At 35.6% G+C, this 72,089-nt stretch overlaps 1 pseudogene; it reads right to left on the reverse strand.

Moving 5' to 3' along the window:
* Positions 1 to 8,447: 8,447 nt before the first annotated feature.
* LOC114054496 lies at positions 8,448 to 30,961 on the reverse strand (annotated as a pseudogene).
* Between the last annotated feature and the right edge of the window lie 41,128 nt (positions 30,962 to 72,089).

Consider the following 72,089-nt stretch of genomic DNA (forward strand, 5'->3'; position numbering starts at 1 on the left):
AGACAGACTCTGAAATTTTACCTCACACCAGTAAAATTGTCTAGGGTGATAGGTTAAAAGCAATCTGTGAGACCATCCTTCGCCAACAGCAGATCACAATTGCTCTATTAACTTAGTAGCCAAGTCCTAGAAAATTGTTTGAGGTACATTGAGGTAAAATGACTTCTCCACAGTCACACACCTAATAGTAGGTGTCTGAGGCCAGATTTTAACTTACTCCTTCCTAACTACCAAATATTATAAGACACAAAAAAAGTGCTGGAGGAGTAGTGATAAGACAGGACTAACAAGCATTTGGTGAAACTTTGAATTGTTTTAACCATTCTGGAAAGTTTGGAATTATATGAAAAAAGTTATTCAGCTTTTTATAGGCTAATCCGATCATAGATATAGGGGTGGATGGAACCTTAAAAGGTGATCTGGTTCAGGGATGTCGAACTCAAATAGAAACAGGGGCCACTAAACTTAAGAATTCCTATGGTCTGCATATTGACTTAGAAAACCACATATTAATTTTATCTATGTTTTATTGTATTTGTATTTTAATTTTTTTGTTCATTATTTCGTGATTACTTTTTAATCTGGTGTAGGCTATACTAGGAGTGTTGGGGACCACATACGGGCACATGTTTGACACCTCTGACCAAATCCCACCCTCTATCATTTTACAAATGAACAGAGGCTCAGAGACATTAAATGACACTCCAAGGTCACATAGCTACTAAATGCCATAAGAATTTGAAGCTAAGTCCTCTGATTCCAAATTCAGAACATTTTCTACTATACTACATACTGTTTGACTCACTGATCCTACTACTGGGCATGTATCCAAGGGAGGTGGAAGAGATAAAGTAGTCTTATATATGTGAAAATATTCATAGCAGGATTTGTAGTGTGGCAACAAAACTGGAAAGAAAATTTAATTAAGCAAATTAATTCCCATTCATTGAGGAATGGCTCATAGCTATGGTATATAACCTGTCATTGTACTTTTTGTGGCTGTTCAGTTCAGTTGTGTTTGACTCTTTGTGACCCCTGTGGACCACAGCATGCCAGGCCCTTCTATTCTCCACTATCTCCCACAGTCTGTCCAAGCTCATGTTTATTGCTTCCGTAACACTATCCATCTCATCCTTTGCTAACCCCTTTCCCTTTTGTCTTCAGTCTTTCCCAACATCAGGGTCTTTCCAGTGAGTCCGGTCTTCTCATTATGTGGCCAAAGTATTTAAGCTTCGGTTTCAGTATTTGATCTTCTGGTGATGAATAGTCGGAGTTAATTTATTTAAGTATTGACTTATTTGATCTCCTTGCTGTCCAAGGGATTCTCAAAAGTCTTCTTCAGTACCACAATTCGAAAACGTCCATTCTGAGGTACTTAGGTCCAGATTTGCCGTAGCTGTCCTTTCAAGGAATGTCTTAATGTCATAGCTATAGTTGTCATCTTTGAGCCCAAGAATATAAATTGGGACACTTTCCCTTTCTTCTCCTTCTCTTTGCTAGGAAATGATGGGACAAGTTGCCAGGATGTTAGTTTTTTTTTGAGGTTAAGCTTCAAGTCAGCTTTTACACTCTCCCCTTCTACCCTCATCAAGAGACTTCTTAAGCCTTTGCTTTCTGCCATCAGAGTGGCATTATCTGTGTATCTGAGATTGTTGATATTTCTCCCAGAACCTTTAATTCTGGCTTCTGATTTGTGCAGCCTGGCATTTCGCATGATATACTTTGCGTATATGTTAAATAAATAAGGTAACTGTATACAGTCTTGCCATATTCCTTTTCCAATCTTAAACCCATCAGTTTGGTTATAACTGTTGATTCTTGGACTGCATACGAGTTCCGAGACAGGTAAGATGATCTTGTACTCTCATCTTTTTGAGAACTTGATACATTTTGTTGTGATCCACATAGTCAAAGGCTTTAGTGTAGTAGATTGAAGCAGAATGTAGATTTTTTTTTCTGGAACTCCCTGGCTTTCTCCATAAACCACCAAATGTTGGCAATTTAGTTTCCAGTTCCTCTGCCTCTTTGAAAACCAGCCTGCTCTTCTGGTAATTCTTGATTCACATATTGCTGAAGCCTAGCTTGCAGAATCTTAAGCATAATCATGCTGGTGTGTGAAATGAGTGTAATTGTTTGGTAAATTGAACATTCCTCTCCTTGCTCTTCTTTAGGATTGGGATGTAAACTGATCTTTACAGTGGTCCCTGTTGAGTTTTCCTTGCTAGCATATTGAGTGCAACAGTTTAATAGCATCATCTTTGAGGATTTTAAATAGCTCAGCTGGAATTCCATCACCTCTGCTAGCCATGTTGTTAGCAGGGCTTCCTAAAGCCCACTTGACTTCATTCTCCAGAATGTCTGGCTCTAGATCAGTAACTACATCATCTTGGTTATTGGTGATGTTAAGATCTTTCTTCTATAGTTCTTTTGTGTAGTCTTGCCACCTCTTCTTAATCTCTTCTACTTCTTTTAAGTTCCTAACATTTTTGTCTTTTATCATGCCCAATTTTGCATGAAATGTTCCCTTGATATCTCTAATTTTCTTAAAGAGATCTCTTGTCTTTCCCATTCTATTGTTTTCTTCAGTTTCTTTGCATTACCTTCTTATCTCTTCTTGTTATTCTTTGGATTTCTGCATTATGTTGGGCATATCTTTCCATTTGTCCTTTCCCTTTCCTTTTTTTTTTCTCAGCTATTTGTAAAGCCTCATCAGACAGCCATTTTGCTTTTTTGATCTTTTTCTTTTGAATGTTTTTTTTTGTTGCTGCTTCTTGTACAGTATTATAGATCTCTGTCTAGTTTTTCAGGCACTTTATCTACCAGATGTAATCTCTTTAATATATTCACTTCTATTTCATATTTATAAAGGATATTACTTAAGTCATACCTACATAGTCTGATGGTTTTTCCTGCTTTCTTCATATAAGTCTGAAATTTTCATTAAGACGTTCATGATCTGAGCCACAGTCAGCTTGAGGTCTTGTTTTAACTGACTGAATGGAGCTTCTCCCTCTTTAGCTGCAAAGTATATAATCAATCTGATTTCGATATATCTGGTGATGTTCGTATGTAGACATTGGGTTATTGAAAAAGAATGCTTGTTTTGACCAGTGAGTTGCTCCATTAGTCTCTGCCCTGCTTCATTTTGCAACTTAGTAAATTAGAAAAATAAAAAATTCAGAGAAGCATTTGAATAGTTACATGAATTAATGCAACATAAGAAAATCAGAACCATGAGAGCAGTATACCAAATGACTACAGTAATATAAATGAAAATGGCACTAAAATACAACTCAGATGAAATACAGTGATCATTATTGGTATCAGAAGACAGATAGTGAAGCATATCTTCCCCTCAGGGCAGAGAGCAGGGAAATCTGGAACCTGAATATTGTTATATGAACTCTCAGTGGGAATTGACAAAGGTTTTGGTCTTAGTTTTACTTAACTCTTTTTCTTTGTTATAATGCTATTGGGGTCACATTAGGGCCATAGTGAGAAATGTCTGTTTTATATGAATTAATCAAAATGGAAACTTAATATCAATATAGAAAATGAGAAGTAGAAGTACAAGCTGCTAAGGACTGGCTCTTAAAAAGCAACAAATATTAAAAGAAAACATTAATACATTTTTGAAAATTTTAGTATTTTAAGTAGCTAATTGACAACTGATATTACTACATTGTGAAAAATGCATGGGCAGTTTGAGGTGATAAAGCTCTTGTTTTGTTCATTTTCCAACTGTTTTTACCCTCCTTCTGAGTGAGTTGAGACTTCTGTTACTATTATTAGTACTATTAATATGATCCACTGTTGACCTTCTCCTTTTGTGTTTGGTTATCATAGTATTGATGCCTCATTATCATCATACACTGAATGTAGCAGAGTCAAATGATAAATTCTTATCTGCTCTGTGAAATCTTTCTCATATATGTGGGAAATTAATACAACCCTAAAACAACATTCTATAATATTACTTTTGATGAAAGGAATGAAGTATAGTACTACTTCTGAGTTCTCTTAGCCCTTTAAATGTAGATAGCCCATCTACTTCTGCCTTCCCTCCCACCTCTTTCAAGTTCTTGGCTGATTTCTTCCTTTATTGGCTTGTGTACCAAAGTAGAGGTCAGCACTTGAGCGTGAGAAAAGGGAGTTTATTGAATTGTGGAAGAGTGAGCATACTTGTCTTGATGAATTCCTTTTGAGAGCATGCATACAGGATGTGTAATGCTATTTTGAATTGGCACTTTGCATATGGTAAGTTTAAATGCAAATACAATATGTAAACTCTCTAGTAAGTTGGTACTTTTTCATATGATAGCGATTGTTCATATTGAACACTAATCTATAATTTTATTTTAAATAGTCTGGTCTCATGAGTAGTTTAAATTATCAAAAGAGTAATGCTTTAAATCACTTGGAGCAGACACTTTCTTCATTCATACAATAAACATTTTTCTTTTTGATGGCATTGTATACTAATGCACCACTTAGAAGTTAGTTTTGTGAATCTGGTAAATGATATAAAAACTACATTCTATTAAGTATAACAGTGACTCTCTTTAAGCAGAAAATATTTATATAGCTAGATTCTTAATCTTGTATTTTTCTGTATAATGTTGTATTGTCTATAGAAAATTGTAGACAATATTTTATTTTTTTATACCTATAAAGAAATACTTCCTATACCTTATTGCTGTAAGCTCTCACTTTTAAGATTCCTCTTCAATAAGAGAATTTCAGGTTTTGATCCCTTGTCATTTGCAATTGTAAGTCAATAGTGCATCTGTGTTTGGGGGTGAATCTGTTTATTTAATGTCTTTTTTCTCTTTGATAGTATTTACTTGGAGGCTATATAAATTTCTGTGTAGTATTAAGGCCTCTGTTTCTGTTATGTGCTAGTGTAAGAAGATATTAGTAATTCATTCATGATAATATCAATATATAATATATAGTTATAAAACATTGTAGCTTTGTTTTAAAATACTGTTATATTTTTTGTAATATCAAGTTCAATGAAAAGGGATTTGGTCATTTTGAAACAGTCCTTTGTATCCACAGTACATACATTTTGTACATGTTGGAAGCTTTTTAAAGACATTAATAAGGAGACCAACTGTATGCAAGTTTTAAGCTCTGTTTGGAAGGAGAGTTCACAAGTCTAACTATTGGGGAAACCATTGTATTTCCTTAATGCTGTTTGATGTTTGTTCTTAAGGAACAAAGGACTTGGTAGAGAGCAAGCTTGATAGTAGGGCAAATGGGATTTTCACTCAAATGTAATAACAGGTAATTAAAAAATCCCTTGCTAGACAGATCAAAGATTAGATAACTATGACACGAATCTCCCTCAGAGTCATGAAATTTATAGGAAATGGATGTAAGTTGCGGTATTTTCTTTCTCCCTTGACCCTTCCTTGCATAGTTATGCATGTGTGTATAACTATGTGTGTGTATATATATATATATATATATATATATACACACATATATATATGTATGTGTGTGTGTGTGTATATGTATGTATGTATGGCTTCTAAGCTCCTTGAGGGTAAGGAAGGTATCATTTATTCCTTGTCCCTTTCTAGCATGTAATGCTCCTTATATCATAAGTGTTTAGTAAATATTTTCTGAGTTGAATTTCTGACTGAGTTGGTTAAAGGTCAGTTAGCGGTATTTTGGAGTTTGTATTTCTCTAAGTCTTTAAGTAAGTCATGTTTCATGTTGTTATAAGTATAGTAATGAACAATTGAGCTTCACTTAAAGGATAAACCCCATTTGGGGTTTACTTGGCAGCGGTGCTAGAGTGGTTTGCCATTTCCTTCTCCAGCTCATTTTACAGATGAGGAAACTGAGGCAAACAGGGTTAAATGACTTGCCCAGGGTCACATAGCTAGTAAGTGTCTGCGGCCTAATTTGAACTCAGTTCTTCCTTACTGCAGGCCTGGCGCTTTATCCACTGTGCCACCTATACACCCAGAGAGGTGCTAGTCATGTTTTACTCTGTCTTGATCAGACTCTCTCTAGAGTATTGTTTTCAGTTTTAGGCACTACATTTTAGGTAGATATTGTTAAAACTAGAGATTGTAAAGGGCTTTAAGAAGATCATGCTATAAGAGATTGGATGGATGAATTGGCAATGTGTACCTTCATTGAGAAAGGACTTTTTGGGGAACACAAGGCTAGCTTCAAATATTTGAAAGGCAGTGAATCTTTCATTTTCTGTCCACCGGGGGCAGAATCAGCAGGGATAGGTAGAAGTTGGATAGAGGCAGATTTTGGCATGATATAAGGAAAAAGTGAATGAGCTGTTTAAGAAGGTAGTTGATTTTCCTCTCCCTGTAAGTTTTCATGCAAAGACTGAATGACTGCTTTTTAGGTATACTCTGGAGGGGATTCTTCAGGTATTATTAGTTTGTCAAGATGACCTCTGAGGTCCTTTTCGGGGAGTGGAAGGTCTAGAGGTTATAGAGAGGACAAAGCATAAGTTTCACAAATAGAATGCTCCTAATTTAATGAGACATATATATGTATATCATTATATATATGTATGTATATAAAATCCATGTGTTATGTGTATATATACATATGCATATACACATGTTTGTAAAAATAACTATTGCCTTTGGAAAAGACAAAATTATAAAGTTGAAAATATTCTTTTTTCCCTTGAAATATGGAAATTTTATGCTACTGTAAATGAAAGATAATTACTATGTACCTGGTACTTAAAAGTCTTTTAATAATTTAAGCATAATTTAATTGAAATATTCCTTTTCTGGGCTTGCATGTCTTTCATGATGTGACATACCACTTTTTGCATACAAATCATCTTTGATAATGTTCTGCAGTGTACTTACTGTCACCTTTTATTTTTTGTTTTGATTCTTCTAAGATCTTGATTTTTTATTTTTAACAGAACTAGCATAGAATCAATGGGAGAATATTGATGTTAAAAAAAGAGGAGCTATTATATAATAGAGTGGCTTAAGATCACTGAATAGTACTGTGCTTTTTCCAACATGTAATCAAGTCTCATCTCTTTCTCTACTTTAGTTCTGGGTCCTCAGTGTCTATCTGCAGTGACTTTTTACATGCATATTATATATATGTACATACTTATGTATGTGTATACATTTGCACATATACATAGACATATGTATATGTATAGATTATAAATTGCAGAGACTTTGCCCATTTGCATAGGGAGAGGAAGCTTCTTGGAAATTCCCTACATGGTTGAAATCACAGTTCTAATTTTAAAAAGTGTGTGTGTGTGTGTGTGTGTGTGTGTGTGTGTGTGTGTAGAGTATCGTTTATATCTGGTCTTGAGTAGTGAGTAGGGCTAGGTTCAAGTTTCACTTCTGATATGTAAGAACTATGTGCCTATCACCAGTACACCCAGGCAACTCCACAGAATAAGCTGCAGAATGGTTGCCAGCCTGTTGGTAGAGGAAGTTTCCGGATTAGGAATCCTCTACAACCAAAAAAAAAAAATCATAGTTCTGGAAAAAAGAAAAAATGTAGTCAGAGACTAATTCAATGTTGCCTAGTCACATGCTGTGTTCTGGTAAATATGTTTTTCTTCTGCTTTGTTTATTCAGTGTGAATGAGTACTTTCTAGTGACTGGTTCTCATTGAGGAGGCTTTTTGGTGTTTTTGATCTCAATGCAAGTAGTATACAGTTACCTTTGAATAAGTGTATGTGGAGAAATTTGCAGTATTTCTCTTATTTCATGACTATGGTTTTATTAATAAATAGTATGATAGCATAAATGATAACTGTTAAGCATTCTATTACAACTATCAGTGAGCTTCTGGATTCAGTGTGTCTTTACCTAACTATCATGGCACTGAAAAATTATACCTGAAAATATTTTCCATTTTTATGTACATATGTTCAACTGAAACACAGTTTACCAAATATCATGAGCAAAGCAATCCCTGTGCAGTACTTAATATTCATTGAGATAGTCAAAATCATATGAATATTTATTCAAGCAGGAAATATCCTAAATTCAGTATTTTATAGGTATGTAACTTCACAGGCTGCTCTGTTTGTCTGACTTACGAAATGGTATGTAAAATCTTAATTTTCTTTAGTAGACAACTTTTATATATAAGATTATTCAACTGAAAGCAGATTATTGTTTGACTACTATAAAACCTTCGTGAACCCCTTTGTCTCCTAATTAATCAGAAGCAGTATGATTGGCCAGTATGTCTTCTCTGTGTTTCTTAACCTATGTATTAGTGGAATTTACAACTATTATCCATCAAATTCAAGCTTTAGGAAGTAGTTTTGAAGTCAGAGTTATTCATTATAAGAGTTGAAATCCATCAGCACGAATAATAAACAGACAGCAGCTAAGTTAGTCTGAGCATCCACACAGGGCTATGTATTTTAGTGGGTTTTTATTCTCTTTTATTCTGTACCTTAATTGTTCTTAAGTGGTAAAATAAAGTTTCAACATTACAGTCTGTAGTATAGTAACATTACCAGCTACAAGTTTCTGTCCATCATTAAATCCTAAATTTTTCAGTGTCTTAGAAAAATATGGCCATGGCCTACTTATTGTTGGTAAGTCAAGTGTTCTGTTCTTTCCCTATATGTGGCTGTGATGGCTGGATATTTCATTTGTAAAGAAGTTCTTTTTTTTTTAACCAGTTTTTTTCAATCAGCAAATATCTGCCTTCTCTTTCCTTTCCTCTCTTTGAGAAAGAAAGAAAAACAAAACCCTTGTTGACAGACATGTACAGTTAAGCAAAACGAATTTCCCCATTGACCATGTCCAAAAAAATTATATCCTAATCTGTATCAGAAACTGAGCAGTGTGTTTTGTCATGAGTCCTCTGTAATCATAAAGCTGATCAGAGTTCCTGAGTCTGTCTAAGTTGTTGTCTTTACAATATTGTTGTCATTGTATAAATTGTTCTCCAGGTTCTCTTCAGTTTACTCTGTATCAGTTCATATAAGTTTTCCCAGGTTTCTCTGAAACTATCCCCTTCATCATTTCTTATAGCACAATACTATTCAATTACATTTATATATTATAGCTTGTTTTTCCATTCCCCGATTGAGGTATACATCCTCAGCTTTCAATTTTATGCCACTACAAAAAGAGCTGCTATAAATATTTTTGTACACGTTTAGAGTATGTTTGTCTTAGGACTGATACTTCCCTTAATTTCTTCTAGCTATAATTCCTCCTACTACCCTTTGCCTTTTGTTTCCTTGTTTAGTGAAGTATGTTTCTGTATTCAACTCTGTTTGTGTATTCTTCCCTCCTTTGACCAGTTCAGATGAGAATGAGGTTTGTGTCACGATTGCCTCCAATCCCTTCTTTCTTGTTCTATAGACCTCTCCTTGTCTACCCTGATTATGTGATATAATTCTCCCTGATGTTACTCTTTCCCCACTTCCTATCACTCACCTGAGTACTCTTTTTACTTACCTTTCCATTATTCTTTTAGGATCATTACAGTGTAACCACACAGGTGTCTAGAATTAGACTACCTGTATGAATCTTTTTGATGATAGGGTGCAGAAGGGACATACATATCTCTCATTTCCCCATATTAGAATAGTAACAATTTTATCTTTGTTTTGTCCCCTATTATGATTGTTTGTTCACGTTTACTTTTTTATGTTTCTTCTGACTCCTATGTTTAAACTTCAGTTTTGGTCTTTTCATTTGGAATACTTGGATGTTTTCTGTTTTATTAAAGGTTCATTTCCCTTCCTCCTCCCTCATCCAGCAGATTTGTGCTTAGTTTTGCTAATTGTTATTCTTGGTTATTAGCCTATATTTCTTTACCTTTTGGAATATTGTATCCTGCGTCCTCCATTCTTTTTAAAGTGGTGGCTGTTAAATTTTTTGTGATCTTGACTGTGGTTTCTTGGTTCTTGATTTCTTTCTTTCTAGCTACTTAACAGTGTTTTTTCTTTGGCCTGGAAGGTCAAGATTTTGGTTTTACTATTCCTAGGAGTTTTTTCATTTTGGGGTTTCTTTCAAGAGGTAACCAGTGAATTCTTTCTGTTTCCACTTTGCCATCTGGTTTTAGGAGATCTGTGCAGTTTTCTTTCAAAATACCTTGAAATATGATGCTTTACCTCCGTTTTTGGTTATGGCTCTCAGCTGGCTCAGTGATTTTTAAATTATTTCTCTGTGATCTGTTACCTAGGTCAGTGGTTTTTCATATGAAGGTCTCTTACCTTTTTTTGCTATTTTTTCATCCTTGTAATTTTCTTTTTACTATTTCTTGATGTCTCATGGAGTCATGGGCTTCTCTTTGCTTCATTCTAATTTTCCAAGAGTTTGTTGTTTGGGCGATATTTTGTACCTTTTGTACCAAGCTATTAATTCTCTAATTCTTTCCTTTAGTAGCTCTCATTCCTTTTCTGATTTTTTCTTCAGGTGCTCCTATTTCACTTATAAAAACATTTAAACTCTTGCTTCATCTCTTATTTATTTGTTTTTAGGCAGTTGGGGTTTAGTGACTTGCCCAGGGTCACATAGCTAATAAGTGTCAAGTGTTTGGTCTGAGGTCACATTTGAACTCAGGTCCTCCTGTCTTCAGGGCTGGTGCTCTATCCACTGTGCCACCTAGCTGCCCTGCTTGCTTCATCTCTTGCGGGACATTTAACTGAACTTGTACTCAAACTGTATTTTTTTTTTGCAGCTTTGCGAGTAGATATTTTAGGGTTATTCTCTTCTGGGTTTATGTTTTGAGAGTCCTTGTCATCCTAGTAGCTTTTTTATGGTGTAATTACTATTTTATTTTCTTATTTTTTTTGGACTACTTCATGGCTTTGGACTTTTTGTTAGGCCTGGATTCTTTGCACTTCTGGAAGGAGTGCCTGTGCTGTTCTTGTTGCTTTTTTAGAATATTGAGCTTTGTATTATTCTAGTATTATGTGAATGGTAATAATAGCAATATTACCTATCATTTATATAATGCTTTAAGATTTGTAAAGTGCTTTACAAGTAATCTCATTTGTTTCTGCTATTATTATCTCCTTTTACAGATGAGGAAACTGAGGCAAACAGGTTAAGTGACTTGTCCACAATCACATAGCTAGGAAATGTCTGAGGCTGGATTTGAACTCAGTTTTATTGACTCTAGGTCCAGTGTTCTGTCTACTATACCACCTAGCTACCAGGAACAACTCAGGTTGGGGAGCTACAAGTTTTCAGTGCTCTCAAAAGTTTTCTGACCCAGGGCAAATTCTAATCTCTGCCCCTCCCCCCCCAGTTGGTATAATGAAAGTTCCCAACATGGGTTGGGGTCTAAGTAACTTGTCTCTTTTGGTGTTTCTGTAGACTGCTGCTGGGCACAGCCATCACTAGCCAACTGGAAACCTCTGCAGGTTCTGCATAATAGAACTGTAGACTCCTCTTTGCTCAGGTCTTCCTGCCCTGGTTAGTCCCCTGAAAGTTTCAGACTGAGCTGCAAGCTGAAACTGAGAACCTGCTCACTTCTTAGGGTCAGAGCCACACAGCTACTGTTTGCTTCTGAATGTGTTTATTACACAGTATACAACTAATGCCCAGGATTGCTTACTCTAGAACCTTGTCAAAGAGTCCCCTCTCAATCTGTTCTGGATCTCTGACCTGGAACTGGTTAGTGATCATCAAAGCTGCCAGTTGGAACCTGTTCCTGCACTTTGCATAAGTGTAAGTATCTCTTTTCTGGATCCTAGAACCTTTTCTTGTCCTAGTGCACAACCTCTGCTGTTGAATTATTTTTGTGCAGTGCTTTCCTGGTCAGACCCTCTACCATTGTCTGTATACCTCTCTGTCTTTTACACCTGAGCTGGAACAGTGATTCACTGTGCTTTTTAAATTTTTTTTTTCTTTCTTGGATTTCTTGGTCAGGATTTGATCTGGTGCATTTTCTAGATCTGGAGGAACTGGGAGCATAAGGGAAGCAAAGATCTAGAGAAGGTTGCGGTTCATTTTTCTTGGTATTCCCCCATCTTGGGCTTCACCTCTTAATGATGTGTTATTAATTAGATAATCCAAAAGCTCTTGCAGTTTAGCAGATGAAGGAAGCTATATTTTGAGAAAGTTAGCTGCAAGGTTGATCTTTCTAATTCAGGTTTATATGTGTACAACTCATCTACATTATTGGATACCAAGTAATTATTAAGTGGAATGTATGCGTTTGTGGCTCTTTTTAAAAATTGAGTGCATACACAGCTGTAATGACAAACATTTGTGGAAGCTACAGCTAGAGTATTTCTTTTTATAGCCCTTTTAGTTAGTTTACATGTAATGTCCCTAATCTTAAATTGTGGTTCTCACTCTACTGATTTTTGGAAAATCCACTGCAGGGGAATCAGTATCATCTCCATTCAATGTAATCCATTCTCCAAAAGATTGCTCCTTGTGCCACTGTCATATTCTTGTATGTTTATTACAGTGTTCTGGTATGCTGGGTGTAGGAAGGAAAATTAACCTCAAGTGGATAAGGTTCTAGAATGCAATCATTATAAGCTTTCATTCTGGGCAGAATTACCATGGCATTGCCTTTAAAACCTTCTGTTCCCCCATCTATCAAAGGAACGGTGGAATTTGGCTCTAATATATCATCTTCATAACTTAAACGTAATATCAGTATGTAATTTATACATCTCTTAGCAGGGTTACAGCCAACACCACATATAATGATACGAAATTATCTATAAAAAGTGTATCAGAATTCTGAATTTTGTGGAAATGTGAAACTTCAGAGCAATTAGGACTTCTTTCTAGAAATTCTACAATACTTTAACTTTAGGTCTTCTACAATCTTTAGGCCCAAACAAAAATGGCTTATTTAGTTTGGAAATATCTCTAGTGGCCTTGCTTATCTCACAAATTTGTCTAAAACTAGACAGTTTCTGATTTTTCATGCTAGTCCTCCTGCTGCAGTGATTAGAACTTTGCTTTATATGACAAAAATGGAAGAGAGTCAGTGCTCAGTTCAAAATCAGGGTGTGTGAATGGTCCAGATAAAAGGCTGGCAAACTATAGCTCTTGGCTAGCCCAGTTTTTGTATGACCCACAAGCTAAAAATGGTTTTAACATTTTGAAATATAGTAAAATAATAATAAATTATTTAAAAATGTAAAGACCATTCTTTGAGGTAAAACAAAAATAAAAGAAAGGTAAAACAAATCATGCAAAATTAAAAAAATAAAATAAATGTAAAATAAAGGGAAATTAAGTAGATGATCTTTAAGGTTCCTTCTAATTCTAAATCTAGGATCCTGTGATGCGGTGAATCAGAAAAGATGTGGAGAAAAACAAAGCTCCTTCTCACTTCACTTGAAAAAAAAAAGTCTTTGATTCAACAAATTCCAGTCTTAAAGATTGCCCTCTAACAATCTGAGCTCATTCAAGACTATAAAATCATACAAGATCCTATAGTAGATACAAACACAAAATTGATTCAGTCATCTGCTGAATAACAGTATCAAATATATCATGAAAAAGCAGAGTCTGGTCACATGAAGTCACAAACCAGTGATACACAAGATGATATCTAGTACAGGCAAACTAGAAGGAAGATGAAAAAGGATAGGGGAGGACAATATGATGGATAGAAAAGAGCTGTTGGGTGGAAGATTGGCTGTTTATGGCAGATGAACAATAGACTCTAGAGACTGAGAATGTCACTAGAACCATGTAGAGAAGTTACTTGATTTATGTGTCTGGCCTTTTGTTTTTGCACAATCCTCAAACTAAGCACCATTTTTACATTTTAAAATATTGCTGTTACATTGTTAAATATTGTCTTAAATGTTGTTGGAAAACATCTTTTAAAATAGGAATTTTTATTGAGTCAAACCCTTTTTTTTTCAGATCAAATAATAATGGGATGTTTTTTTCTTTTTTCTTTTAAAAATCTATTTAGTATTTTATTTTTCCCCAGTTCCATGTAAAAACAATTTTTAACATTGCATTTTTAAAACTTTGAATTCTAAATTCTCTCCCTGCCTCCCTCCCTGTCTCCTCTCATTGAGAAGGTAAGCAGTTGGATATTTTATACGTGTGTAGTATACAAAACATTTCTATATTAGTCATGTGAAAGAAAACAGAGACTCCCCAAAAAACCCTCAAGAAAAATAAAGAAAGTAGAGAAAGTATGCTTCAGTCTGTATTCAGACACCATCAGCTCTTTCTTTGGGGATGCATAGCATTTTTCATCTTAAGTCCTTCAGAGTTGTCTTGCATCATTGTGTCGTTGAGAATAGCTAAGTCTTTCACCGCTGATCATCTTACAATATTGCTGTTACTTTGTACACAGTACATTTCTCTTTGCATCAATTTGTGTCTTTCCAAGTTTTTCTGAGAGCATCCTGCTCATCATTTTTATAGCAGCAATAGTATTCCATTGTAATCACATACCACAATTTCTTCAGCCATTCTCCAATGGATGGGCATCCTCTCAGTTTCCAATTCTTTGCCACCAGAAAAGGGCTGCTGTAAATATTTTTGTGCATGTAGGCTCTTTTTGTTTTTTATCTCTTTTGGGATACAGACCAAGTAGTGGTATTGTTAGGTCAAAGAGTATGCATGGTTTTATAGCCCTTTGGGTATAGTTCCAAATTGCTCTCCAGAATGGTTGAATCATTTCACTCCACCAACAGTGCATTAATGTCTCATTTTTCCCACATCCCCTCCAATATTTGTCATGTACCTTTTCTGTCCTATTAGTCTAATAGGCATAAGGTAGTATCTCAGAATTTTTTAAATTTGCATTTCTCCAATCAGTAGTAAGAGCATTTTTTATATGACTATAGATAGCCTTTATTGCATCATCTGAAAACTGTTTATATCTTTTCATCATTTATCAATTGAGAAATGGCTCTTACTTTTGTAAGTTTTATTCAGTTCTCTATATGTTTGAGAAATGAGGCCTTTATCAGAGAAACTTACTTTAAAATTTTTTTCACAGTTACTATTGCTAATAATATTTTCCTCCATCCTCTTCCCCCCTTCCCGCCCTGTTTATTCTATTGTCTCCCTCCTTTCACCCTGTCCCTCCTCAAAAATATTTTGCTTCTGACTACCCCTTCCCCAATCTGCCCTCCATTCTATCATGGCCCCTCCCGCCCCACCCTTCCCCATCCCCTTCTTCTCTTTCTTTCCTGTAGGGTAACATAGATTTCTATACTCAACTGAGTGTGTATGTTATTCCCTCTTTGAGCCAATTCTGATGAGACTAAGGTTCATTCACTCCCCCTCCCTTTCCTCCTCTTCCCCTCCATTGTAAAAACTTTCTCTTGCCTCTTTTATGTGAGATAATTTACCTCATTCTACCTCTCCTTTTCCTTTTCTCCCAGTTCATTCCTCACTCATCCCTTAAGTTTGGTTTTTTAGATATCCCTTAATATTCAACTCACACCAGTGCCCTCTGTCTATCCTAAGGCTGAGAAAGTTCTTATGAGTTACAAGTATCATCTTCCCATGTAGGAATGTAAACAGTGGAACCTTATTAAATCCCTTATGATTTCCCTTTCCTGTTTACCTTTTTATGTTTCTATTGAGTCTTGTATTTGACAGTCAAATTTTCTATTCACCTCTGGTCTTTTTATCAAGAATGCTTGAAAGTCCTGTGTTTCATTGAAAGTCTATTTTTCCTCTGAAGAAATATACTCAGTTTTGCTGGGTAAGTGATTCTTGGTTGTAATCCTAACTCCTTTGCTCTCCAGAATATCCTGTTCCAAGCCCATGGATCCTTTAACATAGAAGCTGCTAAAACTTGTGTCATCCTGACTGTGGCTCCACCATACTTGAATTGTTTCTTTCTGGCTGCTTACAATATTTTCTCCTTGGCTTGGGAGTTCTGGAATTTGGTTATAATATTTCTGGGAGTTTTCATTTTGGGATCTTTCTTAGGAGGTGATTGATAGATTCTTTGAATTTCTATTTTAATCTCTGGTTCTAGAATATCAGGGCAGTTTTCTTTTGATAATTTCTTGAAAGATGATGACTAGGCTCTTTTTTTGATTGTGGCTTTCAGGAAGTTCAATCATTTTCAAATGACCTCTCCTGGATATATTTTCCAAGTCAGTTGTTTTTCCATTGAGATATTTGACATTGTCTTCTACCTTTTTATTCTTTTGGTTTTGTTTTATTGTTTCTTGATTTATCATGAAGTCATTAGCTTCCATTTGCTTCATTCTAATTTTTAAGGATTTATTTTCTTCCGTGAACTTTTGGACCTCCTTTCCCATTTGACCAATTCTGCTTTTTAAGGCATTCTCCTCCTCATTGGCTTTTTGGACCTCTTTTACCATTTGGCCTAGTCGGTTTTTTAAGGTATTATTTTCTTCAGTATTTTTTTGTGTCTCCTTTACTAAGCTGTTGACTCTTTTCTTATGATTTTCTTGGATCATTCTCATTTCTCTTCCCAGTTTTTCCTCTGCCTCTCTTACTTGATTTTCATAATCCTTTTTGAGCTCTTCTGTAACCTAAGACCAATTCATATTTTTCTTGGATGTTTTGGGTGTAGGAGCTTTAACTTTGTTTTCTTCTTCTGAGTGTATGTTTTGATCTTGCTTGTAACCATAGTATACTATAGTCAGAATTTTTTTCTTGTTGTTTGCTTATTTTCCCAGCTTATTTTTTGAATTTTAACTCTTTGTTAAAGTAGGGGTCTGCTTCCAGGGTGGAGGGCACACTGTCCCAAGCTTTAGGGTTTTGTGCAGCTGTTTTCAGAGATACTTCTAGGGAACTGTAAGTTTTCAGTTCTTCCAAGGTGGTATGCTCTAAGGCAGACCTGTACAAGTTAACAGTAGGTAGGAGCCAAAGTAAAATAGACTAAACTTTTTCAGGCTGCAGATAGGTTTTTAGCGGTTCACTTTTCAAATAAAGGGATAATTAATGATTAAATTATTTTGCAAATAAACCATTTTAAAAAAGTGAAATTTCAATTAGTAGCAATTAATTACATCTATTACTTAAGATTTTTATTTATCATGAAATTGCTCCTTTCAGACTAGAGACAGACTGATGATGGTTGATTGCCGTGGGTCACATGACACACAGGAGACAGTGTGCAGTGGCAATTCATCCACCATGTTACATGATGGGCACAGTAGTGACTAGTAGAAGGTGGATTAAGTAGAAGAGCTGTTAGAGCCTGAGCTAGACCGTGCTCCACTCTCACCCAGGTGCAACAGACCTTTTCTTCCAATCTTCCAGGTTGTCTTTGGCTGGAAAATTATCTCACCCCCTCCTTTTGTGGGTTCTTTTGCTCCTGGAATTCTTTTAAGGTATTATTTAAAGGTGTTCAGAGAGGTCTGGGGAAACCTCATGCTAGTTGCTGCCTTTTCTCCATCTTGGCTTCACTCCTAGGATCTTCACATTTTTGTTGGTTTAGTGGATTATGGAATCCTAGATTTAGAACTAGAAGGTATCTTAGAGTTCATCAACTCCATTTTTCTTGATTTTTACAAATGAGGAAACTGAGGCTCAGAGAGATTAAATAACTTGCCCAAGGTCAGAGGTAGTAAGTAGCAGAGCTAGGATTTGAATCCATTTTATCTGATTTTAGATCTACTATCATTCTTAGAATAATATGGCCTTTCATAGATCTTTAGAAGCTTGTTTATTCTTCCTGCTTCATTCACGTTTGTGTCAAAGCTGTCTTCATTGCATGGGTGGACTGATGTCATACGTATTTTATAGAGAGGAGAATCTAGGCATATGAGTTCTCAGTTGCTTTTTTATAAAAATAAAATGACGTTACAAGAGTATAGAAGTATGTGAACTTTGGAGCGTCATCTTCTGTAAGGTACCCTGTAATATAGTAACATTTCTCTGAGTACTTTTCAAATGGTGCTGTATTATTAGAAGCTCTTCCTAACTTCATTTTTAAGGGTCCTTGTTAACTTTCCATAGTACATTAGATAATTACTGAGTCCAAACATTGTAGTTCTACTATTATTGTTCATCTGAATGGATTCTTACATGTGATAATATGAGATTTAAAGGACTGTTTTAGTCTGAGAGATTGGACCATATTCATAGTTGGTTTGCTTGTACAGTATTTGCTTTATTGAAGGATACAAGAAAAGAAAAAGTTGTATCTCACTAAGTTAGTAGTCTCTATAAGCGGTCATGTTTGCAACAGGGGTGTGATGGCCACTTCCGGGAGATTCCTCTACGCAGAAATGGATCTATGTTAGAACTGAGGGCTTTGTGTCCATGTTGGGAGTAGTAGTGGTGGTGGTGCTTTGTGGCTTCAATAGAGTCTCTATGCAGAGGATTACGTACAAAGGCAACTTGTCTTGATCTCAGCATGGACTAAGTAGTGTAGGGTGGTAGAGAGTATTTTCTCTACTCTAGGGTCATGTAACAAACATATCCCATGGCTTGGGTGATGTGTACAGCCCCTTGGAAGTTATAATGGCTCATTGTGAGCCTACTACCACAACAGCTAGAAATTCTGGCAGATCTGGTCCATTTTGTGTTTATTCATCTTTCACTTTTACTTTAAAATGTTCTTAGAATGATTTGGCTTAGCTGGGTCTCCTATCAAACCCTTTTGGGGTTTGTTTTCTCTTTTTCTTTTTACATTTTTGCAAAGAGGTCCTCTTTGTTTTTTTCCTTTTTCTTTTCTTCTCCCTTCCTTCCTCTCCTTCTCTTCTCCTTCTCCTCCTTCCTCATTTGTAAATTACTACTACTACTACTACTACTGCTGCTGCTGCTGCTGCTGCTGCTGCTGCGGCTGTATCACTTTCTAGCTAACATTTATCCCTGCAGAGGTAGGTGCTGTTGTTACTGTTTTACTAATGAGGAAGCTCAGGCAGACAGAGTTACACTGCTTTTTCAGTGTCACACAAGTAAGCTAGTAAATATCTGAGGCTTGATTTGAACTCAGGTCTTTCCAAGTCCAGGTTGGGTGCTCTGTCTACTGTGCTACAGTAGCTACCTCAACTGTTCTTCTAAACTCATTTTGCTTTTGGTTTTCATTTCTTTTTCCCATGGAAAGAGATGGAATGTTGATGACTGAAGCATTTTATGGGCTCTTTTAGCATCCTCCTTATAGTGATTATTTCACATCACTTAATAACAAATGTTTTCTTTCATTTTCCACTTTTCAGAGCCAACAACTTGTTTAAACAGGTTGGGTTGGAGCTGTTGTAATTGCATATTATGCCTTTTCATTTTTATCCTTTCTTTTAGTTTGAAGTTGGCTTTAAGTTTTGCTTTAAAGAGTTAATGATCTGATTGTATACATAATTCTGAAAAGAATGCTGTATTGTTAACCAGCCATTTATTTTCTGTTTAAAATTTAGTCAGTTCCATTTCTTTGGTGGTAGTATTGGATGGGCTAGACGCCTTATACCTTCTTATTCTTTATGAAGAAATCTTTCAAACTTTGATGTTGTACAGTTGGTACAAAACCTCATTTTCAATATCATATTTGCCTATACTAATGTTGACATTGAAGTAACTGTAAAGAGATATAATAACTTAATTTGGAGAATCTTGTTAAGTTCTTCATAGAATTTCTCTGCTACTTTATCCTTTGCAAGAAAAAAAAAGATGAAGGTGTGTAAGTTGCAGATATCCTTGTGGTGGAATGTTTGCTTATGTGTTCATCATGAATATGGTAAGACAAGATGTCTAATGTCAGGTGATATTTCTTGTTGCCTTTGTGCATGCAACGAAACCAAGTTTGCCAACTCTTTTATTCAACTCTTGAGGAACTAGTGATCCATCATTTATTTAGCTGCAACTTTGAGTTATATTTGTAGTGATAAACCCAAAAGGAATATGGTTCTGTTCTTCCAATATCTACTTGTTGCCTGTTTAACAAAGATTATACATTAAGAGAAGAAAAAGTTACATTGATATTTGTTACCAATTCTAAGAATTGTTTTGTTTTCTTGGTTTGTTTGTTTTTTAAGCAATTGGGGTTAAGTGACTTGCCCAGGGTCACACAGCTAGTAAGTGTCAAGTGTTTGGTCTGAGGCCAGATTTGAACTCAGGTCCTCCTGACTTCAGGGCTGGTGCTCTATCCACTGTGCCACCTAGCTGCCCCAAGAATTGTTTTGTTTTAATATCATCTTCCTATTCCAACAATCTACCAACACTGTCACCAGTACTGAAACAGAGGTGGGGTGTTTTTTAAATGCTGGAGAGCTCTTCATTGGGTTGCCATTCCTTCTCCATCCCTTTCTACCCAAGTTATCATCTGGCAACTAGACTTCTGATTAGGTTTTTTAGTTAGCTAAGCCAATCCCAATACAACTTGTTTATAGACCCTCATGCTATGTAACACACTTAGTACACTTGGCCATTGTTTAATTTATTATTGCTATTGAAAATCCCTGGGGATGTGCCATGACTCCAGTTCTTTGCTACAACAAATACTACCTTTATTTCCTCTTGATTACCAGCTTCAGCATCTGTTTAGATATGGCTAAAACTATGACAGTCCCTGATATTCCTGTCTCTGAAAATTCCTGTCCGTGTAAATAGTGATTTATTTCCATGTATTTAACTGAAATCTTTTGGATCATTGTATTTAAAAGATACTGATGAATCATAGACATGTACTTTAGTATCTATTTAGTTAGCTGTTGCATGAAATACTTTATGTAGTAGTGAGATGATATTACTGAACAAAGGGTTTTTTTCAGGGTTGGGAGGGTAAATTTCCTTTTTATGAAATCAGTTGTAATGAATTTGAGGACTGGTCCTTAAAATAGATTTAGGAAATGATTTTTTATTGAGTATATGGGATGTTTAAATGCATATCCAAGTTGATTAAAAATAGCACATGTATTTTTATTGTAAAATAGCGCCTTGTCACATTCATAGGATCATCTGACTAGTATTAGAGCTAGAAGCAACCTTAGAGGTCATCTGGTACAATTCACTCATTTTATAGGTGAAGAAATAGAGATCAGAGAAATTAAATGACTTGCAGAGCCAGGACTTGAAACCAGTTTCTCTGACTCCACATCCAGTGCTTTTTTTCTGATAGCACCAAGTTGCTCTTTTAGAAAGCATTAATCCCAGGAAATGTAGCAAAACTTGTTCTAATTTTCTTGTCTTGGATTTTGGTTTATAGAGGCTACATTATTGATGTGATATAGCCATGTAGAGTAGAAGTTACATTATATAGAAGCTTTAGACAGTGCAAACATGAAATAAATTGTTCTTTGATTTAGGTACTATGGGTAGTATCCTCTTCTTATAATGATTTTATTGTTTGATAATCAGTAACTTCAGTGGGTCTGTGGTTTCATTGATGTAGGTATTCTTTCTAGTAATGCATATTGTAATGCATCCATGTCTAGTCACTCTGCTATGCTTATCTGTTCCCTTCTATATGTTTTCTATGGGAGGTCCACCAGATGTGGTGAGGGCCTTCCCTGTTTTCCCTTGAAATCAAGAAGATACCAATGGATTAAAAAGAAAGAGTTATCTGTTGCTCTTAGCACTTGATCACCTACCTTTTTTCTTCATTCTTTTTTTTGAATAACACCATTTAATCTTCTGATTCATAATTTCTTGTTTGTTACATGTTGCATTTTGCTTACACCCACCATACACCTCTCTATTGCCCTTTGTGTGTTTGTCAATTTCAGTTCTTTTCATCTCAAGCCACTTAATATTTTGTGACTCACAATCATATAGCACCAGGATGATATTAATATAAACATGGGTTTTGTTTCAGGATGAAACTTGGGATCATTAAAAGAACTTCACAGTTTCCCAGAGGCAGTCTAGTGTTTTCTTCTATTTCCAGTCAGTTTTGAGCCTCGTTGTCCATTTGTGTTTTCTGTAATACATACTAAGATGGATGAGCACTATATGTTGTTCATCTAATTGCCTGTCATAGTCTAGGCAATAGGAATTCTTAATCTACTTGGTTTTTACCATGTGGATAGTTAGGCCAAACTCTTTTGGACAATAATCGTTACATTTAGGAGTCTGAGTAGTGTTTGGTTATTATGTTATCTGTAATTAGTATTTGGAGAGTCTTAATAATTCCTCTTCAGTCTCAACTTGGTGCTATATCTGGAGCAGCTAGGTGGCACAATGGATAGAATATTGGGCTTGGAGTTAGGAACACCTGAATTCAAATTTGGCCTCAGATACTTACTAGCTATATGATCCTGGGCAAGTCACTTAGTCTCTGCCTCCATTTCCTCAACTGTAAAATGGGAATAATATTAGCATTTACTTTCCAGGGTTATCGTGAGGATCAAATGAGATAATATTTGTTAAGTTATTAGCACAGTATATGACACTTAGTAGTCACTTAGTAAATGCATGTTCCCTTGTTTTTCTGTATCTCTTTTCTCCATGATACTGATGAATGCTTTTGGTGAACATATGTGTCAGTATTTTATTCCCTGCTTGATTTTAATGATCCAGTGAGGTTGTGTGTTTTTGTTTTATCTTTCTAGCAAACTTTTTTAATTTTGACTGATAAATGGGAGACAGCTTGTAGGAGACAAGGCAAGTGTTTAAGGTGACCTACTCTACTGAATCAAATATTTTGTAGGGGTAGTCAGTGGGATATTGTATTCTCATCTTTCAGTCAGTTGTAGGCTTTTAAAGATGTGTCCTTTTGGAATATTGCTTGTGAAAGTCTGCCCATTTCCTTTAAATTCCCTAATTAAAGGTTCGCTCAATGTGTGTGTGTGTATGTTATTCTTATAAAAACTTTTAAACTTTTTTTTGTTATGAACTTAACAAATATCCACAAACATGAACGTTTCCGTATATAAAGAACAGAAAAAGATTTTCTATGAAATTGTAAGTCTCTATTATGTATAACTTTTTTTTTAATGTTTATATGTATTAAATTCAACATCATAGTGCCAACGTTGTTCTGCTTGTGTGTTTCCTTTTCTTAAATTATTTTTGCTTTCTTTTGTTATTATTATTATTGTCTTTTACTGTTTCATTGACACCACGTTTATGGGAGTGTCTGGGTAGTTACAGTGCTAGTGAATAGGTAGATGGGGCTATCATGTTATATTTCTTAGCAACAATGGTACCAGCAGCAATGGTAGTATTGTTTTGATTATTTAGCTCTGAATAGGAGATGAAGAGCAAGGAATGGAATACCTCCATAGAGACTGGGTAGATGGCAAATGGGAGCTGCTGTTACTACAACTAGTACTACTAGTACTGGTACTACTACTACTATATCCTCTCTAATGCCATCTTTCTTAAGAATGGTGGTAAAATTAAACATTTTAGATAAATTTTCTAGTTAACTGTTTAAGTGCCAAAACTTTTAAATTAGTGTTGATAAGAACTTTTCCATTATGCATCTAACACTTTATTTCCCTAGTGAATAGAATGCATGTAATATAATTTAACCCTATTCTTCATTAGAAACACTTGCTCTTTACAGCTTTATAACATACTGATTTTTCAGGGTTTTGCTTGCTATATATCAGATTTTTATGTCACATACCACACAGTAAACTCCAAATCAATACCCAGTCAGAATATGAAAGAAGTTACCTTTTGCAGTAAGACAAACTATGGCAAAACGTAGATAAAAGTGATCATAATGATCATCTTGATAGATAGAAATGTTCATGTTTGCTGATGTCTGTTAAATTCATAACAAATAGATCTTCATGTGCCCTTGAATAGTCAGCTGGTAGAGTTGAGGAATTTTGAGTACAAGCCTTTTAATCATCCTTAAATTGCTAATTTGGTTCTGGCTTGTAGGAGGATATGTTCGTTTTTTGAGGCAGTGTGGCATGGTAGAAATAGCTCTGAATTTGGAGTGCACACAGTTTTGAGTCTTGGGATCTGAGTTCATCCCAGCTTTGCTGTTTTATTACTTATGTGATCTTGTGTAAGTCATTTAATATCTTTGGTCCTTAGTTTACTCATCTGTAAAACAGGAAGGTTCAATGCTCTGATTTTATTTTAGTTATATGAGGTTATATGAGGTTAATATTTTTTAAAATTTTTTATTTTTTGCATGAACACAGTCAGTTCAAATAGAACAAAAAGGTAAATTGTGAAGTAGGGGGAAATCTTTCCATCACTGACTTTTTTTTTTGGCGAGGTAATTGGAGTTAAGTGACTTGCCCAGGGTCACACAGCTAGCAAGTGTTATGTGTCTGAGGTTGGATTTGAACTCAGTTCCTCCAGATTCCAGGGCCAGTGCTTTATCCACTGTGCCACCTACCTGCCCCCATCACTGGCTTTTTAAAACTATTTTATTGCTGCTAGGGCCAGGAGACATTTATTTCTTTATTTATTCATTTGCTTGCTTGGTTGTTTATTTATAAATTAAATTTTATTTTATTTTAAGTTCTTAATGTTTTCCTTCCCCTCTCCAGATCCCCTACCCTCATTGAGAGTGGTGCTGAGAAATATGTATATTATTTTGTTGTCCCATTTAGAAAACATTATATATCTTTTAACTCTAATTTCTCAAGAAATTTGTTCAGTTCCAAATTTCCCTTTTGTTTCTGTTTCTGTTAGACTTATCCAATACTGAGAGAAGGATATTGAAATCTCCTGTCACTGTTGTATTACTGTCTATAAATTCTTGTAGCTTAGATATTATTTCCCTTCTTAATCTGGATGCTAAGGCATTTGGAGCATATTAGTTGAATATTTAAAATGGTTTGGGTCTTAGCTTCCTTTCAGCATAATGTAGTTTCCTTGTTTATCCTGTTTTATTTTTTGAATGTTGGTTTTTGCTTTGTCAGTTACTATGATTGAAGCTCAAAATTTTTTTTCTTTCTGTAATCTTTATTTTTAGTATTTTATTCCCCCCAATTTTTGACATTTATTTAAAAAAAATTTTTGAGTTCCAAATTTCTCCCTCCCTCCTCATCCCTGAGATGGTAAGCAATTTGATATAGGTTATACATGTTCAAGCATACAAAAAAATTTCATTAGTAATGCAAAACTCAAATTCTTTTTGATTTTCTTGATGCATAGTAGTTTTTTTTCCATTCCCTAAGTTTTGTGTATTTCTTTATTATATATGTATTTCATGGAAATAACAGATTGTAGGATTTTTTACTTATCAATCTGTTACTTTTTTGTTTTATTGTACTCTTTAATCTATTCATATTTAAAGTTATGAGAGTTAGGTGCATATTTTCCTCCATCTGCCTCTAGTATTGGTTGCTTTTTCAAGTTACTATTTTCCCCCCGCTTCTACCATAAATGCAATGATATTCTCCTTCAGTTACTTCATCTTAATCTTTTTTTTTTAATCTTTTTAAGGTAGCCCTGTTCCCACAGACTCTCTTCCCCTCACCCTTGATTCTTTCCTCTCATTTGAGAGTAGTTATCCTTTTCTCTTTGAGATTTTGCTTATTAGTTCCTTTTTTTCTCCTGCTTTTATCTTATTATATATTTCTCTCACCCCTTTTTGGTATTAATAATATAGATTCCCCTTTTCTTTCCTTCCCTTTGACTAGTTCTGTTCATTTAAAAAAATAATTTTTTGCATCCCTTTCAGAAAGGATTTCTTTTACTCCCTTCATTATCCATCCTGTCTGTTTATAGACCCTCATTCTCTGGTTCATGATCCCTATTATTATCTAGTGTCTTTCTATTCTCTGTTTCTCATGGAATCAAAATTTACAAGGTATCCATTCTAGCCTTTTCCCTCTTGTAGAGCACAGTTGAAGGAGAATCCGCAGGGCAAGTGGATTGACCAATGTCAATTCTTGTAGGTGTCAGAGGGTACACTGCCCCATGGTAGGGGCAAGACCCCTCCCCTACCATATTCCTGGTTATGCAGCTTACCACTTACCTATGTCCTTTCCTAGTTACCTTTTCCCCTCCATTTGTCCCAAAATCTCCTTGTGTCCCTGCCCTCCCACTTCCCCAAGTGTCAGTTTTCCCCACAAGTTCCAAACCCTCTCTCCCCCCACCAAGGTAGGAATATTGAACTTTTCATATACCAACTTCCCCAAGCTTCACCCAGTGCATGGTCCCAATCTCCCTTCATAGAACCTCTCTCATAACCCATAAGAGTATTGATCAGTGGAACCCCCTTCTTTCTTCCCCTTTTCAGTCCTTCTCCCTTCCTCCTCATCCACTCCCCTACAGGTTATTTTATTACTAGAAGGGTCATCTTCCCCTCATTGCTGGCTCTTGTTCTTACCCAAGCACATCACATATTCTGCTCAATTTCACTGTTCCTCTTCCTCTCTTTCATGTACTTTCCCATGTTGTATTATAGTCCCACAAAAACCTTGATTCACCTGTAGACAGGGTCTGTCTATAATGCCCCATGTCCTCCTCTTCATTGTGACTTCCACTAGACTTCACCCCTGTCTTGTAATGTACATTGAGAAAGAAGTCTCTCACTTTTCTCTGTGCTGTCCCACTGTTGATGTTGCTGTTCTTGGCTGCTCCATTTATTCATTCCTCCTGCTTTTCTGTTGTCTGGGGGTGTTCAAGAAGCAAATAATCTCTTCAGTTCTGACTTTCTTTCTAAAAATATTTCACATGCCGCTTTGTTGTTGAATATCCATCTTTTTTCATTTATGGTAAAGCTCAGATTTGTAGGATAGGTTACCCTGGGTTGCATCCTGGACATCATTGCTTTTTTTGTTTTTGTTTTTTTTTTGTTTTTGGCTAGGCAGTGGGGTTAAGTGACTTGCCCAGGGTCACACAGCTAGTAAGTGTCAAGTGTTTAGTCTGAGGCTGGATTTGAACTCAGGTCCTCCTGAATCCAGGGGTGGTGCTCTATCCACTGTGCCACCTAGCTGCCCCACAACATTGCTTTTCAACACACATTATTCCATTCTCTCCTGTGCTTAGCATGGTGCCTGGCACATGTTGGCACTGAATAAATGTTTATTGATTGACTGATTCTGGTGGGTGTAGAATTGTCTTGTCTTACTTGAATTTTGAAGAACTTGTTTCTGAATTGAATTGTTAAATTTAACCTCTTTGTCTTTTGGGATTTGCAGCCTTGGAACTTTTTCTGGAGGCAACTATTGAATTCTTTCACTTAGCATTTTATTTTCTGTTTTCAGAAATTCTGAGCAGTTCTCTTGTATTTCTTGCAATTTGGTGTACAGATTTTTCATGTTGTCATGTTCTTCTGGGAGACCTAATATCCTTTGGTTGTCTCTATACATTCTGTCTTGAAGATCAGCATGTTTTGCTTGCATAGTGAGAATATTGTTTTTTAAAGTTATTTTTTGCTTCTCGTCTTCTGGATCATCCTTCACTTCTATGAAGTTTGCATTTCCAATTTGAGATTCTCTCTTTTATTTCTTTGGTGAGATTTCCCCTCATGACACTTTTTCTATTCTGCCTGTTACTTAACGCTGTATAGGCCATACATTTTGCTCATAATTTTCGTTTCCTTTTTGAACCTCTCAGGTACAACAGCATGTTTTTTCTTAAATTCCACAGGGTAGCAATATTATTAAGTGTTAGATTGTTTTCCTTTGTTTTATAGCATTTATTCATAGATGCCTGAACTCGTTTACTAGACCTGAAGGCCATATTTCCTTCTTTGTTTAAATCAAAATCCTTTTTTGATTTATCTTCTTATATTCAAGGTCTTTGAGTTTTCTTCTTCTTGATATCTTTGATAATTTAGTCGTTTCCCTTGTATTCTACTATTATTCACTTTCTGACTCAATTTCCTCTGATCCGAGTTTCAAGTGTATCAGCCTCCTCCCACATGGGGCAATTCAAATGCCAGCCTAGATCTGTGTCTGAAGCAACTTTTGGTTGGACCCAGCTGGCCCAGCTAGATGCTGAGTACCTTCCTTCATGTTTAGTGAAGTTGTACATAGCCTCTTCCCCGTACCCCTCTTCCCCAAGCATTAAAACTGTATCCTGTCCTGCTCCCTCTGATCCTTATTTATCTAGATTTGAGGTCCTCAACATGCCTTTGGCTTTCTCTCATGGTGATTACTATTATGGAACAAACTTCTATAGCCTGTTGTTGGGGTTTCCATGGCATTGGAAAGAGGAAGGAGGGCCCAGTGTGAGTTTGGGTTTTGTTAAAAGCCCATGTGTTGAGTGTTTTAGTATGCTAGAGCAGCCTTGCTGCTGGTAGCATGGAAGATGGGGGAGGCTTGCTGAATGAGCTCAGGGTTAGTGAGTATCGTTTTTTTTAACTTTCTTTTTGATTCTGGGTATTTTAGATCATGGAGATAGCTGAACTCCTTTATCTTTGGTGCATAATTTCTGTTTTTGGAGAGGTTTGGGAGGTTGTGAGAATCAGAGAAAATGTCTAGTCCTCCATCTTGTTCACATGTTATGGAAGTCTCCACTTGCACTTAGTTTTAGATAGGTACTACTCATCTATGTCTTAAAAAAACTTCATTTATTCCCATACTTTTTTGTGTTTTTAACAAGAATGGGTGTTTTATTTGCAACATTTTTCTTTGAAGGCTTTGCTTATAGGGTGTGTGTTTGTTTTTTGGTTATTCTCAAAAGCAAAAAACACAAAGAGTTGTTTGAGTCTTGGGTTGCCTGTCACTATAATAGCTCTTTAACTTGGGATTCTTTTTGTTTGTTTGTTTCTTCATTCTCCCAGCCTACTTCTTGACCTTGTCTTTCAGTTAATACTGAGCTCTGTGTACTTCTTGGGAGAGTGGGGGCTGAAGTCTAGCCTCAATTTCTATCTTGCATCCATATGCTGTTTTCACAGCTATGGATGTGTAAGCTTTCATTGCTCCCAAAGTGGTATGATCTGGGTGTATATTCCTTCACTGCCCTCCTGGTTTGAGTTTTTCAAGATCTTTGCCTATCTTTGGGTCTGTCATCATGTCCTTGTTTGGGAGTTTCAATAGATTGCTATTAGACCCAGTCAGTATTAGCCTGTTAATAGGTTTGGAATGACTAAATTGCTCGCTCCCTTTTCATCTGTGTCTCTTTTCCTCGTTCTGCTCCAGGGTTACATGCTGGGCTAAAGGCTATAGCTGAGCTGCTGATCTAGTCCTTTGATCAGAGCCACACAGCTGCATTTTCAGAACATGATTTCTTTCTCACTTCACAAGTTAGGCTTGCTATTACTCCTCTCCACGTGGTTTTTGTTACCTGAAATTGAATGGTTGACAACAGAGCCACCTGATGGCACTCATTCCTGCAAATGTTCAGCAATCCCCTGGGTTCTCCTTCGGCCCCATTACTTCCTGTCACTGTGTCCTGTCTAGGCCCTTCTTCAGTCCTTACATGAGGGAATGCTCCCAACTATGCAAGCTCTAGGCCAGAACTTGTTCCTAGCGTCTACAGATCTCTCTGTATGTTTCTAAGCCACCCTGGGCAGGAAAATGACTCATTTTGACTTTTTTCTTGGCTTTCCCAATCAGGATTCAATCCATTGCATTTTCTAGATCTTTGTGTTGGAAATATGTGAGTAATCTAGGCTAAACTGCTTCTTACTTTGCCATCTTGATTCTGCCTCTTACTAGGAGACTTTTTACCAACTTGTGGGTTTGTAGCTATTTTCTATTTAGTTATAAGTTCTGGACAACTGATGGTCAGATATTGTAATTTTTTGAGATTGAATATCCCTTCTCTTATGATATTTAAGAATCCCATGAAATTTAACCACTAAGTAGACTAAAATGAGAGAAGGCAAATAGAACAATTATTTTGTTACTTTCACAATTTTTTATGTGCTCAAGTAAGCATGCAGGTTTTACTTTCTTAATGACCTTGCCAATAAAATATTTTTCTAATTGCAATTTTTCTAACAAATTTAATATATTATTTAACTTAATTAGCTTGAAAAGTTATTTGGTAAGATTAAGTTAAATAATATTTTAAATTTATTCATTTGGCATTTGATGTGAATGGGTAGCCCAATAATTTTAAGAAGCATTTAATTCTTGTAGAAGGAAAACTTGATTTTTAAAATTTTTTTTATCATCTGATTTTATCCACTTCTTTAATTACATACATAATACATATATAATAATACATACATAATACATAATAATCATTTTTGTATGCAAATAAATTGCTTCTCTGAGAGAGATTATATTAAAATAGTGATATAGTCATCTGTGCAGTTTCCAATATAGGAGAATTCACCAGAGGGTGATAATTAAGGGAAGAATAATTGTTGTGTAGCAGTGAGTGACTTGTTGAGAATAGAACTCAATCTGGGTTTCTGTTCTATATTGTCTTTATATTATAAAGACAAGATTAGGCATCTTCAATTTGTGTTTATTGCTAATTCTGATGCCAGTGTGAGTTAAAGAAACAAAATGGCCCCATTAAACTTATTACTAATTTCCATTGTTCAATTAAATATATCAGTTTTGGTGTTTTGAAGTTTATGTGGTATTTATAGGTTAAGATTTTGTGCCACTTTTGTATTCCTTGGTTGCCACTTACTATTAGTATCATATTTCTCAGGTGACATACTTAGCTGCATTCTTTAAAATGTGGGTTTTAATGAGCAATGAAGCAACTTGAAGTGAATAATTCTTTCTCCTGAGTAAACTGTATATGATTTAGGTGGAAAATAAGACTCATATATGGAACCAATAAAATAAGACTGCAGTAATAGTTAATGGAAAAGCATCCATTTTCTGAATGTTTGTTTTATTTGAGATAAACTTATTAGCTATTATGACATACTTCTATAGCTCCTTCTAACTCTTTTCTTCTCTCAAATCACTTCTCCCTCCTCAGCGATACAATTTTGTAATAAGTTATCTATGTCAGTGAGAGTGGGTAGGTAGGAGAGAAAGGAAGAGGATTTCAAGAGATAATGCTAAAGGAAGCAGTGGTCATATTTTAATTTGAAAAAGTATTAGACTAAGACTGACCAGATTGTGAACAAACTTTAAAATTAACATCAAAATTTGTGAAAAATTAAATGATGCCATGCCTTCTTCCCTTTGGCCATTATTCTCATCCCTTTCCTGTTAGAATCTTACAGTCTACTCCTGAGTCTCTTGGCTCTGATAGGTAAGCTTTAGCCTTACCTTGCCAGAGCCCAGGCCTCCATGCCACATCTTTTCTTCTCCTCACCAGGGAGTCTTGTGCATTCCCTTTGCCCCTTCTGACACCCGTTTATGTGTTATTTTTCATCATTAGTTACCTTTCTCTCATTCTTTTCCCCTCTCCCCTTCTTTTCTTCTCCTGGTCTGTGTCTCTGTCTCTCTGTCTCTCTGTCTCTCTGTCTCTCTGTCTCTTCCTCTCTCCCTCTCTCCCTCCCTCCCTCTCCCTCTCCCTCCCCCTCTCCCTCCCCCTCTCCCTCCCTCCTTCCCTCCCTTCTCATCTATCTTCTATCATTTATCCATTTATTCATCTGTCTATCTATCATTGTAAAACAATGTCTCTATTCTGTGTTGGCAGCCTTTAAGAAATCTGTCAACTCATAGTATTAAAGACAGTTGTAAGTTTACCCAAATGATCTTTGAGAAATACATCCTAACATTCCAATTCTTAGTGATGTTGGTTGTATTGTTGATACTTCTAACAATACATATATTTCTACCTATCCATGTTTGCCCACGCTGTGAGAAAGTTTTTCCTGTCCTTTTATAAAACTGCTATTAGATCTCAGTCAGCATGTTAGGAGCTTTCCTTTCATTCTTTTGATGTTATAAGAATATAGTGGAGCATGCAGACTGTCTTCCCACTATCCTTTGCTCTTATTACATGATTAGTCCCCCATCCCCCTTTTTTCCTGGTTATATATTTCTCTGATTATATACTTCTTCATTACTTCTTCCCCTCTGATTCTTTGCTTTCAATGAATTGTAGATTGCTGATGCCCACTGTGAACCTTTCCATAGCGTATGTTTTAGGGATGACATTATGCTGACTATATCAAATCTTAAAACATTGTACAGCTTGTTAAATGAGATTCATAATCATTCAAGATAGTTCAACCTAACCTAACCACATAGGAAAACAAAATGGATAAGAAGTTACTATTGTCAAGAATATACCATATGGATGGACAAATGTATCAGATTCTTCCATCAGTGTATTTATGTATTTGTGTATACACATGTATATGCACATTTATACATATGCCTGTTTACATGTACATATATAAGTGAATGTGTGTGTATATGTATATGCACGTATGTATATTTTGGACAGATACTGCAGGTACACTTAGAGCTAGGTCTAGAATTGAACAAGGGGAGGATAATGGACTGCATCGCTCTTGGGGTGTTTCACTATTTACTTAATAGTCCCAAGGTTCTTTTAAAAACAAAGACCTATCTTCCTGTGATGAATGACAACAAATAATCTAATTCTAGTCTCTGAAGAACTGAAGTTGAGGAACATGCAAGGGTAATAAGGATGGATATACGGAGGTGGCAGCACATTTATAAAATATGTTGTAGAAAAATGTGACAAACAGCTTAAAAAATGCTATACTAAATACTAAAGAAAGCTTAACCTACATTGTTATTTTATTCTTTTTTTTTCTTTTTAGGCAATTGGGGTTAAGTGACTTGCCCAGGGTCACACAGGTAGTGTCAAGTGTTTGGTCTGAGGCCAGATTTGAACTCAGGTCCTCCTGACTTCAAGGCCTGTGCTCTATCCACTGTGCCACCTAGCTGCCCCCACATTGTAGATAATTTTGAAGCATGTAGTTTGGTTAACAAACATAAAATATAATCATACTATCCTCTAATAAAGTTAATTTGAAGATGAGTGTTATCTAAAGAAAAAATTTTTAAGGAATTGTAGTTTTTGTTGAGGTTAATAAGATAAACTGGTTTGTGAGTGAATTAAAAGGTTGGAGTAGGGTAAGACCAATTACATATTTTTTAGTTTTAGCAATAACAGCTTACCAAATTTCGTCTAATGTATAACAAAGCAAATGTGGAAGAGAAACAACTCAATATAAAAACATTTTTATTGCAAGTAGAAATTATCATTTTATAGCAACACATAAAAGAAATGTTAAATCTCTTGAAATCGAATTTCTAGTTTTTTAAAACCTTCAGGTGGAAGGGGAATTAAAATCACTGAACAGTGACTAATTTTACAAAAGAATTCTTTCTCTCCTAACAGTTTCCCAGTCATCTAGATTAAATGGAGTGCACAAAGCAAAGCTGGCAGGAATAGCTAATTTAACAATCGTTTCTTTTTTTGGGAAAAAAAAACCACCTTAGTCTGCTTAGGAATTTACTGGGGAAAAAACCTTTGTCCTTCTGTAGTCTTGAACCAAGAAATCATGGTGATGTTGAAATCTTTTTTTTTTTTTAATATGTTTCTGGAAAGGTACAACCTTGCAACCTTCAAATATTATACTAAATCAACAAAAGAATGAACCTGGTTATGGAATTTGGGAGGGTTACTTAATTTCTGATGTCTGAAGATAAAGGAATTGCACATAAAGGCTATTTTAAATAATTATTTTCTTGACTTCCAATGACTTATACATTTCTCATACTTCTCTTTTAACTTTACGTAGAAAGGACAGTTCCCTCTAATTTATTATATTCTTAGTTGGAATTCAAGGATTAATTCATGTGTAAGAATTAAAATTGTACAGCTAAGTGGCACATTGGATAGAGCACTGGTCTTGGAATCAGGAGGACTCATCTTCATCAATTCAAATCTTGCTTCAGACACTTACTAGCTGTGTGATCCTGGGTAAGTCACTTAATCATATTTGCCATAGCTCCTCATCTGTAAAAATTAGTTGAAGAAGGAACTGGCAAACCACTCTAGTATCTTTGCCAAGAAAACTCCAAAAGCAGCTCACGGAGAGTTGGACATGACTGAAAATGACTGAACAACAACAGAAAGGAATTAGAATAAACAAGTTATATAAAGATTATATTAGAAAGGTTTTTTATTTTTAAAAACAGACTGACTCAAGAAAATAAATGTTTTGGTTACTTTACAATTTTTTGGCTGATTTTGAGAAATCAGATAAATTATTTGAGTGATTGATTTTAGAATCTTATCTTTTAAGATAGAAAACTGATTCAAAGCTTAACTCATTTTTGTGAAATGGTCTGCCTAGAGAGCTGATAGAGTTCCCCTTTTTAAGGTCTTCAAGCAAAGCTACTTGTTAGGCATGTTGCAGTGGGAATTCCTACTGAGGCCCTTTCCAACTCTTAAATTCTGTGATTCTGTGGAAAAAAATGTTTCTTGCTTCAAGGATAAATTTTCCTTTACAGAACCTCCACTTATTGCCTCATTTTACCAAGCAGAGCAAGTCTAATTCCTCTTCCATGAATTTATTTATTTTATTATTATTATTATTATTATTATTTTGTACAGGGTGGGGGGTGTAGCAGGACCTATGATTTCATTAGTGTAGGGAACTCTCAGAGAGGAAATCAACTTTATCCATATCAGCAGTTCTTCTGCCACTCATCTTAGAGAGTTTCCTAAGGGCATTGAGAGCTTAAGTGACTTCTAGGGTCACCCATGCAGCATATATCAGAGGGAAGACTTTGAACTCATATTTTCCTAACTAGAGTCTAGTTTATTTTCTAACCTCTATACTGTAGTTGTCTCTTTGTCTGTGCTATATTTTTAAATATTTGAAAATAGATACCGGAGAGGACTTGAATGTAAGAAGTTATGTAAAGGATAACATTAAAAACATACATACTCAGGTAGGTAGGCAAGTCATGTGTGGAAAGCAAAGGTAACAGGTGGATGGGGACCATAGTTTGTAGCACTAAATTAGTGCTATGTACACAGGGGACACTAAATAAATGTTTGCTGATTAATCTCCTCTCCTGGCACAACAGTGAAGGATTAGATGATACAGAGAAATTTTGACAGGTTGAGAAGGGAAAGGAAGTTTAGAGAACTCCTATCAGATGGTGTTTATGGATAAGAAAAATGGAATAGCCAGATCTGAAAAATGAAATGTTTGGATTAGTAGATCTTAAAGATTGAAATCAGCCACTTAAAAAATTGAGACCGGTTTCTGAGAACTCCTTCTCCCTGCCTTTTTATCTCACATAACTCTCCTGCTTTTAGCCACTCTTTCCTCTTTAGCCCTGTCTCATAAGATGACTCTTTTCCTTATCAAGGCATATATACTCTTCTATATAAGTGATCCCATCCCATCTCATCTCATCTTTTGCAAATTGCCTTCTCTTTTCATCTTCACTCTGATTTACCTTTGGTAGCTCCCTGTGTACTAACTGCTTCCTTGCTGTGGACAAACATGTCTGTGTGTCTCCTTCATCTTTTTTTTTTTTCTTTTTGTGAGGCAGTTGGGGTTAAGTGACTTGCCTGAAGTCACACAGCTAGTGAATGTTATGTCTCTGAGGCTGGATTTGAGCTCAGGTCCTCTTGACTCCAGGGCCGGTGCTCTATCCACTGCACCACCTAGCTACCCTTCCTTCAATTTTTAGAAAGCCCTCATTTGATCCCACTATCCCCATCACCTATTTTTCTCTATCTCTCCTTCCTTTTATGGCTAAATTCTGTGAAAAGACTATCTACAATAGATGCCTCAGTTTCCTTTCCTCTATTCTCTTAAGTATTTGCAGTCTGGTGTTTGACCTCATCCTTCAACTGAAACTACTCTCACTGAAGTTACCAATGGTCTTTTAATTTCCAAGTGTAATGGCCTTCTCACAATCCTAATCTTTCCTGACAATTCTGTAGCCTTTGAAACTGTCAATCACCCTCATCTTCTTGATATTCTTTTCTCTTCATTTTCATAACACTGCTGTCTCCTACCTGACCTACATATCTGACCATTTTTACCTGTCTGACAATCTCCTTTGCTGGATCTTTGTCCAGGTTACACCAGCTATTCTTGGGTGTCCCCCAATGCCCTATCCTCTTCCCCTTCTTTTTTCCCCCTCCCATTTTGCTTGGAGATCTCATCAACTCCCATAGATTCAACTATTATCTCTATGCAGATGATTCTCAGATCTATTTCTCTACTTCCCTGCTTACCTCCAGTCTTGCATCTTCAACTGCCTATTGGACATCTTGAATTGGATGTCCAATACACACATCTTAAACTCAGCATGTCCAGAACTGAAAGCATTGTCTCTCTCCCCCACCCTCAAACTTTCCTTCCTTTCCAACTTCCCTATTACTGATAGTAGTGGAAGGTACCACAGTCTACTGTCACGAAGGCTCACAACCTTGATGTCATCTTTAACTCTTCACTCTCATCCTCTCCCTTTCAGTTTTTTGCCAGGTCCTGTCATTTTTTTTTTTACCTCTGAAATATTTCTCTATATACTTTCTTCTTTCTTTAAACACTGCAATGACTCTAGTGTAGGTCCTCCTCACCTCATGCCTGGAATATTTCTACAGAATGCTGGTTGATCTCCCTGCCACCAGTCTCTCCACATTACAGGGTATCCTCTACTCAGCTGCCATGTGGGCTTTCTAAAGCACAAGTCTGTCCTTGCTACCTCTTACTCAGCAAATTCCACTGGGTCCTGGTCACTTCTCAGATCAAATATAAAATCATTTGTTTGGCTTTTAAAGCTCTTTTTGCCCCTTCCCACTTTTCAAGTCTTCCAACAACTTCTTCCTCCCTGTTGCTCTTTGTGATCCAAGAACACTATCTTTCTTGTGCTCTCATTCCTTTTCCCTCACTTCTCACAGGCTGCAGCAGTGGATAGAGCATTGAGCTTAGAGCAGGAAGACCTGAGATCAGTTCCTGCCTCAGACTCTTACAGTTGTGTGGCCCTGGACAAGACATGTAACATCTCTCAGCCACAGTTCTCTCATCTGTAAAATGAGGGGTTGTTATTAATGGCTCTTGGAAGTTCTGCCTCCACGGTATAATCCATATTTGACCCTGTCTTTCCAGTCACAGCCATCATCTTAGTTCAGGTCCTTATGTTGTTTGTCCTTCATTCTCGAAGAGGATCATGACATCAGGAAGTTGATGCCACGACTTGCAAGTGAATTGAATTTAAGTGAGGGAGGGCTGTGTAAAGTCATCAGCCTCACTTTCTTCTCTGGAGCCATCTGGGTCCAGTGGCAAGACATAGATCAGGGTGCCTGGAGATGGCCCTACAGGTCCTTATGACCTCTCTGTGGACTACTGAAGTAGCCTTTTTTTCCCCCTTGCTAGTTTGCTTAGAAAGTAATATGAAGTAAATTTGGAAAGGTAGGTTGGATACAAATTTTGGAGGGCATTCTGCATGTATTGGGCGATTTCTATTTGATAGGATAATTTGATGAATTGTTTGGTAAATTAATACTTTTGGAGAGATCTTAAGGTGTAAATCTAGATCAAGGGTTCTCAAACGGGTCTGTGAACTTAGTTTTTAAAAATATTCTAATGACTATTTCAGTATAATTAGTTTCCTTCGTAATCCTATATATTTTATTTATTCATGTAAAATTATTCTGAGAAAAGATCTGTAGGCTTCACCAGGCTGCCAGAGGAGTCCATGACACATGCAAAAAATGGTTAAAAAACTTCTGATTTAGACATTCATATTATTGGATTTGTTCAAAATAAAAGATACCTCTATTTGGCAGTGTTAAGGTACACCCATGTGTCTGGCAGCTATGAAAAGGTAGATAGAAAATTACAGACATGTTGAGGACATTTAGAATTCATTTAATCCATCCCCCTTATTTTAAGTAGGAGGAAAATGAGGTACAGAGAGTTTGTGATTTGCCTGAGGTCATGTGGGTAATCCCTAGAAGACTGTACTAGATTTCTGGATGTCCTGTGCCTCAAATCACTTCTCCTTAAAGAAATGCTGCTAGTCTTATGTTAACCTGTTTTGTTCAGTACAAGTCACCAGTAAGGGGACATTTTCTTTCTTTTTTTTTTCTTTTTCCAGCCAAAGACAAGGTTTATTAGAACATCCATCATATTAGGCAGACTTTTAAGGAGTTTGAATGTTAGTGAGCTATTGGCTAGATTATAAGAATCTGAGCATTTTGATGGAGACAAGGTGGGGACCTTATATACAGAAGGACTATGGGAGGGATCTAGGAGTAGTCAAGTAGTCTATGAGGTAATAGAATTCCAGGGACTTGACCTCTTGGCCAAGGGAGAATGGAGCCTAGATAGGATTAATGGTGGGAAGTGGCCTGGGGCCATATGAAGGTAAAACAAAGGAGGGTTAGGCTAGGTTTAGGGTAACAGAATTGAGAGGTTGGGTGTAGCCACAATGAAAGTCCAATTGATAGGATTATAGCCTCATGCAAACACCAGAGATTTGGGAAAGTCCAAGGTTTTTCCTTTTTGGGATCTAGATCCCATCCTCATCATTCCCCTCTCAGACAAATGGGACCCAAATTCTTTTGGGGTAAGGGGAGAAGGTCTTGCTGCCTGCTGGCAAGGGACATAGAGCTGTCCCTGCCTCAAGGGAGTCCCAAAGAGGAATTGACTGGAGCTGAGCACAAATTGCATCCAGGGAACAATGGGGGGGGACATTAACTGATACCTGGTGTTTGCTGTCAATTGTAGGTGAATGACCTGTAGTCTGGAAGACACAAATCTGACAGAAAAGACTGCAGGGTCCAGATATAAAGCAGGGACTAGATTTAGGGCCCAAATATGGGAGGATAAAACATCCTTAGCTCTTTTTGGATTCACATAATTCAGTTTTCCAATCATGCAGTATCAGATGCACCTCATAGCCAGATTCAGGAATAGCCAGGTGGGTAACATTACCTTTCAAAAGGAACATAATGGGGAAACTGAGCCAGGAGGCTCCCATCTTAGACTGAGGCTACAATTGTCCTCTCAGCTTTTCCCAGTGCTGACTTCCCACCAGTATCACATTCTCTCTGAGTAGTTTGTGGCATGTCTCAGATGGTGGATTATTGATTTATCAGTGGATTGTTATGAACCATTAGACAACTCAAAATCCTGAGCTTTTTTTACCTCAAACAGCAAGTTTCACTAATCACAGTTTAGGAAAAACTTTCCCAGGATTTACATCTCAAATTTAAATTTGTCCTGGTGTAAAAAGCCAATCGTTAGAGATAATTTCTATATACTTGCAAATTCTCAGCAAGACAAAACCCAGACGAGCTTTTTGGCAAGTTTACACATTAAAACAATAACTAACAATAGGCAAATTATTTTAGCAGTAACCAAATTATGAAAAGTTGCTTGACATAACCGATGCAAAAAGTTTGCCAATTTGAAACTTGTAACAAACCCATTACCAGTCAGGTGACTTCAATTTTGTTAAATTCATTTCCAAATTACTTTACATAGAGAATCAGCATCTATCTCATCATTACCAGTTAAAACTACAACTTTAAAAAGAGCATGCTTACCCAAGTTCAGAGGCTAGCTTCTTTACCTTGAGCAGAATGTGCTGAACCTGGGTGATACTTCCAGGCAAAGGTTACCCTAGGGCCCAAGGCCATTCCCAGGGGAGCTTCTACCCCTCCCCCCTCCTTTTCCCCAGGTAGGGGAGGGTGAAATTAAAGATGAGGAAGAAAGGATTAAACTCTCTTCTCCTGTTAACGGACACCCTCTTGACTCAAAGGATGGGAGTGGGAGAAAAGAGTGACCAGGTTTGTAAGGAGGAGTTTCAAAACTACTTAATGATCAATCATAAAACCTCCAGAATCTGCCAAGATATTTTTAGCTGTTCTAACTTTCCCCTGTAACCTCCATGAAGGAGAATTCAGGGGTGTTGAGGGAAGGGAGTAAGTAAGCCTCAGGGAACCAAAAAGCAGCTGCAGTTTTCCCCAATTCTCTAGTGCCGAGAGAATTAACAGAATCAGGCATCCACTTCCTGGTAGGGCATCCACTTCCTGGTAGGGTATCCATCCTTGTCTTCTATACTGCGGAAGGTGTACCAAGGTCCATGGCCTCCAAATGACCCAGTGGACCAAGAGCGTCAGGCTGAGTGCCAGTCTCGTAACTGTCTGCCCAAAAAGCACCTCCTAGCATTGGTGCTTGGAGAGCAACCCCAACTGTAGAGCAAGAAAGGGAGGGAGAGGAGGCTTACATACCTTCCAGTCTTGGCTGGAGAGGAACTTGGGTTTAGGCAGTTTCCCCATATGGGCCACCAAAATGATGAGGTTTAGGGGTGCTGGGACCCCAAAAACAATATGCGAATCCTGACTGAAAGAATTTGCCCCAAGCCTTCTTTCAGCCAAATACAAGGTTTATTAAAACATCCATCATATTGGGCAAACTTTTTTTTAAAATTAATTTATCTTAATTTATCAGCAATCACTTCTATATGCTTTTGAGTTTAAAATTTTTCTCCCCCTTCCTCCCCACCACCCTCCCCAAGATGGCACACAATCTGATATAGGCTATACATATATATATTTCTATTAAACATATTTTCACATTAATGATGTAAGTGAAAATTAGAACCAATAAGAGGAACCACCAGAAAGAGGAAACAAACTCAGCAGAAGAGAAAAAAAATAGCAAAATAGTATGCTTTGATCTGCATTCAAATTCCATAGTTCTTTCTTTGGAGGCGGATAGCATTTTCCATCTCGAGGCCTTTGGAGATGTCTTAGATCCTTGTATTGCTGGGAAGGGTTAAGTTTATCAATATTAGTCATCACACGATGTGGCTGTTACTGTGTACAACATTCTCTTGGTTCTGCTCACTTTACTCAGCATAAAACCATAACTCTTTCCAGGTTTTTCTGAAGTCGGCCTGTTCATCATTTCTTATAGCACAATAGTATTCCATTACATTCATATACCACAACTTGCTCAGCCATTCCCCAATTGATGAGTATCCTCTCAATTTCCAATTCTTTGGCACCACAAAAAAGAGCTGCTATGAATATTTTTGTACATGTGGGTCCTTTTCCCATTTGTATGATCTCTTTGGGATATAGCCCTAGAAGTGCTATTACTGGGTCAAAGGGTATGCACATTTTTATAGCCCTTTGGGCATAGTTCCAAATTGCTCTCCAAAATGGTTGGAGCATTTCACAACTCCACCAACAATGCATTAGTGTTCCAATTTTTCCACATCTTTTCCAACATTTATCATTTTCCTGTTTTGTCATGTTGGCCATTCTGATAGTGTGATGTGGTACCTCTGGGCAGACTCTTAAGGAGTCTGAATTTTAGTGAGCTATTGGCTAGATTGTAAGAATCTGAGCCAGGGACATTCTCTGCATTAAAAAGAAATCCTTGCATATCACTAACTAAATCCTTAGGTCTAAACAACTCTCTCATCTATGTGTCAAAAATTTTAGATTTAGCTTTGGACAGTACTTTAGGCAGCACATCCCTACTTTACTACTTGTTGGATCATTTGTTGCTGTGATGCTAATGAAAGTGGTATCATTTAAAAAACTGAATAAAACTCTGAGTCATTCCATTACCAGTTCACATTTGCTGAGGTATCCTTGCTTGTTACTCATTTATGTTTTGTACATTTGAAATGCAAATTACTGCAGAGATCATTGAACACAAGAACATCTTAAACTTGTTTTTAGTATTACACTGAATGCCACATGTGTGGTACTATATTACTTTTGAGAAACGATATTTTAAGACCATTTTCCAGCTCTGCATAAGTGGAGTGTTTATATTGAAAGTTAGTTGGGTAAGATAAAAGTTCCTAAACAAAATAGCTCTTTTATATGTGACAGGCAACAAATATATTTTATTTGAATGATTTCTTGAGCCAAACTTTGGTGTTATTTTAGAAAAGAAAACAAAAGGACAAATCTATTCCAGAATCCAATTCTTTTCATTGTATTTCATTACTGGCATAGTTATAGCATGCTTACGTGAGAGAGAGATTTAGGTATGAGAGAAAGTATGTAAATGCCCTGACTTTTATCTAGTTCCAAAACCACCTTTATTAATATTTCAGAGAATCATCTAAAGCAGAGGTGTCAAGACATGCATGCCTGTGATGAGCCACATGCAGTCCACAATATTCCAAAGTGATCTGAACCAGATTAAAATGAAATTGGGAAATATTTAACAAAATAAAAATTTAATAAAAATAGATAATATTAATATTATTTTCTAAGTCTGCATGTGGTTTGCAGGGATCCTTTTGTAAGGCTTAGTGGGCCCCATTTCTCTTTGAGTTTGACACCACTGATCTAAAATATTTCCTCATAATTACTACTTTTCTGTTGTTTTTAATCAAGTAATTTCTTTGTTACATTGTTTTATAAAATGATGTGTCTGCTGAGCAGTACAATGTTAAACTCAAAAGGGTCTTTCTTGGCCTCAAAGCTATTTCATTTACATCCGTTTTAAGAAATTCTTGTTTTTAGAAAGGAGAGTTCTTTGCACCCCAGAGTCCAATTCTTTTGACTGCTTTAAGAACAATGAAGAACATCATAGAGCACCTTTTTTCTCCCTAGTGTTTTTCATGGAAGGTTGATGGACATATAGTAAGTTAATTTAACTGCATGAGTATCTGTGGCTATAAGGAATGTTGTGTGTGTCCTAACAATTCATATCATTTTTCACTGAAATATAAAATTTTAACATATGTTTTCATTTCTGCAATCCTCAAATTTTGCTGTTGTCCTTTCCTCTATTACTACTGTTGTCACTGAGAAACCTGGAGTGATTGTGAATGAGATGGGGATATAATTGTTGGGAAGTACATTATATACATTGGCATTATATAAAGTAAAATCTTGGAAAGTCATGCTTTTTATTATTTCATTAATTCATAATTTGTGATCATTCTGACTCCTGTGGGGTTGAAGCTTTTATATTCTTTGAGGAAAAGTTTCTTAGACAAAATAATGTAAATAAGGTTTCAGAGAAAATATTTAAAATTAAAAAGAACATATTTAAAGACAACCTTAGGTATTTTAGAAGTATCCATTTATAAAATACACCACTCTTTGAAAGACAAAAATGATCAAAAAGTAAGTTGATGATTATTTTCAATAAGTTAAGTTCTAGAACAGATTCTAGGGTCAATATTCCAGCCTTTTGTCCTACATTGCCTCTGTTTGCATCTGTATTTACATCTTCATGTGATTTTAGATTTTGAAATGGCAAGATTAAGTTGGATTAGATTGCAAAATCACATACTTTCAGAGTTGGAAGGGACTTGAGTCCATCTCGGCCAATCCATGTGTGAACTAGAATCACATTTGAAACATGTGGCAAATAGGTAACTCTCTTTGCAAATCCCAGTGTTAAGTTACCTTTCTCCTTAGACAGCTCATTACCCTTTTTAAGTATCACTAATTGTCAGGAAATTTTTCCTTGCATCCAGCCTAAATCTACCTCTCTGTTAGATTCTGCCTGTTTGACCTAGTTCTACTCTTTTGGGCCAAGCAGAACACATCTCTTCCCTCTTCCACATGCTAGCCCTTGACCTACTTGGAAAGGGTCATTATGTCCTTTCTAAATATTTTCTATGCTAAACACCTCGAATTGTCCTCTGACAACTGTAGTGACTTGTTACAATGCATGAACTTGAGGCTTTTCATTATTCTTTGTTCCTTTTTTCTATTGGACACTCTTTAGCTTACCTATGTCTGTTCTAAAATATCTTGGAACTGAAATTAATAGTCCTGATGTGCTACTACCAGGGTAGAATATAAAGAGTGATTAACTTCTGGAATTAATCAATAAGAGTTTATTAAATGCCTACTCTGTATTAGGCACTATTGTGTGAGGCTCTGGGAATACTAAGACAGAGAGAGAGACAGTCTCTACCCTCAAGGAGCTTACATTCTACTGAGGAGATACAGATAAATATATAAAAGATAAATAAAAAGTTATTGGTGAAGGAATGTATAGCAATTGGGGAAATTAAGAATGGCTTCTTAAAGGCAGTATCAGTTGAACTGGGGAAGAGGTGAGAAGGCAGTGTGTGCCATGAACTGGGTACTATAAATTTCTTCATGCAACTAAAGCATGAACTTTCTTGGCTGCCATATCATATTGCCGTTTTTATACCGAGCCAGCATTTCACTAAAGCCTCCAGGTCTTTTTCTGAGTTTCTGCTATCTAGACAAACCTCACTCATCCATCTTTTACTTGTTAAGTTTTTTTGTTTGTTTGTTTGTTTGTTTGCTTTGAAGTCTAGATTTATATTTATCTCTTAAATTTTTCACTTTTGGATTTAGCCCAGTTTTCTTTTCTTTTTTTAATCCTGGCTTTGTCATCCAAAATATTAACTGTCCTTTTCATCTTTGTGTTATCTGTAAATTTGAGAAATATGCTATCTATCCTCTATCCCTTTATCTAAGGTAAAAATGGTGAACTGCACAGAACCAAGGATAGATCCCCGAGACCACTCAATTGTAGTCCTCCTTCTATCATTGAACTATTAATTATTACTTGTGCAGCTGCTGCCTTGGGTACCTGGAAGCCTTGAGGTCCACTGTCTTCTAAAGCATAAAGTTGGCATAGGTTGAGGAATGAAGGAGTTGAGAGTATATGTATGAGGAAGGATGAGTCAGTGTTGGAGACAAGCCTTATAATTAATTGCCTGTCACAGTGAGGCTAGATGTGACCCATCTTTCCACCTTTTAATTGGTTGATCACACTCTCCTTGGGGTCAGTTTTTGGACTGTGCTAGGATAAGGCCATGGTCCTCAGGAGACCCCTATTCCCACTTTGGAGACCCTGAACTAAAGACTGTGTAGCCTCTTAGGCATGTTAATTACAGCTGTAGAAATTTAGTGAATTCCTAGCAAGATGTGACTTGATGGCTAGAATTAAAAATAAGAAGCTCACTTTCTTTCATGGACTGACATGACAACTTCCCAGATACTACAATATAAAGACCTCTTAGAATATCCTTAAGAACTAAACCAGTAAACTACTGGAATTGGGCCTTTATCTCAGAATTGTTGCCCAGAATTGCCAAAGTATAGCATTAATACATAAAAACTGAAGAATAACATTTTTAAAAGTTGTCACCTTATCAAATAAATACTTAGTATCTCCAATCTATGTGGAATGAAAAGCTTTTAAAATACAAAGACCTAGTAAAAGAAAAGGGGCAGCTAGGTGGTGCAGTTGATAGAGCTCTCTGGGTTCTGAGTCAGGAAAACCTGAGTTCAAATATGGCCTCACACACTTACCAGCTGTGTGACCTTTGGCAAGTCATTTAACCTCCGTTTTCCTTAATCCACTGGGCAAGGAAATGGCAAACCAATCCAGTATCTTTACCAATAAAACTCCAGGACAGTATGGTGCATGGGGGTCACAAAGAGTTGGACATGACTGAATGACTGAACAACAGCAAGTAAAAGAAATCAAAATTATATGTAAACAGATTGAGCTTACCTATCATCCTTGTCATCCTGTGTGTTACTGGGGTTTTACTGAAGATGTTTTCAGTGAACCTGCAGAATACTTTCATTGAACTAGAGAAAAGCTAATTTTTCTCCACCTGCTCAAGAGTCTACAGAATATTCCATTTGAAAGAATAATAGCTGGGCAGCAAGTTATTCAAAGTCTTTTCTATCTATCTCATTGAACAAGATAAGAATGAAAGGCTAATAATGCTTACACTTAATATTTGTGTAGCATTTTATACTTTTCAGTAAATTTTGACCTCCCTTATAGTTTTTCATTTTCATAAAAAGCCATGGAGATAAGTTGGGTAGCAGTTATTATCTGCAATTATTTTACAAATGAGGAAATGGGGACTCAGGCACTAAATGAATTGACCAGTCATATAAATTAGTTGCAAATTGGGGATTAGAACATATAATATTTCTACTATATAAACAATCCTGACTGTTCTTCCAAGTAGGAGTTACTTTAAATTTCCCCAAAGTTTTGTCACTGATAGAGAAACTGTGTTACTAGAAAGCATTATTTCAAATCATGCTTAAATAGAAATCTCTAAAATTCAGTACAATAAATTAAATTTTAACAAACAGTAATATCTGTTACTCTCTGTATAAGGCACTTTGTGCTTTCCATAGGAAGAGATTAAAAATGTTAATTATAACCACTTAAAGAACCTTTCTTCACCCAGGGTTCAGCTAATTGTACCCTTCTTCCTTTTAAGCTTATCCTGAGTAGCAAGACTCAACAGAATCCTAAATTCTAGTAGATGTAATGGTCTCCCATCCTACTCCCTCCTCCCCCCCAAAAAGAAAAAAGCAAGAAAAAAAGAGTTACTGTTGTTTCTCAGAACATTCAAAAGAATGTGCCATATACTTTAAAGGTAATTGCAAAATGTATATCTACTAAAGCTGACTGCTATGAAAGGGGTGGGGTGTTAAGTTTTATGGAAAAATTCTGTTGTGCTAATTTTAAAAAATCAGTTAACACTGCTTAACAGACATATTTCCATTCCATCTGATGAATGAGTTACTTATCCTAGGTCTTTCAAGAAGAAAAAAGAGCGCTTTTTATATTGTAGTTACTATGTGGAAAGATGATTTGATTTTGACTGATTACTGAAGGCAAGAGTCAGGAGATATGGGGCCTGTGCTCAGCTGTGGCTGCTGAAGGACATACATGTTATCTGTGCGGTTAGGGAAAAAATGTTGTCCGTTATGAATATCAATAAGCATTTATTTTTAAGTACTTTATGCTAGGCACTGGAGATACAAAGACAAAAATGAAATAGTTTTTCATGGCCTCAAAGAGATTTCATCCTATTCTTTAGATAGCACACATATATAGGTATATATAACCACATACAACATTGATACAAAATAGTCAAATGGAAGGGAAGACCCTGGCATCTCTGGGTACAGGAAAGTCCTTATATAGAAGGTCGCATTTTAACTGAGTCTTGAAAGAAACCAGGGATTTTAAGAGACTGAGGGAAGCACTTCAAGCATGAGTGACAGTGCAGGCAAAGGGACGGGTCAGGAGATGGAGTGTTGTGTATGAAGTGTATGTAGTAAGAAGACTAATATAACTGGACTGTAGAGTCTGTGTATAAGGCTGGAAAGGGTAGGATGGAGTCAGGGTTGTGAAAAGCTTTAAATCTCAAATGAAGGAGATTATATTTGCTCCTAGAGGTAAGAGAGAGTTACTAGATTTCATTAAGTATGGGAATGACGTGGTGAAACCTGCATTTAAGAAAAATAGTTTTGGTGGTTGGGTGGAGGATGTCTTGGAGTGGGAAGAGACTTGAGAGGCAAAGTAGGCGTTCTTTCAGTAGTACAGATGTGAAATGATGGTTGTCTGAAATAGGGTGGTTGCTGTTTGAGTAGAGAGAAGGAGACAAAAACAAGATGCTATAGAGAGAAAAATGAACTGAGTGGGTTTGTGGGATGAGAGTATGAAGCTGAGAATAACACTGAGGTTGCAAACCTGAATAACTGGAAGGATGGCAATATCCTCCATAGAAGAAAGGAAGTTTGGAAGATGGGTGGATTGGGAGGAAAGATAATGATTTTTGTTTTGGACACTTTTTCTTGAGTTTGAGATGGTTTGGGCAGCAGTGTGCTGGGTAAATGGATAACTGGCTCCCTGGGGAAACAAAGTGTGCAAAACGCATCAAAATTAATCTGCATTATTAGCATTTTCTCCATCACTTTCATACATCTAGAGTCCAGAGATTCCCAAAGTGGGTGTTACCACCCCCGGGGGGCGATGGAATGATCCAGAGGGGCAGTAGTAGCCTTGGGTGCAATTGGGGGGCTGTGGAAGCATGAGGAAAGAAGAGAAGATAAGAAAATTTTGAAAAATCATTCATATGTATTTCATCTGTTGTGTAACGGAGTTAAAGTTATAGTGGTTACATTATTTTCCAAATGAGCACACAAAATGCAAGTTAATAACCAATCAGTGGTCAAGTCCACAGATCTTAGCAAGCAAGTGTTGGCAGGTGAGTATATTTCACATTGTCAGGAAGTCCAGCATGCATTGGCAGGAATATGTGGGTGTAATGACTTGTTTACAGTTCCATACTATATAGTTACATGATGCAATATTGCATCATCAAAATTTTGATGCAGGAAAAAAACAAAAATTTACAATAAATTATTAAATTTAAGATATGTCATTTCAAAAAAATTACATTTTTTTTTGAAATGATGCAAATTAAGAAAAGTTAAAAGGTTAAAGAAAGTAGATTTCCAGGAGGGTACTGAGTAATTTTTTTTTTTTTTTTTGAAAAGGGAGCAGTAGGCCAAATAAGTTTCGGAACCTCTGACTAGATAGTCAACAAAACATGATCAAGCCCCTGATTTGTAGTTTTCCAATTCTGAGGTATAAATGCTCACATTAACGATTTCTCGCTCTAATTTGAGCCGTCTCCAGCACCCCACTATTTATGGAATATCTAACTCCGTATGTACCAAAAAGAAGTTGCTGACATGGGATTGGAGGCCAGGAGAGGGATCCTTGGCCTGTATATATAGAGCTAGTATCTGCACAGAGGAGATAATTGAGCCCTTGGGAGCTGATAAGCTTACCAAATGTGAGTGGAGAGGAAAGAGTTAAGTGAGAATATAACCTGATTGTAAAAGAATAAAAAAAGAAGTGAGTTGACAAGGCAGCCAAGTATAGAATGAATGCAATTCCAGAAAACACCTAGTGAAGTGAGTAACATTGATTTTTATAGGGACTGTCCTGCTCTTATGTGTATTTTTTGAGTGACTCGTTTAAGTGTTGGTGTTTCAAAACCTTATTGCCCTCATTTCCTTTTTACAATTTGCCTACAGTTCCCTTTTACCATTTCCTAATCGGCTTTAGTGTGTATGGAGAGAAGTTGGGAAAAAGAGGATTGATGGAACTGCAGTACAATAAGTTTATGAATTCCATTTGTAAGAAAACACCTGAACCAAGTTCTCTGGTTTTGAGGATGATTACTGTGGACCAAAAGTTGAAGGGAGTCAAAGTCATCAATGGTTTTTAGGCTTCTTTCCAGCCTTTCTTCCTGTGAAGAATCAATCAGGTAACAAAAAAGCAAGATTGTGATTTTAGCTATTAAGACTTAAGCAGGGGCAGCTAGGTGGTACAGTGGATAGAGCACTGGCCCTGAAGTCAGGAGGACCTGAGTTCAAATCTGGCCTCAGACCAAACACTTGACACTTACTAGCTGTGTGACCTTGGGCAAGTCACTTAACCCCAATTGCCTAAAAAAAACAAAAAACTAAAACAAAAAAAAAAGAAGACTTAAGCAAGGAACATAATGTGCTTTTAGAAACAATGTTTTAGTTTTATTAGCCACCAACAGCGAACAAAGATTAAGGAAAATTATTGGTGAAATGACATTTCCAGGCAGTAAGAGTAGACGGTGGCTTGTCCATTTCGAAACTTTTTGATTAATCAGGATTTCTTAAAGATTATGATATAAACTGGTATTTAGGGCTTTAGTTCTGAACTAATGTGTTTCCCATGTGAAGTAGTGCACAACAAATATCAGTGATATTCAGCTCAAATACAGGTTTAAACTTCGCCAGTTCATCATTTGTTGGTGAAAAAGACTGTGGAAGTACTCACTCAGTATTCTTTTCATGAGCTTGAATAGAACCAGGAAGAACAAAAAGAACAAAAAGAAAAGATGCATTTGGTTTGCAAATCCTGTCATTATTTGGCCATTTTTATAGTTAGCAATTAGCTGTAACTGCCTGGATATCAATGAATAGAATGTGAGAAAATAATTTTTTACATATATTCACTTTGAGTATATACAACTGAAATTTGTACTCATGACTAAATTGGGGAGAGAGGGAGAATATAGCTTCTAGAATAAAACAAAATTTAAAAAAGTTCTCTGTTTAAAAAAATGTAACTGAAAAATTCTTAATAGGGTCAAGGAAGGGGGAAAACCTGCTATTTGACTTCTGGTTAAAGAAGTGAAGGAAGCTAAATGAACATAAAATGAACATAAGTTAATTAAATTAAAAATGAGCATAATTAAATTGTACAAGATAGCTGATATCTTTAGAATTTAGAGTTTGTCTCTTTAATTCATTATTGCTTCCTTTTCAGTCTATTGAAGTAGGAACTGTCTTTATTTGATTGCTTTTTTCTCATCTTCAATTCCTTATCTTCTTCTAGGCTAATTTTCATATCTTACCTTTAAGTGTGCCAAAAATAGCAATTGTGAATAGGTTTTAATTTTTAGAGATGTCAGATCAGGACCATTGTCTACAAAATACTTATAGTTTTCAAAGCCCACAGGCAATTCCATGAAAGTTTTAATAATGTGTTCTTCAAGCCTTCCAATTTCTATGCTTTTGTGGCATCTTTTACGGTTGCTCAAAGGATCATCAGACTAGAGCTATGTGAGATTACAGAAGATATTTAGTACAACTACCTTTTTTTTCCAGTTTGGGGAAATTGAAGATTAGATAGGTTAAGTGACTTGTCCAAGGTCTCATAGCTAGTAAGTTTCAGAGGTGAGACTTAAACTCAGTTTCTCTGAAGTCATAGATTTTTATACTCCGCCAAATGTCCTCTTTTTAAGTTTTTCTTTGTCTTATTTTCTTTTTAAACTGTTGTGGTAAGGACACAGTCATAGAGAAATCTATGTTTATGTGATTAAAAATAAAAGTTATTTTTCCTTTCTTATTGGAGATTTCCTTAAAAAAGTTAACTATCTGCCATTGTAGATCATTACATTTTTGTAGTTTTCATTGGCAGTATTAAGATCATGATAGGCAGTTTTGTTTTGTATATTTAGTGCTCATGAAAGGTTTATCATCACCTAATTCTATCACTTAGATTTTGAATTAGCTACAAATATCATTATCATTTAAATATCAGAAAATTGTAAAAACTGGTAATGACTTTAACATTTAAGCAAACAGGTATCAGAGTGTATTCAGTCTTCCTCTTTTCCCTGAAAATTGAAATCTGTTTTCATTAATGATATTGATCTTTGGTTCCAATTTTTTCTTTATTCTTCCATGGTTTAGGAGGGTAAGACCATTTGTCTTATAAAAAGAATTTCCTTCTCAGTTTTTGAGTAGAATTTGAATATAGTATAGTTATTAATTGTTTTTTCAGAGTTTGATAGAATTAGCTTGTAAATCCTTATGGACCAGCGATCCTCTGTTTCTGATAGTTTCATTTCAGCTAGTAAAATTTTTCAAAAATTTGATTTTTAAAAATAGATTTTTATTTCACATTCTGATGATTTGGGTATTTTATATTTTTGCAACTATTCCTTTAACATTATAATTATTGTTCCTGGGATTTGGGGGAAACATAATTGTGATTAATAAGTTCCAATTTTTTTTTTTCTCTGTAGTGATTTCACCATGTTCATTTTAAATTTTGGTGATTTATCTTCACTGTTTATTTTTAATTACATTACCAAGGGTTTATGGAGTACTAATCTTAGTTCTTATTGTTTCTTAGTCCTGTTTAAAATATATCAATTGCTCTTTTAATTTTCAAAATTTCCTCTTTTATGCCTATTTTCAGTTTATTTCTTGATTTTATAATATTAAAGCTGCCTATTTGGTTCATTAATTCACCTTTTTTTCAGTGTGATTAATGTGTGTTCTCCGAGATAGAATTGTTCCTCTGAATATTACTTTATATGCAAGGAATTCTGGTATAGTTTTATCCTGATTCTGTTTCACATAGTTAATAATTGCTTCTGTAGTTTCTTCTTTGATTTGCTCATTGCTTATGTCATTATTAAGTCTCTATTTAGGTCTGTATATCTTTTTTGTTCTCTGAATTAATTACTATTTTTATTTTATTGTGGCCTGTAGTATTTCTCCTTTGTTACATTTATTTATCATTTCTCTGTTACCGAGCAATAATCTGTGGGTTTTTTGCTTTTGTTTTTGTTTTTTGGTAATTTTATCATTCTGTGCTGACATAATTTGTTGTTTGCATCCCAAACTGGATTCCCTGTTTGTCGTTGGGAGTCAAGACAGGTACCAAGACAGTCTTTATAGGCTTGTGCACCTGGGCCCTTGTAGACAAGGAGACCACCATATCTTCATGGTCTAGCAGTTCTCAAGGAAAAAGAATGTGACTTTTGTCCTCACCTTTCTCCTTCCCTTTGGTGGGATTTTGTCCTTTTCCCACCTTTACTGCATCTTTTATCTCCCATAACAGTCCCTTTAGGTGGAGCCATGTGTTTTCTCTTCCTCCTTTTGTTGTCCTGTCATAAATGTGTAAACTTCTGTATGGATTGTGAACTCTTTAGGTTCCACGTGCATGTTCATTTCTCTTGTAATAAACCTAGTTGTCATGTATGTTTCATGAAGTTGTGATTGCCTGTTGACAAGTTTGATAGCATTTTTCATCATAAGTCCTTCAGAATTGTCTTGGATCATTATGTTGTTGAAAAGAGATAATACAGTCACAGTTGTTCATCATACAGTATTGCTGTGACTGTACAATGTTCTCCTGGTTCTCCTCACTTCACTTTGCATCAGTTCATATAAGTCCAGGTTTTTCTGAGAACATTCTGCTCATAATTTCTTATAGCACAATAGATAGTATTTCATCACAATCATATACCATAACTTGTTCAGCCATTTCCCAGTTGGTGGGCATTCTCTCAATTACTCATTCTTTGACATCACAAAAAGAGATGTCACAAATATTTCTGTACATATAAATCTCTTTCCTTTTTTTTTTTTTTTAAAGTCTCTTAGTGATACAAGACCTAGTAGTGGTATTGCTGGATCAAAGAGTATTCACAGTTTTATAGCCTTTTGGGAATATTTCCAAATTTCTCTCCAGAATGGTTGAACCAGTTCACAACTCCGTCAACAGTGTATTAGTCAGTTTTCCCACATTCCCTCTAAATATTTGTCATTTTCCTTTTCTGTAATATCATATCAGCCAATCTAATAGGTGTGGGGTGGCACCTCTGAATTATTTAAATTTGCATTTCTTCAGTCAGTGGTGATTAGATCATTTTTATATGATTGTTGATAACTTTGATGACATCATCTAAAAACTGCTTGTTTGTATCCTTTAACCGTTTAATAGTTGGGGAATGGCTTGTAGTCTTATATTTGACTGAGTTCTCTATATATTTGAGAAATGAGGCCTTTATCAGGGAAACTCACTGTAAAATTTTTTACCACAGTTGTGATTACTATTTCCCTCCATCCTATTTTCCTCCTGTTTATCCTACTTTCTCTCTCTCCTTTTACCCTGTCCATTCTCAAAGTGTTTTGCTTCTGACTACTGCCTCCCCCAGTCTATCCTCACTTCTATCAGACCCTGCCTCTCTTTTCCCTTCCCCTTTCTCCTCTAACTTCCCTAATAATGATAAAGTTCTTAGGAGTTGTAAGTATCATCTTCCCATGTAGGAGTATAACTATTTTAACCTTATTGAAATCCTTATGATTTCTCTTTCCTGTTTACCTTTTTATCCTTCCCTTGAGTCTTGTATTTGAAAGTCATTTTTTCAGGGGCAGCTAGGTGGCACAGTGGATAGAGCACTGGCCCTGAAGTCAGGAGGACCTGAGTTCAAATCTGGCCTCAGACCAAACACTTGACACTTAATAGCTGTGTGACCCTGGGCAAGTCACTTAACCCCAATTGCCTAAAAAAAAAAAAAAATTTAAAAATAAAGAAAGTCATATTTTCTATTCAGCTCTGTTCTTCTCATCAGAAATACTTGAAAACCCTCAGTTTCATTAGATATCCATTTTTTCCCCTCTGAGGGATTATACTCAGTTTTGCTGGGTAGTTGATTCTTGGTTGTAATCTTAGCTCCTGGGCTCTGTGGGATATCACATCCAAACCCTCTGATTCTTTAATGTAGAAGCTGTTGAATCTTGTGTTATCCTGATGGTGGCTTCATGATATTTGAATTGCTTTTTTCTGGCTGCTTGCAATATTTTCTCCTTGACCCAAAAGCACTGGAATTTGGCTGTAATATTCCTGAGAGTTTTCATTTTGGGATCTCTTTCAGGAGGTGATTGGTGGATTTTTTCAATTTCTATTTTACCCTCTGGATCTAGGATATTAGGGCCATTTTCCTTGATAATTTTTTTGAAAGATGATGTCTAGGCTCCTTTTTGATCATGTCTTTCAGGTTATTCAATAATTTCTAAATCATCTCTTGTGAATCTATTTACCAGTTCAGTTGTTTTTTCCATTGAGATATTTCACATTTTCTTCTATTTTTTTTTCATTCTTTTGACTTTGTTTTATTATTTCTTGAAGTCTTATGGAATCATTAGCATCTCCTTGCCCAATTCTAATTTTTAAGGAGTTGTTTTATTCAGTAAGCTTTTGTACCTCCTTTTCCCTATGTCCAATTCTACTTTTTAAGGAGTTATTTTCTTTAATGAATTTAATACATCTTTTTCCATTTGGTCAATTCTGCTTTTTTAAGAGTTTTTCTCTTCAGTGAATTTTTGTGTCTCTTTTAGCATTTGACCTATTCTGTTTTTTAAGGTGTTCTTTTCTTCAGGTTGTGTGTGTGTGTGTGTGTGTCCATCCCTCCTTTACCAAGCTGTTGACCTTTTTTTCATTATTTTCTTGCATCACTATCATTCTCCCCCTCCCCCCCAATTTTTCCTCTACCTTTCTTATTTGACTTTTAAAATCCTTTTTTGAGGTCTTCCAGGAATTCTTTTTGGCCCTGAGATCAATTCACATTTTTCTTGGTGGGGGAAGGAGGGGCCTTTGGATGTAGCAGTTTTGACTTTGTTGTCTTCTGAGTCTTTGTTTGCTCTTCCCTGTCACCATAGTAACTTTCTGTTGTCAGGTTCTCTTTTTGTTGTTTGCTCACTTTTCTTTTCTTTTCTTTTCTTTTCTTTTCTTTTCTTTTCTTTTCTTTTCTTTTCTTTTCTTTGCTTTGCTTTGCTTTGCTTTGCTTTTTGCTAGGCAGTGTGGTTAAGTGACTTGTCCAGAGTCATATAGCTAGTGAATGTTATGTGTCTGAGGCCAGATTTGAACTCAGGTCCTCCTGACTCCAGGGCCAGTGCTCTATCTACTATACCACCGAGCTGCCCCCTGTTTGCTAATTTTTTGTTTTTGTTTTTTTGTTAGGTCAATTTTTTTTTTTTTGGCTAAGCAGTGGGATTAAGTGACTTGCCCAGGGTCACACAGCTAGTAAGTGTTATGTGTCTGAGGCCGGATTTGAACTTAGGTCCTCCTGAATCCAGGGCCAGTGCTCTATCTACTGTGCCACCTAGCTGCCCCTTGCTCATTTTTCCAGCCTGTTTCTTGACTTCTAATTTTATGTTAAAGTTGGACTCTGCTCCTGGGGTGGAAGGGGCACTGCCCTAAGTTTCAGGGTTTTTGTGCAACTGGGTTCAGAGCTAGTTTTGGGGGGGGTCTATAAGTTTTCAGTTCTTTAAAGGTGATACGATCTAAGGAGAGGTGTGTTTACTTTTCTCTTTGCCTGTGTTCTGGTCTGTGAGTGACCATAAACATTCTTTTCCCCCCTAGAACTATGACCTGGGTCCCCACTCCATGTTGTTATAAGCTCTGGTGTTCTAGTGCCCCTCCTTGCCCTGGGACTGTGATCCAGGACTACAACCCTGATTGTTGTATGGGCAATGCAACAGAGTCCTGTACCCAGTGCCAGCAAAGGAACCTCTATAATCTCCTTCTAACCAATTGTCCAACCCTCTTTCTACATGTGGACTGAGAGCTCTGGAAACCACTACTGATTCAGTTGCCTGTTTTGGGCTGTATTCCATTTTCACCCCAATGGGACAGACCAATCCTCCTGAACATCTAAGTTATTTTGGGTTGCAAAATAGTTTCATCCAGTCCTTTTGTAGGTTCTGCTATTCCAGAATTCGTTTTTGAGGCATTATTTAAAGTTGTTTGGAGGGGAATTTGGGAGAGCTTAGGTGAATCCCTGCCTTTCTTCAAGAACTCTTTACCCTTTCTGTCAAATCTCTCACAACAAAGTTTAATTAAGAAAAAAAGCCTCACAATAACCACATCTGATAATATATACATTTTTTCTTACTAATCACCCACCAATTCATTGTAAGAAGAGAGCCATTTTTTCATTATCTATTTATGGAAAGAGTCATATGTTTTTGAATTACTCATATTTGGTTTCTTTTTAGTGCTCTTCTACTTATATATTTTTAGTCATTCTGTTCTTTTGGTTATGTCTATTTCATTCAACATCATATCATATAAATCTATTATTTCTCAGAATTCCTCATTCATTGTTTCTGCACAATAATACTTTTTAAAAATTCATATATAATTTTTTGACCATTAATGAATTGATGGATACCCACCTTAATTTCAGTGCTATATTAGTACAAAGAATGTTTCAATGCATATTTTAGTGCATATTGAACTTAAAATTGTCATTGCCCTGCAAGGGAGAATCACTAAATCAATATGGCTTTGAATAGTTTATATATGCAATTGCATTGTATAATTCCAAACTGATATCCAAAAAGATTAGATCAATTAGCTCATCAAGAATGTAAAAGTGTTCCTTTTTTCTGTATGAATAGCTTATTCCTATTTTCTCTTCATTGGCAATTTTCATGGAGTATAGTGAAAATTCAGAGTTTAAAATTTGTATTTATCTTATTAAGGCAGGTAGGTGGCACAGTGGATAGTGTACTGGTCTGGAGTTGAGAAGATCCGAGTTAAAATGTGGCCTCAGACGCTTACTTATTTGCCGTGTGATCCTAGGCAAGTCTCTTGACCCAATTTGCCTCAATTTCCTCACCTGTAAAATGAGTTTGGAGAAAGAAATGGCAAAACCACTCCAGTATCTTTGCCAAGAAAACCCCAAAAGGGTCATGAAGGGTTGAACATGACTAAGTGACTAAACATTAACAATAAAAGTTTATCTTACTATTAGTGATTTGGAGTTTGTTTTTAAAAGGTCATTTGTAGTTTATAATTCTTTTGAAAGTTTTGTTCATATCTTTTAACTTCTTTGGCTTTTTGCATGTTTTTTTGTGTGTTGATTTGTGTGTTGATTCCCTTTATGTTTTGGGTATTAGATCTTTTTACTGATATCTGATACGAATTTTTTTTCATTCTACAAGTTTTTATATTCATAGGGTCATAGATTTAGAGCTGGAAGGGATCTTGTGACTATTTAGTCTAACTTTCTCGTTTTATAGTTGAGGAAATGAGTCTAGAAGATATTGAGTGATTTGCCTAGGGTCACATAGCTAGTCGATTTCTGAGGCAGAATTTGAACTAGGCTTACCTGATTCTAAGTCCAGCTATTTGTATATCATGCCATATTCCAGAACTGTGCTTTGACATATCCTTTTCGTGTATACTTTTCTTATATACTTATTTTATATATACTTATTATTTTTTGAACTTGGTACTCAATAAGTTCCTGTTCATTGTCTGATGTCCTTTATATTTCCCGAATGTCCTGATTTTGAGATATTCCTACCTGTACATGTTGGATTTTGTTCATTTGCACATTCTTTTCTCCCAGCTCCCTTTCAGAGAGTCATAGTATTCTGCAGTCACAGAATTTTAGAGGCCACTGAGTCCAATACTTAATTATCTATCCTAACTAGATAATTTCTTCCAATCAATTAAGGAAAATGAGACAGATCTAATTCATTTGAACAGAGATCCTGTTACCTCAGTAATCAGAATAATTCATTCCAATCCCTAAAGTTCACAAAAGACAAGTCCTTTATTTATTTACTTTTATTACATGGAACATTGTTATAGAAAGTCATATGATTGTGCTACTTCTTACTACAGTTTCATACATATACATTTAGTTGATCTTTTACTACTTCTTCAGAATTATTTTATGCACTTTCTCATTCTCCACAGCATCATGGAGGATACAGTCTGTACTTTCGATTTCATTGGCATAGGAAATTTGCACATAAAGAAATTTAGTAAATGCAGGTCAGCACAGTTTTTGCAACTGATCATCCTGGAGACTTGTCTAAAGCACTGAATGGTTAAATGACTTACCCTGGGTTTCACAGATGGCAAAGGTGGGCTTTAAACCTGGGTCTTGCTGGCTTTGAGGCTAGCTTTTTATCCACTGTGACATACCGTCTTTCATTGCCTAAACCAAATTCTTTTTTGCTTTTCTCCAATCTCCAACCTCATTCCTGGGTCCTTCATTCTTTATAGAAGACCTTGTCTCCTAATTTGTTGAGGAGATCCAGACATCTGGTTAAAAATAAAAAGTTTCCTTAATTTCTCTTGTCCTCATCTTAGAAATTGTCTTTCATCTCTCATAATCTTCTCTCCTCTTGTCTCTTTCTTTTTTAAAGGAAGAGCTGCACTTCTCTTTTATTTAGTTTTTGTCTGAAATGATATGCCACTTAAAAATTGCCAGTTTTCTCTTCCTTTTTTTTTTAAATAAAAATATCCATACTTTATTTTTGTTATCACTATAACTCTTCTCCTCCCCCTACAAATAAACCTTCCTTTGTATCGGAGGAGTAGATACATAAACAACAAGAAAACCCTCCAACCCTGTTATCTTGAACATGTCTGACAGAGTATGCCTCATTCTGTACCAGTGCCCCACCACTTATCTGCTGAGAGAAAAATCATTACCAACTGGGGGTAGGGAATTCTTCTGGGAGAAGATGACATTTGAATTGAGCTTTCAGGGATGAGCAGTAATTCAGCAGGTGAGGAAAAGGAGGTAGAGTGTTCTAGACAAAGGAAACAACCTGGGCAAAAATAGAATGATGGGAACCCTTAGTTCATGTCCGGTAGGCAGTGAGTGGCCTCAGCTAGAGATGAACAATATGAAATATGACTGGAGTCATAAATGGGTGCCAGATTGTGGAGGACATTGGATGAAACTTTCTTGGCAAAGAGCAGGGGAAGCAATTAAAAAATTATTTTTAAATTGTGGAGTGTTAGGCAAAAGAGAGATTATTCTGGTAAGGTATGTGAAGATTGACCATGAGGGTAGGGTTGGAATTACCCCTTAGGCAGGTCCCTTGTTCATCCCTGTTAAATATACCATTGCAGGTGTGGATTTTGCTTGGCCTTTTGGTCATGTTCTTCCTTCTTCCCACCATTTCATCATTTTATTCTTCAGTTGATGACAGCCTTTGAAAGGAAGAAGAAAAGCAGAGTAAGTGAAGGGAAAAATATAATTTAATGTTACTGCTAACGTCAGTAAAATTTTAAATTCAGGTATTTTTGGATGATTTACTGAATTCCAAGCATATTAATATGTGCTATATCAAATGAGTTAATTCTTGGGAAAGAAAAGTGTTAAGTTCTGTATAAATTTAAGTCATTAGATGTGGTATGGTACCTTCTCTCAGTGTGCTTAAAATCTCATTCTGGGGAACAAGACACACAAACAGAAAACAAGGTATTGCTTGACATTGTTTATGAAGCCTTTTAATTGTTGAGAGTAGTATATGTGTCAATTTCTTTTTCTTCTTTTTGTAGAATATCAGTACAATGCTGTTAGCTACAGTGAAGTGATAATTTAATAAATAGTACCTTGTAGTTTAAAAAATTCAGCTTACAAAGGTTCACACCTTAACAAAGTTATTTTGGAACTGAGAGTGTCAACACTTTTTATAAAAATAAATGTGATGGTACTGATTTTTTTGGGATGTCATGAGATTTAATGTGTATTCATTTTTTAAATTTAGTTTTTAAAAATTGAATTTTTATTGACTTTTTTTATATCATCTTTGTTTCTGAATAGGTCCCTTCCCCCTACCTTCTCCATTGAGCCATGCCTTATAAAAAAAGAAAAAAAAGCAGTTCAGCAAAACTAAACAACACATCAGCTAAGTCTTATAGGACACACTGGACTCTAAAGCTATAGTCCTCTGTCTTTGCAAAGAAAGTAGAGAGGTACCTTTTCTTTGGGGCCAATTTTGGTTGTTGTTATTATACATCATTTAGTTTCTTTGTTGTTGTTCTTTTAATTTTTATTATTGTAGTGTCATATGTGTGTGCATATGTTGGTTTTCCTTATTCATAAAATAAGATAATGTTTGTATTCATAATATTTCATTTATTCATAAAATCTGATATTTGTAAAACACTTTGCAAACTTAAAAGCACTATATAAATTCTAACTGTTATCAATCCATATGAGTCTTCCCTTGCTTTTCTGAATTCTTCACATTGATTATTTCTTATAGTACAGTAATTATTTCTTTTCATTCATGTACCAATTTTGGTTTAGATATTCCTAGAGGATCATAGGTCAAGAGATAGAATGGCCCTCATAGGCATCTAGTTCATCTCTCTCCTGTTTTACGATGAAACTAAAGCCCAGGGATCTTAAGTGAGTTGCCCAGGGTCACGTCATTACTAAGTGTCACCAGCAAGATTCAAAAGTTCTCTTAATCCAGAAGCGTTGTTCTTTGTATGCTACCATGCTGCCTTCCAATCATTGGGCGTTTACTATTGAGATATTTATTTATGTCTTTGACTACTTTGACTTGGTTTCTGGGTCATCAAGTATGGTGGTTGTAGTAATTTTCTTTTCATTTATTATTCTCTTTACAAACAAGTGGAAGAAACAATAGAAAACACTATTGATATCTTCTGTATTTTCATATTTGTGTCCAGAAAACATCAAAACATATTAAGTACTCCATGTGTAATTTATACATTGTTCAAAATTTAAATATAAATTTATATTCCAAAATTGTTGCTTGATATTTTTTGCTGTATTTGTTGTTGGATGTATTTTCTCATCCTCTTTTAAAATCAGAGCTACATTTTTTCATGAAATTCTTAAAATGGACCTTATGATTAAATTGCAGATGATAAAATGTACTAGGACAAATCTCTCTAAAAGGAATAGTAAAAAAGTATGTTTATCTTCAGAGAAAAAATTGAGTAGGTAGGTATTGAACTGTTCTTTATAGGAAAAGAAGTGATGAATTATTATTGAAAAGTATACCCATCTCAAAATGTCAGTCACCTGCTGAAAACATTAGGAGTTGATGACAGTTTGTTAAGCACTTATTCTAGTCTATTGCTGTTACTTAAAGGGGGCTTCACAGAAGAATTAGATGGGACAAAGTAGTAAGCAGACAGGAAAGAAATCTTGTGTTTTATTTTGAGACATCCAAGGGCTTGAGATGAGGAAGAAGGAAGTGGCAAAAAGGATGTACAGAGATCATGGTCATTGTTGAGGAAAAGATACAACATGAATCTGAAGAGATCAGATTATTCACGGTCTAGTTTTGGGGTGTGGTGATCTTCAGGCTATAGTGGGAAGATATATCTTATCATGTGAAGAGGCACATTCCCAGCTTCAGTTCTCTGCCTACTCCTCTATCGTCTTTGGGGTGTATGGGGCAGGGGATCATCTCTTTGACTAGGGCATTGTGCCAATCCTCTGCTAGGGCTACAAGCCAGTAACACCTCCCACCCAGTATAAGCCAAGCCCCCATATTATGGCTGCTTAACGTAGTAAGTCATCCTCCTATGGAGGCAGCCTAGGTCCATTCACTTCCTGGAAAAATAGGGTAACCGAGGAGAGCCTCGGATTTTATGGTGAGAGATGAGCTTCCTGTGATTTCAGAGGTAGGGAGGCACTAATTGGTAATGTTTCATGGGAGTTAGAAGTTGATAGCATAGGAGATTTCAAACATAACAGATTCCATAAAAAAATGAAGGACTACCAGGTGGGAGAGGAAGGGATAGAGTTAGAGGAAGTAACTTGTCTGAAGAAATATTAGGTCTGAAAAACCAGTAGTTTTATGGGCAGTCTTATCAAATAATCTATTATTTGATGAAAGGTTAGGTCTTTTTTTAGAAAAATACATGTAAATTTTTTTTTAGCAATAATAGAGATTAAATAGTTCAAATGTGTGTTGATGATTTAATATAATAGTAAAATAAAGAGATTGATTACTTGATTTTGTTTTAGAAGATTTAATTTTGTTATTAATTTTTACTATTTAACGTTACTTAGTAATGTAAATTGTGTGCTTTGGTGGCCCTTCAGTTTTGATATTTGACAAAATGCATCTAAGCCTCATTGTTTTTCAATGAACAGAATTTGAAAATACTAGACTTGATTTATTTTGAAAGATACTTGAGAGACAAGAATGATGACATACCTCTTAAGCCAGGCAGAAGAAAGAATTCCAGATTCTCATAGGGCTTTTTTCAGTGATTTATAAACAAATGGTAGTGTTAAGCATTTTGTTTATGACTGTCAGTGAAATGCTGAAGTTATGATTTTTTTGTCCCTGTGAATAGGTAGCTAGATGTGTATATTTGTTTTCCAAACATCTGACCAATTTAACCAGATTTTGTAGATTTTGTGATGTTCCTACAAAATCTTTACATTTTAAAAATCAGAATTAAGAGCAATAGCTGATTATGGTTGATGCATTCCAGTAATCCCAGCCATAGAGGAGCCTGAGGCTTGCTGGTCTCTTGTGCTCAGGTGTTGTGACTGCCATTGGACTACATGCTGATTGGCTATCTGCACTTAGGCTTAGGTAAGAAAATAAGCATGTGAAAACTCTCTAGCTGATCAGAAATGAGAACTGGCCTGTGAGTAGCCACTGAACATCTAGCAGATCTAGTCTTTAAATAAAATGAAAAAAAAATTAAAGCTATTGGCTGTTTTGATAAATGAATCCTCCCCCTTTGAAATTTTGTTTCACATCAAATACAGTGACTTTATTCCAATTTTTGGGGTGATTTACAAGTACTTTGTTTATAGTGGATATTTAGTAAGTGTTGATAAATTGTTTGATTTTTAAATCTGCATAGATTTAAAAATATTTAGCTTATTTTTAGTGTAGGTATTTACATTTCTCAATTTTTTTTGTACAGATACTTGGGTTTTAACATCTGCAATATGATAACTAAAATTGTGGTTTTTAGCCTAGTTAAATCGAATATAAAATTTAGTGACATTATGAAATAAATGACCTGCTATAGCACGCATGTTTTTAAGGAACAGATTTGAACTTGTTTTGATTTCTGAGGTGTTTATCTTATCTTGTCTTCCATGTATCATTTATCCATTATAATTAATTTTTGATTTCTCAGGAAAATCATTTAAGTAGCAAAATAGATAAGGACTTCGTTATATCTCATTTCTTGCTTAGGTAATGCCAGTGATGGTAATTACATTCAAAATCTAATGTCTCACATTTTCTTTCTTAAAAGTAAAGATAAAAAGTAGAAGACTCAGAGGAATTTTTAAGACATATTAGCATGATAGTAATTGATATTCAAGTTCGATTATTCCTAATTAATATGCAACTGAGAGATGCTAGTTTTAAAAGAATGATGTATGTATAGGAGCTTTCATATATATATATGTGTGTGTGTGTGTGTGTGTGTGTATGTATATAAGGTATTGATACAATTTTTAGTATATTGAATGAGTCAAAAGGATAATCATTAATAGTTTATTGTCAGCTTGGAAGGAGGTCTCCAAAGAAATGCTCCAAGGCTATATGCTATACGCATTTTTATCAATGACTTAAATAAAAGCTTACCACATTTGTTGTTGACACTGATTTGGGAGGGATATCTAATACATTGGATGACAGAGTCAGATTTCAAAAAGATCTTGACAGGTTAGAATGTTGGACTGAATTGAAAATGACATTTAATAGAGATTATAAAATCATACACTTGAGTTCCAAAAATAATTTAATAAGTACAAAATGGGGAATTTATGGCTAGGTTGTCATTTGTTTGTAATGATACTGGGAGTACTTTGTGGACTGGAAGTTAAATATGAATGAAGAACGTGATAGAACAGCCAAGAAAAGTAATTAAATTTTATTATTGGGTAGGGTGTTGACATGGTCAGCACAAGTGCTTAAGGAAAATCACTTTTGCAGCTTCATGGAAGATGAATTGGATTTGGGAAAGAAGTGAAAGAAGATCAGTTAGAGTACTATTATAAAAGGTCTAGGGGACAGGGCGTGCACTGAGATGGTGGCTATGTGAATAGAGAAGTGGGAATAGTTTTCAGAAATATTGTGAAAGCAGAAGTGACAAAATTTAGTAACTTCTCAACTACGTGGAGTTAGGAAAGTAAGGACAAAGGTAATATCATTTGGAAACCTGAGTATTTGTAAAAATAGTGGTGCCCTTAGTAGAAATAGGGAAGTTTGGAATAAGAGATAGATTTTTGGGAAAAATGAGTCCTGTTTTGGACATACAGAGTTTGAGATGTTTGTGGTTCCAGTTTTAAATGTCTAATAAACATTTGGTAATGAGAGGCTGGAGCTCAGAATAGTCAATAGGTATTTAGTAGAAAAGGGGGAAGGAACAAACATTTATTAAGTATCTACTCTGTGCCAGGCAGTATACTAAGTGCTTTACAAATAGTTTTTAATTTGATCCTCACAGCTCTGTGAGGTAAGTAGTATTATCATCCCCATTTTACAGTTGAGGAAACTGAGGTAGACAGCTATTGCTAAGCATTTACTTTGTGCTAGGCACTGTGCTAAGTCTTTTGTTCTCAGGGAACTCAGTCTAATGGAGGAGACAATATGAAAAACAATTATACATAAATAAGATATATACAAGATAAATTGGGATAATCTCAGAGAAAATGGACTAAGATTAAGGAGGAGTGAAAAAGGCTTCATGTGGAATGTGGAAATTTAGCTGGTACTTGAAGGAAGCCAGAGAAAGTAGGAGGTAGAGATGAGGAGGGAGAGCATTCCAGGCATGGAGGACAGGCAGTGAAAAGGTTTGGAGTCGAGAGATGAAGTGTCACATGTAGGGTACACAATCACTAGATAAGTAGCGTGACTGGATCACAAGGTATATAGAATTGGGGGGGGGAAGGGAAGTATTAGATGTAAGAAGACTGGAAGAGTACAGGTGGCAGGTTATGAAGGAATTGGACACCAAACAGGTTTTATATTTGACTCTAGAAGTGGTAGGGAGACGAGTTCATTGAGTAGGAGCATCACATGGTATTTTTTAGGAAGATCGCTTTGGCAGCTGAGTAGAAGATGCACTGGAGTGGGGAGAGACTTGTGTCAGGGAGATCAACTAGCAGGCTATTGAAAAGTAAGATAATTAGAAGAAATGAGAGGGAAGTATCATGGACATCTAAAGAGGAAGAGAGTATTCAGAGAGGATGGTCAGCTGTGGTAAATGCTGCAGAGTTATGAAAAAAAAATGAGGAGTGAGAAAAGGCCACTAGATCTGACAATTCAGAAGTCATTGATAACTTTGGAGAGAGTAGTTTCATTTGAATAATCAGGTCAGAAGCTAGGTTGCAAAGGGACAGTAAGTGAGAGAAGTGGAGGCAAGGATGATAGATACCTTTTTCCAGGAGTTTGAATGAGAAAGAGAGAATAGATATGGGGTGACATGTGGAGGAGTGGGATAGTAGAGTTTAATGAAAATTTTTTAAGGATGGGGGAAAATTTGGTTGTATTTGTGGGCAGGAAAGAAGGAGCCAGTATATAGAGAGAATTTGAAGATAAGTTCTGACTTCTAACCATATCGCTCAAATGAAATTGCTCTCTCCAAAGTTATTAATGATTTTTGAATTGTCAGATTGTTGATTGTAGGAAGAGTCTGTTGAATCCACCTGGAGAATATGAGATCAAGGCTACACAGGAAGGTGTTGGTTTTAGTGAGAAGGGTCATGTCTTCATCAGAGACTATAATCACTGGAATAGTGGTTCTTCAAGTGTGATCTGAGAAAAGCCTGGGGGTTAGCACTGCTTGGCATATAGTAAGTGCTTAATAAATACTTGTTGACTGACTAGAGTCAAGATTGGGAAGGGAGAAAAGTCAAGTCAGAACAGGATTCTTAGGATTGAAAAATTCAGAACACTGGATGTAGAATCAGGAATTTCAGATTTAAATCCCACCTCAGGCACTTAGTAGCTATGTAAGTATGGGCAAATCATTTAATCTCTATGCCTCTCAGTTTCCTCATTTGTAAACTGAAGATGTTTGATTGGCTTTGAACATCTCTTCCAGCTGTAAATTTATGATCCTTTGATTAAGTGGCTTCTAAAGTTCCTTCAAGATCTAAATTTATGATCTTGTGATTCTATTTATCTTTCTTTATATCCCTGGCACTTAGGACAATGTCTTGCACATATTTTGGTGCTTGATAAATGCTTACTGAATAACTCTAAGACCAGATATTCTCTGAGGTTCCTTCCAACTCTATAACCTATGATCCTAATATTATTAGCCAAGATCATTCTGGCCAAATCCTACTAATTATAAAAATGCTTTAGGTCAGTGGGCTCTTTAGGATCTTGATTTATAGAGAATGAATCTTGAACAGCAAAATTAACTTCACTTGGAGGCAGGTATGTGGCCCAGTGGTTAGAGCACTGGCCCTGAAGTCAGGAGGACCTGAGTTCAAATCTGGCCTCAGACTAAACACTTGACACTTACTAGCTGTGTGACCCTGGGCAAGTCACTTAACCCCAATTGCCCCCCCAAAAAAAGATTAAAAAAATTAACTTCACTCTTTATTGTTACCATAGAGGACATATGAAGAGAGATTGTTATTGTTGTTTTTGACCAGTTGGGCTTGTCACATTCATTAAAGAGGATTTGGTTGTTGGATGTTTTGGTGCTACTTGTATTTTGGACTTTCTCCTCTCATTTTTTATTGCTTTTGTTTCCTACCTTCACAGTGCTAAACTTTTACTGTACTATTCCCCCTAGGTTATTTAATAATAATAATAATGATGATAATGATAATGATAATTAGTATTTATATAATACTTTGGGGCAGGTAGGTGGTACAATGCCAGGCCTGAAGTCAGGAAGACGAATCTTCCTGACTTCAAATCTGGCCTCAGACACTTACTAGCTATATGTTCTTGGGCAAGTCATTGAACCCTGTTTGCCTCAGTTTCCCTACCTGTAAAATGAGCTGAAGAAGGAAATGGCAAAGTATTCCAGTATCTTTGTCAAAAAAACCCACAAAGGGGTTGTGAAGAGACAGATATGACTGAAACAACTACTCAACAGCAACAACATACAGTGCTTTTTAAGGTTTGCAAAACATGGTGCTATACATAATACCAGATAGAACTTAGGAGGGACTGTAGTGGGACTTGGCAAAACCTATCACAAGATTTGATATCAAGAAAAAATCTTTTCATCAAGCAGAGATTTGCAGAGGTAGAATGAAGTGCCTGGAAACGTCGTCGTTTTTCTTTTACTGGAGATATTCAATCAGAGGTTGGTTAACTACTCTAAGAAATTTTGTATAAGGGATTCTTGATTATGTGTGTGTTGGACAAGATGGTTTCTATGGTCCCTTTTATTTCTGAGATTTAGTGATTCTGGAATTCAGACTCAGCCCAATACCATGCTTGATGGTGATGTTGTTGTTTGGTAAATCTTACTCTTCTTGCTATTCACTGTATTCAATTCAATGCTCATTTAAATTCCCAAGTATTAGCCACTTCTCTTCTTTTCTGTATTTGTTCTTTTTATTTTTTGAACTTGTCTAAGACTTTATATTGATCTTTATTAAGTTCCATTTCATTAGATTTGATCTAATCTTTTTATATCTCGTTTCTGTCATATCAACTATTTCTCCCAGTTTTGGGTCATTCATAAATTTGGTAAGTTGCCATTTCTGCTTTTATCTAAGCCATTTATTAAAAATATTGAGCAGAACAGTGCCAAGGGAATGCTTTAAGAGTTTCAGAAAAGCACATTATGTTGGATAAATAGTAAAAAAAATCCTCTAATAGTAAGTTTCTTTTATTCCTATATTTATTAGTTGTTAGAATGAAAATATGTAAAAAAAATCAATAAGGATTCACTGAGAATAAGATTTAGACTTTTTTGGTAGAAAAGAAAGGAATGATTTCAGATACTTTTTTTGAATTCTTGAAAATAGTTTACAAATAGCTTTTTAAAAAAATTATATTAAATTGTGATATAGTATCACAAATATGTTTTGAACTAAGATTCAGCTTAACTGAGCATATCTATTCGTGTGAACTTGCAAGGATCATAAACGTTTTTCTTCCCTGAGTACACAAGTGGTTGCTACTATTGGAATGTTAATGGCAGCCCCAGGAGAACACGAACCACCAATAATAGAAGAAAAGATAGAATCAGAACCCAGGCGGGATTTACACTTCTTTTTGTGTATTACTTTATTTGCACTTTCTAGAAGTTATTCTTTTGACATTTTTGTTCTCCATCTAAGGTGAAAAATAGTCCATACCATATCATTAAGCACATATAAAGTACATTAAGTACATATAAAGAAACCTTATTTATTAAATGTAGCCCCTTCTTCTTTGCTTGTTCTCTATGTACTCTCTTGGCTTTCAGCTATTGGTGTTTGCAGTGACTGTGCAATGTGGAGGGAGGGCCTGAAATTGCTTCTTTTTACCAATATCTACATAGCAACTTCTTCTGAATGACAGATGGGACATGAGAGCAGTTTTGAATCTGAAAGGTCATTCCCATTCATCAATCAAAGTGAAAATCAAGGCTATAACATTTTTTACTTAAAGAGAAAGACTGTATCAGACTAATTGTAATTGTTTGCCTAGGACAATGATTTCATGGCATATTTTCATTTTTATTATTTTCAAATTTTTAAATATTTTTATTTAAAGTTTGAGTTCCAAATTCTTTTCCTCCTCCCCCTGCCCCCTTCCTGAGCTGGTAAGCAGCAGTATAGGTTATACATGTGCAATTATGTAAAATATTTCCATATTAGTCATTTTGTACAAGAATACTCAAAAGAGAAAATGAAAGAAAGAAAGTGAAAAATAGCATGTTTCAGTTTGTATTTAATCAATACCAGTTTTTTGTCTGGAGGTGGATAGTATACTTCATCATTAATTCTTTGGGATTGTCTTGGATTGGTATTGCTGAGAATAGCTAAGTTATTCACAGTTTTTCTACTGTGTAGAACATTCTCCTAGTTCTGTTCACTTCACTATGCATCAGTTCATGTAAGTCTTGACAGGTTTTTCTGAAATCATCCTGCTTGTCATTTCTTATAGCACAGTAATAATCTATTATAATCATAAACCACAGCTTGTTTAGCTGTTTCCCCAATTGATGGGAATCCCTTTGATTTCCAGTTCTTAGCCACATGGTATATTTTTTATTAATAATGCTTCGAAGAATAGAGATCAAGATAGTGTTATTATCTATCTATCTATCTATCTATCTATATGCATACCCATACACATATCTATCTATAATTTCTTAAGTAATATGATTTCAAAAATAAAACCTAAATGTGTACTGTTTATGGTTTTCAAGTGATAGGATGGTTTTGCTTTTCAGCTATTAATTTTGACTTTTGATAGAATTTTGTAATAGGTTAAAGAGATATGGGAAATTAGAAAGCATGTTATTCTTTTTCACCTTTTTCTGGCAATATTTTCTCAAACTTTTCAATATTGTATGTTAAATTCAGATATCCTATGATTGAAATCCACAAAAGTACAAATACTGTGTTTCATTGAATAAAATTTTTTTCAGGCCAGAGTGTTTGACAAATGCATAATTGCCTTGGTAGTGATAAGCTTCATTGAACTGTGGAGCTTCATGATGCAATGTTAGGGAACTTCTTTTAGAAATTGTGGTGTTGTTTTAAGTTTATCCAGTAGTTAAAATTCTTGTGGGACAGCACCATACCTGTATCTTTAGGAAATCTGCTCTGTCAGGTGTTGAAGTTGGATTTATACTATGGATGTACCATTATAGTAGTGTTATGTCTTTTGAGTTCTTGTATTACTGAAGTTATTTGTTTTTGGATTTGAAATTGAAATATTTTAGGAGATTGAAGTTAGGCAAGGGTGTGATCTTATAAATTTGATTTTAACTATCACTTTTAACTTATTTCCTGATGCTGTCTTTTTTTTTTTTTTTGCTTTCGATTTTTTTAAAGTAATAATTCTAGCTAACAATTATGTAGCACTTAGTATGCATCAGGCACAGCACTAAGAGCATTACAGTTATTGTAACCCTTGGAGGTAGGGGCCATTATTATCATCCCCATTTTATAGATGAGGAGACTGAGGCAAACAGAGGCTAAGTGACGTGCTGACAGTCACACAACTAGTAAGTGTCTGAGGTGAGGTTTGAATTCAGAACTTTCTGATTCCAAGCCTGTCACTCAATCCACCGCTCCATAACTCCACCTAACTTGAGGAATAACAACCTATAGAAGCTTAATTGTGCTAAGTTCTCATGCCTTAATATAGTTATACATAATATTTCACCTCCACCCTCTTTGGTTAATAAACCTTTTGAGATGTTGTGGGTGATTTCTCATTGATGAAGGCTTTTTATGTTTTATAATCTGAAAGCATATGGAGGTTTTCTTGTTGATAATGTTCCTTATAATTTAGTGAATACCTTGGAAAACAGTTTCTGCAACCTGTATTCTCAACCTAGTGAACTCAGTGTCAGTATGTAAATAGTAGGGAAGCGGAAGAGACTAAGCATTTATTAAATTCCTACTATGTTTCAGGCACTGTGCTAAGCAGTTTTACAAATATTATGTCATTTGAACCCCACATCCTGTGAGGTAGGTACTATTATTACTCCCTTTTTAAAGATGAGGAAACTGAAGCAGACCAGTATCTCACAGCTTTTAAGTGAAACCAGAAATAGCAGTTATTTCTGAAAGTAAAAGTAAAGGAAAAAGAATAATATTATTTGCCCTATGACTTCCTGGCATTATCTGGAACATGTGACCTATCTTTAAGTGAGCCCTGCTTGAATTTCAGTATTACTTAAATTTTTACCCTTATTGTGTATGTAGTGTAGGCAAGCACTGAATTGGATTGTACTGGATAGAACTTAATTGGTAATAATTTTTTTTTTTTTGGCTTGGACCACTTAGGATCTTGTTTCCTGTACTTTAAAGATTTAGGGGACTGAAAATGATTATAAACTTTTTTAAACCATTGCATTATTCAGTAGTTTACCATAGATACATCACACCTGTTAAGTACTGTTACGTTCAAGGAGATGAGGTGGTAAGTGTACTCATTTGTTAATGATAAATACATAGACTTTTACCATGGAACATTACTCTTGTGGAAGAGGTGTTGCCTGATAATAAAGTATGGTATCAGTCATATCTTGGGGAAGCGCATTTCTGCTTTTGAGATCTGTTCTTTAGTTTGGACTCACTTTTCATTTTGATGCCATGTTTTGTATGAGTTTCATAAAGCGTTCTGTAATATCTTGTGACATGGAGAAACAAAAAATTACAATGAGAAATATGCCTTATTTTTTCAAATCTACATGTAATGCCTGTGTCCATAATTATTATATTTATAATAAATTATTAAATGGAAATATTGATTTCATAATGTATCAAAGAACATTGTTATATAGAAACAATACAGAACCTTATGTAGGTAATTTGATATTATAACTTATCAAACTTTCATGTAATTATTTGTTTGCAAATGATCACTTTCCCTCGTGTTACATTTTAACCAACATTTAGTATGTGACAAAAAGCTTTCTAAGAAGTATAAAGTAATAATTAAAAATTGCCATCTTGGAATTTTAAAAAAATATTTATGGGCACATTTGTTTTTCAAACATGAAAACTTCTGCAACTATCAAATTTTTGCTTTCTAGATGTTTTGTTATGCCTTTATCTTTTTTAAAATACTTTGTGCTATACTTGAAGCAAAGTAAATTCTATTCAAACTTGAGAGATTGTAAAAAAAAAAGGTGACACTGTATTTGTGTATTGTGGTTTATGGTTTGCAATTACTAGAATAAAGACATGCTGATGACTTTAATAAGAAAAGGAGATAAAGTATTCTAAATAGCAAATTTTGCTTCAGTAAAAGAAAACCTGGCTCTAAAATTGGTTATTAAGGAAAATTTCTTAAGAGAACTGGCTTTTGACAAATCATACCATGATCTCAAAAATAGCTGTTTTTCCAATCTTAAAGCATCCCAGTATTTGAAAATATCTCCTCTTCCTCAGTTTTAAAGGATGATTATTTTCTTGAAAAGAGGTTTGAGAGTAGCTGTTCTTTAAAGAGCAAACGTTTTCATGTTTTAATTTAAAATGTGACATTTTCTTAAAAAAATGGATTTATAGGCAGCTTTCCAAGAATAGGCGTATCATGCTTTTAGGTAAAGACTACCTTAATTTATGTAATTGAAATGTAATTGTTTAGCCCAGTGCTCTTTCAAATGCTGGATAGCAAGAACACTAACTAACCATTTTTATTTCTAAGTCATAATAATAATATCTTTCGTTTATGCAGTGCTGAAAGATTTGCAAAATGCTTTACATATATTAACGTATTTGGTACTGTGACTGCTACTGCCTGAGGTAGGGTGTGAACTCAGATCTTCCTGGCTAATTTCTGTACTCTGTCTACTCTACCACCCAGCTTTTCCTTTTAGCTTTTAATAAAAGCTGCTTTTTTTTTTTTTTAAATTCAGCAACTTCATGATTAGTTACAAATTGAAGGGAGTATTTC

Source organism: Vombatus ursinus, unplaced genomic scaffold (assembly GCF_900497805.2).
Source record: "Vombatus ursinus unplaced genomic scaffold, bare-nosed wombat genome assembly UNPS02014813.1, whole genome shotgun sequence".
Lineage (NCBI taxonomy): Eukaryota > Metazoa > Chordata > Mammalia > Diprotodontia > Vombatidae > Vombatus > Vombatus ursinus.